Below are 62618 nucleotides of genomic sequence, written 5' to 3' on the forward strand. Positions count from 1 at the left end.
CCTTCTCCCTCAGCCCTCTGGCTCTGGTTGGAGCTAAGGAGAAGGCCATGTGTTGCAGGTACAGCAGGGCTGAGCCAGTGTGCTGTGGCCGTGGACTGTAGACCACCTTTTAGCTCCTGTCCTCAGCACAGATTGTCATTGGCAATTGCTGAAACAGCGGGGCAGCCCTGAACAGCCACTGGTATACTCCGCTGTCAGTATGGAAGAATTAGGAGACGGGAGTCAGGATAGATCACAGCAGGCTAACTTGATATTTCTATGCCAAAATAACTGGTTTCTGAAAATGAGAAAGGCAGGAAAGTTCTCCTTTTTGTGTTCCTCTGACACTTTTAAGCTTGCCATCTCCCGCCAGCCACCTCTTTCCTCCTCAACCCCTGTGGAGCATAAGTATTTTTGATGTGGGGATTGTCAGTACTCAGAGGTACTGAAAGGCCTTTTGGGGTGAAGAGCTGTCTGGCCAGGGACATCACAGGAAACCTAAAACACATTTGAATTCTGGAAAACCTTTCTAGAGGATATGAACATATAAACAGCCTTATCGTCAGTATGCATGTTTCATGTCACCTTCGGGTTTGTCTAATATAATTATATGTTAGATTTATTTGGATTAAGTAACTTTCCATCACAAGATCTATGAGTTAAACTGTATATTTATATTTTATGTGCAGTGCAGAGTGATAATAACAGGCTCCGCATTAATATGCACACACACATGCACACAAGCATACTTCATGCATGCGTCAGCAGTTAGATACCTACTTTAATGTTCTTAAAACCTCCTTTGTTTCTTGCTGAAGCAGCCTGTATCTGTTACAGACACCAACCTTGCATCTCTGGCAGAAACATCCACCTGTACACAGCAGCCGTCAGCTTTGTGTCTACATGGCTGTGGTTGTATCTACCTTGTAGGCGTACACGGGATCATTGAGTGCGCACTAGCCCCAGCCTGCCCAGTGCTCTCATTTCCTGAGGCAATGGGAGATGGTGAGCCTGCATCTACATGTAGGCACTGTGGGAAATGAGCAGACTGGCGCCTGAGGGTGAGATCTTTACTAGCATGACAATAAAGAGACACCTCTTCTAGACAATAAAAAGTTAGTGGTAGCAAAACATCAGGCAGTTCTTGAGGAGAACACAGAATTTTCATGTAGCGTAGTGTAGTTGACGAAATGAGATTTTGTGAGGAGTCTCAACAGATTGAGGGCTTCAGGCCTTAAGACAGAATCACTGAATCCTTTCACATTCCTTAAGTGTTTCCCTTTTTGTTGTTTCAGGATGCTCACCAGAACCCCAAGCGTTGTTGCCCAAGTGTTCCTTCTTCTAAGCATAGTTCTTGTGATTGCTATTGCAGTGTTTCAGATAAATCAGCAACAGATCCTCTCCCCAGGGCTTAAGGTAAGTCTTAGAATACCTAAGGAAGGAGAACAATGTTTTGAACTGATATTTAATAATGTTCCTTTCTAAACTAATTTTTATGGGGTGATTCAAATGAGTTGACAGCCATAAATTAATGTTTAATCACGTCTTCATCATGGGAAAACTGAAGCTGAGAGAAAAAGAGAATTGGTCAAGATCAGAGAGTGAGCAGCAAAGCAGGAAAAGCATTTCTTGATTCCTGTGATGCCTATCACACAGTGTCTTCTTCAAGACTGAAAGGCCAAATGAGGAGAATATGCCACTGCTTTCTTATTTTTGCCAGAGACTGGAAGTAATTTTAAAATAATTTTGAAGTGGGAAATACCTGAAGTTTAAATTCTGCCCCCAAGCACAGCTAGGAAGTTTATGCTGAGATCTTTGCAAACTGCTCCTGTGTATCAAAAGCATTTGCGCTGTAAGCGTGCACTTTATGGTTTACCACATGTTGGGACTTGCTCAATGTTAAGAGAAGCAAAGTAGCCTCATGAGGAGGGGCAGAGCAAACTGGAAAAGGCAAACTGAAATACTCTGGAATTCAGGTTTTGCCTTGTGCTGCTGGAGTATGTGTGCAGATTCTTCAGTGAGAGATGTACACAACTGAGGACAAAGCTGTAGAAATTAGCCTTTTAGAGAAGCTGTGCAGTCTGGCATTTTGCGTTCTCTGTTTTTTCCCACGATAGCTACAAGCATATAAACCTTGTCAGATCCTTCTTTGAAGTCCTTTCTACCTTTCCCTCTGTGCATGTGTTTAACTGGATAGTTCACATACTGATAGGCTAATGTCTCATTACACTTCATGGGATCATAAACACCCTTGGCTTTGTCTGAATCATGTGGTGATGTATGAGTCAGGCAATAGGATAAAACTGTATTCTTACACCAGTTTTGTGTGTCTGTGTGGTGTGGCGGGGTGTGTGTGCTGGGATCTTGCATGGGGACACAGTGCCTCCAGTTAACTCCCTGTTGTGCCCAAATCTCTGCTTGCAGTAGCCTTACATCCTGCCAATTTTCATGCAAGGCAAGACTGGACTGACACGTAGCCTGAAGCCACCATCTAAAAGATAGCCTACACATCACTTGTATTTGTCATTAATTCAGTTTCACATTCAAAATGATAAAATTGTCTACCTTACTCTTTGAGCAAACATTGGATGCACCTTGACCATCTGAAGCTGGTTTAGGTGGGGAGGTCTGCTTCCTGAATCACAACAGCTTTGTGGCTCGTTCTGGAGACAGACTGGCGGTTCCTCTGCTAAGAGCCTTGGCTTTGGATTTCTTTTTAGGCTGTTAGCCTGCCAATGCAGAAAACCCCAGCTGATATGGAGGACTCTTATGTTTGATTCCTGAGATGCTGAGTAGTCCTCAGTGAATGACTAACACTCGCAAGAAGTAATTCTTCAGGAGCAGAGGGAGGACCTTGGTATGCCAGTGTGAATCCCTCCAGGACTTAGTTGATACAGTGGAGCCTGGAAATGGCAGTGTCCTGAAGTTAGCAGTTGATTAAAATTAAATATGGCAATAACATGATGAAAACAGACTTACTCTTTGTAAATGGCCTTCTTCTTCTTCTTCTGGCTCTTCTCCATGAAACCAAAACAGCTACTGAAGGATAACTAGAGTTTGTGTTATCTGTGGCATAACAGCTCTTTCCCAGGATGCATGTTTGAGAGGGTCCAGGCTCGTTCTTTTGTGGCACAAGAGATAAACTATCTGCTACGCCACTGATGTTTTAAAGTGGTGTTGCAAAATTAAATATTCTGCTTCCTTGGTGGTTGGGTTATCTGAAGATTCAGCCAGTGATTTGTGAAGGAAGGACCTGCCCATGTGCATGAGGCTAAGGCACTGAAAGAACACCGTGAAGTCAGAAGACTGATGAAGAGAGCACAAACATCCTTAGTGACATAGTTTGTGAAGAAGTCCAGAATTGTAACTGACGCTAGCTCTGAATGTAATGAGCCTTTGTACCAGTTAAAAAAATTTCTGTTTGTCTACTGATGTTTTGTGAGCCCTAAAGAGAAAAAACCCTCCCGTCATTATTACGTTTCTTTAATTTGCCTCTCCGGGTGCTACAGTTTTCTGCACCTAAGTTTTGCTCATCTCTTTTGGCTCTTAGGAAGTGTTTTGCATTGTTTGTGGATGTTATACTTGATTAAAAGTAGTTCAAACCTATGTAGCTGAACTGAAGTGTACTGCTAGCATGGATCCACTTTTGTGGCCTCCATCTTCCCCATAGCTGGTTTAGCTTGTTAGCTTCTTGTGGCAGTTTTCCAAAGTGATTGGAAGGCAGGTGAACCATCATAACTGTGCCTGCTTTAAGGGCTTGCACATCTGTACATCCTCCTATGGGAATGGTATTCGGGCTGAAAAGGTGATTAATCCTGGGGCTTGTTCTTGCTTATTTGTTGGGAGTACTGCTCTTCAGGATGTGCTTGCAAAGCCATTCATATGAATATCCCTTATCTGTTTGGGCCACAACCAGATTGGTTGAGTGAACAGCATGAAACTGCCCCTGAAACAGTATAGGTGGTTGTCAGTCACACAGGTAGCTGTGTGAGCAAGGGGTACTCTCTTGCAAGGGAAGGACAAGCAGTTGATAGGGGAGGGGGCAGTTCCAGTCAGCCCAGCCGCAGGCAAAAAAAAAAGATGTATGAGTGCACCTTTAGAGACACAAAGTGGTTTATTGTTACCTTGCTTTTTATTTAGCTTCTGGTAAGTGTGTACAGTAGGCATAGTATTCTGCCAGACCCAAGAAGCAAAGTGGTACATTTACTTCATGCTGTAGGCAGCATGGTCACCTCTGTGTTGGAGGTACACTGGGCAACAGTAAACCCCCAAATCAGCATTTTCCTAGAAACCAGAACTCTGAAGCTTTTCTGGGTTAATGGGGTCTCCCTGTCTTGTCTGACTAATCTAGTCCACTGACTAGATGGTGCAGTTCTTGGGTATTAGGGAGTCACCAGACCTTTATCTCTCTCCACTGGTGTTTGAGTAGAGGTGATGGGAATGCTCAGTGGGAAAGCTGAAGTAGAGGGGAAGAGAGGAAGAAAAGGTTGTTCTGTTCTTTAATAGCTGCTAGCGCAGGATAAGGGTTTGACTGTGCTCTCAGTCCCATGCAGTGCATTTCAAAGCAGGAAGGCATTGCTTGTCCTTAAAGGGCAGCCAGAGGTGATCTGACTTGCAACTTGGGCGAAATGTGACGTCACTGGAGAATTTTAATTCAGCCAGTTTGTCTTAAGCAGCAGGCTGAGACAAGGCATGTAGAATTCTCTCACCCTCTTAAAATGCCGCATCCTCTGTCATTTCTGTTGTTTTAATTAAAGATTAACTTAGTCCTAACATCTGGCACACTTCTCACTGATAACCACTTCTTGAGGCTGCATGGGCCAGTTGACAGAGAGTGGACTCACCCAAGTTCTGAGGAGCTTCAAGAGTCACCCTGAAATGAGCTCAAGAGTCCTTTTCAAAAACAAGCATCTCTTTTAAAGGAAACAAGAGGCTGTATAGGGAAAATAGGAGGAGGAGGACGAAGAAAATAAAATTGTCAGTCACACATTGGTTCAGATAAGTGTACCGCGACTCTTTGGGATGGAAATGTGTTACTTTCAGGAAGGAGGCTGGGAAATGCAGGGGAGGATGGAAGTAAGTCAAAAAGCCCCACAGTTAGCTGAGGTAAAAATACTTCTATTATCTTCCAGCTCTACTTGGGCATGATAGTTAGCTCTAAAAGTAGCTAAGTTAAAAGCTTATGGTTGGCACTTCAAGCTGACCAAGACTAGATTTAATTAATAGCCCTTGAGTACATGGACGTTACTGTATTATGTACCTCCAGAGCGCTCATCTCTCTTTCAAGGAGTGCGAAGGATCTTTGCTAAAGTAGTTACTTGAACGGAACCTGATGGCGTAGCGGTTTGGTAGTATCTGTGGAGCCTTTCACCTTTTAGTTGATCAGGGTAAATATCGTCTGGATAAATATAAATGAAATTTTCATTATCTAGCAGTCCTCTAGGAAACAGACTAGACTGCTATTGCTGGTAGTTCTTCGGGGGCCAGGAGTTTGTAGGATTACAGTGGAAGCTGGGAACTAATGAGGTGTGGAAGCCAAATGGTTTGCCACCTGAAGCAGTGATCTTTCTCAGTCAGTCTTGAGGCTCCCCAGGGAGGCAGTGGGATGAATTTTATCGGCCTGCTGCAGGAGTTCTTACTGCTTTGCAGCCAGATGGTGGCTCTCATTTTTCAGTATTGCCAAGCTCCTGGGCATCTGTCTTTTTTAAAAGAAAAAAAGTTGACAGAGAAATGAACACTACACTGCGTGATTCCTACCAATTAGATGACTTTGGAAGAGGGGGGCAGCTAAATGTACTTTCAGGGATCATAAAGAGGATAATCAAAATGATAGTTTTCTTCCCTTCATGCAGTTTGCCTTCCCAGTTGCTACAGTTTTCTGCTGCCATAAGTGATGGGAAAGGGATAAGACTGGTCCCGTGAGCAGTAGAATGGGATGTGCTTTAATCCCACAGAGAGTCCAAGTGCACTGGGGCAAGTCACTTAAATATTTCTGATTGATTTCATAAATAAACATGGGGTAATATTGATTCTCTTGCCCTCTTTGTTGTCTCACACTGGCACAGCCTGTTTTCAGTGGCAAACTCTCAGGTGGACTGCCTAAACCACTCAAAGGGAGAGGTTTATGGAGCAATTAGAAAAGAACCAGACTTGTTACATCATTCTCACTGTGGACTATTATGTACTTTACCTCTTTGCTCGTAGCTTTATGGATCCCTTGTGCATCCTTGAATCTAAAGCCTGTGCTTAGGTATCAAACCCTTTCAGTGTCCAGGGAGTGCAGCTGGGATAACGTGAAATGAACTTGCTGCAAAATCAGGTCCTAACACAGTGTTATCTATGTGTTAGTGTGGATTTTGAACCTGATGCTGAAAGGAGATGAGCATTCTCCGTCCCCACTGAATTCATTATTGAATATACTTAGTATGTTCTTTGTTTTGCAGCCAGATTCATTCTGTGCTTGGCTGTTGGATTCATGCCTAAGCGCCGAACACTAGAATTAATCTCTTTTGTAAATACACTGTGCATACATTTTCTAAAGTGTTTGATGGTGCAAAGAAGTACAGCTGCATGTGGGCCTTTAAGCTGTCACCGTTTGTTTCTTGATCTAATGTGTTATTTTTTTCTCCCCAGTATGGAATAGTCCTTGATGCTGGATCCTCTCGGACTACAGTCTATGTCTATGAATGGCCAGCAGAAAAAGAAAATGACACGGGAGTAGTAAGTCAGACCTTCAAGTGCGATGTGAAAGGTAAGCTCAAATGGAAGTTCCTTATTTCTTTCTAGCCTCCAAGAAGAGGTTATCTGGAAACTTATACTGTTTTTTTCCTGTTTTGTTCCCTTTTCAGTGCTGGGGAGCAAGAACTATGTTAAGACTATGTCTGTATCTGTCAGCATCAGTCCTTCTCCTACTGATACAGCAGGGTGCTCTGTCTGCAATGGAGAGAGGAAATTGTAGCTAAAATTGATTTAGCCCATTGCAGTGCATGACTGGTGCAGACAGAATTTGATCTACAGAGAATCGGGCCCTATAAATATTTAGTCCTTGCGCCCTGAAATAATTTATTTTAAAAGGAAAGTATAAAATATATTTTAAAATAGGTTGGAATAAAAAGTCTTTGAGAAGAATGGGGATATAGCCCTTGTTAGATGTTAGCCGTTAATTTTGATGGAGGCAAAAATGGGTGTCAGCTATGCTATAGGAGTTTGACAAATAATTTTATATTTTCCGGAAGTCTTAGTGGTGTTTAAAAGAAAATCTCTGCTGTTTGAGTCAGGTTTTCTAGAGAAAGAAGGCTTATGCAGTTCATCTGGAATTGTTCTGTAATTACTTGGAAAGAGGCAACCGAGGGGAAATTACGAAAGGCCTGCAGAAGGTGAACAGGATGAACTTCTCCATACTACAGAACTAGGAAGCGTCTAATAAAATTATCAAGTAAAATAGATAAATTGCAGAACTGTTTCTGACAGGATGTCATAGTTGTATCAGATATGCAGGTCTGGCCTTTGGCTCAGGAAGACCTGGAGTTGTGCACTGCTAGAAGGTGTCCCACAACAAGTACCACTGGCTACCTGCCTTGTCTTTTGTCTGAGGTTTTGCATTGATTCCCCTCAGAGAGAGGATGCTAGACTAAACTGACTTTTGCTTGCACTCCGATATGGTTACGTATAAGTTCTAATAGCTTGTTGTGGATTCCTTCGTAACAGCTTTTGAATCTCTTAGTCAACTTCAGTGACATTTGATTAAGTTTTCAAAGATACCAAAATTCCACACATTTTATGAAGACGGCTGGCCAGGGAGGGGAGAGAAATCCACGTTATTAAACAGTAGCTAGTCCATAAGGGATTTCTGCAGGAAGCCAAACTTTGTAAATTCTGCTACTCTGAGTTAAATGAGCTTTAGATTGTCTTCTAAGATACTGACTTCAGTAGTACTGCTTTGTTTAGTGTACTGGTTTGGGTTTGCAAGTTAGGTAGGAGGAGAAGGTGGGGCAACTCAGGAAGTCTCAGTGCAGATTTTGTTGATCTCCGAAAATAACTGTGGTGGTCAAAGAGAATTTTTCCCTTTCCTTCTCTCTCAGTCACGATCATGCAAAATCCTGCAACCCTCTTTGTGTCTGGAAATAGACGCTGGAGATGTAGCCATAGAGGTCCATGAGTAACTAGCAGATCAGTAGAAGGCAATGGTTTCCTAACAGCACTAACATTTCCATCTTCGGTGTTAAATATATGTGTGGACATTCTTAGCAATTTTAGAACAAGGAAAGGAAAGCAAGTGTAACATGCACGGAAGTAATGCACTGTCATGTGCCTGATGGTGTGTCCTTACAGACTGCAGGAATGGCGGCCAGCCTGCCGAGGTGGGTGGTGCACTCTGCTCGCCCATGTCTTGACTCATTAGGAATGTTGCCTTTAGGAACACTGGTGTGAGAAAAATGCTCAGAAAAACTGTGTTATTCTTCTCGAAAAATGACAGAGGAGTACTTTGTGAATTTGTTTTAATTGGTAAGTATTTTGTTTTACTTCCGAGGAATACAAAAAATTGCAAAACTGAGGAGTCCAAATTGCTGTAAACTGTTCGGGTCCAGAGGAGCCTTAACCATTGGTCAACCAAAGTATTCCTCATGCTCCAGTGTACAAAATCACCAGGGTTCACTGCTCCAGTCTCGGGGGACTCTGCACTGGAGGAGACGGAGGGCTCATGGGAGAGGTCCCCAACTAAGCTGTGGGAGGCAGTGGTGAACAATTCTGTCAGTGTTTCTTTAGTGACCCTCTAACCACAGCCTTAAGCACTTAAACTGGGGGATGGTTCCGGGCATGCTGAGAGACAGACTTTTACATACTTACTGAACTTCAAGTCAAATGATCAACTACTCTGTAAGTTCCATGGTGGTTTTACGATTTCATTTCTGCCTTTATTAAGTACCTGTGCCCATGTGTGTAGGAGCCAGCCCCAAATCAAGACCTTTTCTATATAGTGCAATTAATCTGTCCTGGTTAGGCTCTAAGCATCGGCAAAGCACGCAGTTGTCCAGAACAGAATGGTCACTGCCTTGTGACCTGCTCTGTCTGAACACTGGGAGATGGAGGTTGCTGCCACCAAGGGAGTGTGAGGCAACAGCAGCTGCTGAGGATGTATAACAGCAGTTGCTGCTCTGTTTTCCTCTCGTAACAGCTTTCCTTACAGCTTCAGGCCTGCCTGTGCTAGACTTAAGACTTTTAGAAAGTCTTATTCCAAACCAGGGCTGTGAACATCTAATGATGACATGGTAATATTTATGTTTAAGTTCATACTGTGGAAAAGGGAGTCGTGGAGTGTGGAGTCTGTAAAGTCTTAGATATTTTTTCTTCTGTACTTACCAATGCAATGTGGCTGAACATAAATGGTTTCTCATTTTAACTCTGTAAGAGCTACCTTTTGCTTAGCTTGGGATCAGGTTGTAAGAGAGATGGCTGTTGCAGGAGAACGAGATGGAGTTCTGGCACAGTTGTTCTCTGTGGGGCAGTGGCTTCATGGGAATGCCTGGATTTCTCCCTGTGCAACTTCCTCAGCTAGGGAATTTTAGTCAGGAATGTTTTTATTCACACCCACGTGGAGCCTGAACAAGTTGAGGTCCTGCTGGTCCTTGGAGTGTTGAGCAAGGGAGAAAAGACTTTGATGTTAATTGTTCAAATAGTTATGCCTTATGCAGCATGGTGTAACTCTCATTCCTGTTATTTGAAGGCTTTGGAAATTTAGAAAGCTGTGAAATGCTTAGTACTTCATGCACCAGCCTAGACTTGGACCTCAAGAGCCATTTGTGTGCATCTTGAAATTTCACCAGCAATTCCTTGCAGAAGCTTCTTTATTTTATTTTCAGTTGAGAGCAGTGAGCTGTAGAGGTGCCATGGTGTCCACGACAGTTGTGGCAAACCAGATTAGGAAATCTTTGTCTTAAGTTATGGAAGCTGGGATTTTGTATGCTTTAGCAGATCAGAGAAATTTTACATCCATTAGACATGCTATTTTCTACAGCACCTGCCATGAGTAAACCTATTTTCCTCATGAATATAGCACTGCTGTCACTGTGTTGTTACATGGTTATACGGTATATCTTACTCTAGGTATGGTACTATAGGTGTATATGTATACACACAGAAATACAGGCGAGCAGTTTGCAAGTATCTTCTCTGTCTCACACAGCTGAGGCAGTCACTACATTGTTTATTCCTTAAGCACTAGTTTTCAACCATCCTATCCTTGTTTGCACTTACGAGAGGGAAGGGGAAATTTCTTTCTCTTAACACCTGTTTGCTAATTGCGCTAATTTGTAGTTGGCAAAGCAGAATGAAATCAATCTACTTGTTCTCTTTTAGGCCCTGGTATATCCAGCTATAAGAGTAACCCTGGAGCTCTTGCCAAACTCTTTGATGACTGTCTGAATAAAGTCAAGGAGAGAATACCAGTTCATCTGCATAAAAACACTTCTGTTTATCTGGGGGCTACAGCTGGCATGAGACTACTGAGGTATGGCAGAAACTTGAACTCCTCTGTATGCCTACTAGCGTAGCAGTCCGTGAAAACAGAATGAAAAATGTATGGACGCATTTCTATCCATTGAAAATTGGCCATCTGAAAAGGAAATGGAGCCCAGCCAATTTAATTTAATTAACTTTTTTGACAGGGATAGCGGGGCTGTATAAAAATCCTGTTATGCCATATTGAAAAGAAATGGTTGCTTTATTCTGGAGAAGGCAAGAGTTTAATTTTTTTCTTCCGTATCTGTCTTAAAATTCAGTGTTATGTAAACGGATAACGTTTGTGTGTATCCGTGCGCAGCAAAGGCAGATTAAAGCTAGACGCTGCAGAGTTTTCTGAGTGTGAATGCGGTGTAATGTGGCTTTTGGGGTCTGTCTGTGGCTTTAGCCCTGGCAGAAACTGGCATTTTATGTTTGTTCTGTGGCTAAACAGAGTGGGAAGAAAGGCTCCAGGACTGTTTTAACCAGCAGCTCTTATATAAGCACTCAGTTCACTAAAAAGAAAAGTATTTAGGAAACAAAACACCCATGAATTTGTATGATAACGAGTGACATTTGTACATAGTGGGGGAGTTGCTTGCTGAAACAATGCTGGATACTTGGCTGCTCCCTATCATAAGCTTCCCCTTTAGGGAAACAATGTCTATTTTTTATTAGGTGATTGTAGGAGTTTTCTTGAATTGCTAGTCAGTGAACAATACACATGAAATTGCCTTTCCAGATGCTCAGTGTCTCGTGTTTTGTGAATTGCTTAGGTTGCAAAATGAAACGGCAGCCAATGAAGTCCTTGCAAGCATTCAAAACTACTTCAGAGCACAACCTTTTGAATTTAGGGGTGCGCAAATCATAACTGGGCCAGAGGAAGGGGTGTATGGATGGATAACAGCCAACTATTTAATGGGCAATTTCTTAGAGGTGTGTGGAAAAAACTGCATGCTTTTCTTTTCACTGTTTCTTTCTTATAAATGAGAAGTTTGAGAGGACATGCCTGTTAAAACAACATAGCTATAACTTCCATTTTGCACTGAAATATATAACAGGGTCTTTTTGTGGCAGTAACAGAACAAAGCAAACGTAAATCAAAGAATATGATGTTACAGGAATGTGATATGGCAGAGGTAAAATTGTTGATCCGTAAAACAGGGCTCTTCCCTAAAAGACATTGGATGCCTTACCTAGGAACAGAAGTTGCATTGCTCTTAAATGCATTGGATATGTTAAGTGTGACAGGTGTTGATTGTCTTGACAGCAGTGCCAAGTAGAGATGTTTTCTTCTGCTTTTCTGTGACTTCCTCAGGTGGTTGCTGTCCCTGCAGCTCTGCTGGTGAAGGATCTGCGCAGCTTAGGGGTCTCCAAATTGTTTGGCAGTGTTGGCTCACTTGTCCTAAGCAGACAAGACTGTGTGGAGCAGTGAAGGTGGTTAAGTTGATGTGGCCAAATATGCCTCAGCTGAGCCAGAAATCACTCATATACGGTTCATTCCAATACTGCTGAAAAGCTGCAGGCTATAAGCAGTGGGCTGTGATACCAACTGCCTTGTACAGACAAAGTGATACCAATATAAAGATACTTATGCTGTCCTTGAACTCCGAATAGGGTCAGGCAGGAGCCTCATAGCAGAGAGCGAGTCAAATGTGTTGGAAGATCCCTTTTTATATAGAGATGTTCAGTATAATTTCATTCCCAGTAAAAGCTGTACCAAGATGATCAGCAACTGCTCATCTGCATTCATGGCAGCAGTGTGCTGCCCTTAGCATTAACTGCGCTTCTCCCAGATAGTCTCGCTAGGTTGAAAGAAACTTCAGCCAAACCCCTGAGTATTGTTAGCTGTCCTGGTTGAATGGTTCCTCTTAGATCATGGCAATTAATAAGCAGGAATTAGTTATTGGTGACCTGAGTGATAGCTCATGGTGAATGTGTCGTTGATTCTTGCAAAGTTAAGAAAAATGGTATTGCAATCACACGTTCTGGAAGAGTTTTTCTCACTGTGTGCATTTCATGGAACAAAAATGACATCATGAACTTCAGGGTAGTGTTAGTCTTCTACCACATGAATTTTAATAATCTAAATATCAAATTCCATATGGCAGATACATAAGGACTTCTGAAGGGACTGCAAGACGCTGTGAAGCCAGTTTAGTGTAAAGAGTTGTGTGAAGACCTACGTGTGGGAATATCACTAGCAGGAGAGAGAAATTTTCACCATTCTCGTGACAATGGGCAAATTCTGCTAGGGCTGTTAATGGGAATCTTTCACTGTAGAATTTTCTTGTGAGTACATTTGCTAGCCCATAAAGTTTCTTTCCCCTTCTTATGTATACATTCATATCATCGTGCTCAGTAAATACTACTACAGTAAATACTGAGATAGATTTTATCAGATATATATCAGATCATACAAAAATCTATATTCTGCACTATGACTGTGTAGAATTTGGGGGATGTTTTGGGTGATAGGGAGAAGTGCCAGCTGAATGGATTGGATTTATTGCCACTGCAGTTCAGTGAAGGAAATGTGCAGATTAGGGTTCCTCGTTCTTTTGACTTTGATGGAGCTTTGATTTGAATTTTCTGTGTTCTTCACTCTATTGTCACACTCTCTTTCTGTGTGATCTTTTAATATTCTATTCCTTTAATAATTCTTCTTGCCTTGAAACAAGCAAATAATCTAGATTTGTTCAACATCTCATGGGTATCTGGACTTCAATTCCCTGCATTCTAGTGCAGATATTGATCTGGCTAGTCCTGTGCTTTGATCATTGTCCTGTCCTCTGAGTTGAAAGCTATGCCGCATTCCTTTTTCCATCTTTTGAGATCATTTCACGCTGTGAAAGTACATCCCTCTTCTGTAAAAAAAACATCTGCATGTTTTCCTCAGAGCTGGGATTTTTTGGAAAGGATGCAGGACAAAGAGGGGGGATAAATCTCAGAAAGTTCCGTAAAGAGTAGGAAAGTTTGAAGGGAGAACAAGCAGATGGTATTTCTAATTAGTCTTGATTTTATTTTTACATGTAGAGAAACCTTTGGAGGACATGGGTCCGTCCTTACAGAAAAGAGACTATGGGTGCACTGGATCTTGGAGGAGCTTCCACTCAAATTTCATTTATCCCAGAGGACTCTCAGGAGAACTTCAATAGCACCTTGCAAGTGAAGTTGTACGGTTACAACTACAATGTCTACACTCACAGCTTCCAGTGCTATGGGAGAGATGAAGCCGAGAAAAAGCTTTTAGCATTGCTGCTCCAGGTGTGTTTAAGACCCTTTGCTATGTTGTTCTTGCAGGTGTTCAGTAATTGTCTGAGCGGGTTCTTAGGCTTGTGTTTGCTTCCCTTTGGTGGAGGCTGGAGACCCCAAAAAGAGCTCTCTTGTGCTTAGCTGTGGACAAACGCACTTAGGTTTCACACAAAGATCTTCATATTTGTTAAAAATTGGTGAGTTTTGTACAACAAAAAATTTGACAAAAGGGCCCAACTAGTCCTCTAAGTGTTTTGCTGATCTTGCCAATGATTTTTTGAGAAAGGAGTTTCTATGAATTACTGTGATCAGCATGTTGTGCTGATCAGCTGTGACAGAGAACAAAAAATACCTGCATATGTGGGTTAAAAAGATGCCTGTAGTTAATGTCAAATTATGTCTTTCTTGCTTTTGAGTAGCCTTTATTGTTTGGGTTTTTTTTTTCTTTTTTCCCCCCAGAAATCAAACACCAGTTCCAATGTAGATAATCCATGTTACCCTCAGAATTATAACACTGCATTAACGATGAAGTACTTCTCTGACAGCCTTTGTACGCAGTCTCTGAGACCAGCAAATTACTACCCAAACCAGCTTGTGAACTTCCATGGAACAGGAGACCCAGGTCTGTGCCAGGAGATGGTGTCGTTATTGTTTAACTTCACTGCTTGCAGAGACAGAGAAGACTGTCCGTTTAATGGAATACATCAGCCAAAAGTTAAAGGGGATTTTGTGGTAGGTTTGCAAACACAGCATTTCTTTTTGAGCTTGCTTGCTTTTGATTTCTGTAGTTCTGAAAGTAACAGGCCTGTCATCTACTCCTTTTCTATAGGCTTTCTCAGGATTCTACTATACAATTAATGCTTTGAATTTATCTGGGCACTTTTCCCTAGCTGACTTCAATTCAAGTATGTGGTTTTTCTGTTCACAGAGCTGGGCACAGGTAAGTGGGTTGTTTGTCTTTTGAGTTTTTTTTTCTTTTGTATCTGTAAAAGGAGATATAAAAAGAATATAGACTGGACAAGTATTCAGAACCTTTCGGAAGGTCTGTATCAACCTCAGCATTTGTTTTTCCACTGTGCTTCAAACCCTGTAGTATTTCTAGCATGTTTAAAACTTGGACTAGTTTTTGAAATTTCATTTCAGAGTTTTAACCGTGCTGTAAAGATGACATGGAAAATTTAGGAACCATAACATCCTCAATCTTTTATGTGCAGCTTTATGTTTATTTTCATTTTTTACCACATAAGCTATATCACTGCCAGGGTCTGTCTTTTTCTAAATCTCCGTATCTAGTTGTCCACAACTTTACTTGGTGTTTCTGAAAAATGCTAATAAATTCTAATTAGAATCCAAAGTATTCTCTAGTTATAAAAACCAAAAGCATTTGTTTTTCATAATTTACATGTTTTTTAAAAACCTTTTGCTTTCAGCTCCAGTTTACGCTGCCTAAATTTGAAGAAATATATGCTAGATCCTACTGTTTTTCAGCCAATTTCATTTATTACTTGCTTGTATACGGTTACAACTTTGATGCAGAAACTTGGCCACAGATACATTTTCAAAAGGAGGTGAGTAATAATTGTTTCCTCTTATTTTAATCCAAAGAAGTTTAGAAGGAGACAGAAGATGCAGCAGCCTACAAAAATATAATGGTCATAAACAGCCTTTGTAAAGGATTGTCAAATGTTTGGCATAAGACAAAGCCACTTTTCAAGCCTCAGTAGGAATTTCAGCCTGGTTCCAGGGGCTGCAGCGTTACTTGGAGATGCTGCCTAGATTCTTTTAAAGAGCTTTAAGAAAGGATCAAATAACTGTGTTTTAAACCTTGCCCCAATTTGTTGAAGTAGTGGCTTGCTCTAGGCAGTGCTGCCCGAAACATCTCACCAGTCAAGGTCGGTTTGAGCTAACCCTGCTGAGCTGGACAGGAAAACTCCTGCTTTTCTGTCTGCTGGCAGAGCCTTGGGGGAACCAGCAGACCTGGCCTGTAGTCAGCGAGTGGTGATGAAGCAACTAGGGCAGTTTTCTTCCGCAGCTGGCACATCCATCTGTGCTGTAACTTGGTTCTCTGGAATAAGAATATATATTGATGGCGTATTGGCTTTCAGCTGGCAGAGCGAGAAGGCTTACAATGTTTGTGTAATAGCTGCATTTCTCTCTTCCTTGACCTCAGTTTTTCTCCTAAAAAACAGAGTACTTGGAACGAACTTGTATATATCCATTCTAAAGCTACTGCTAAGAAATCTTTGCTTCCAAATCAGAAGGCACGGCCACTATCTAAGCTTGGCTGTTATATCAAAAAATGTGGTCCCCACAGTGCTCTGTGACTCTATCCTTTCCTCTCTGCTACTGTACAGAGCCTTACTCTAAAACCTTGTCCCAGACTGCCTCTTGATCTCTGTACAGTTTGGAAAGACTTCAGCACTGGCATGCAAAGCCAACAAAGGAATAGGTGGTAGATATTCATGGAGTGTTCTTAAATGCAGGGTATGCGGGCAAGCTGTGAACGAGAAATCGTAAGCAATGTTTTGTGAACAGTCACATCTGTTACTGGTGTGCCATGGAATCAAGTAGGATTTTCTTGCCTTATTTTGTCCTCTGGTGGGCAACCGTTAGCAGCTCTGGAGGAGTGTCCAGAGTTTAGCCCTTCTACCAGGAAATCAGCATAGAGCTGACTTTGGGATCTTAATCTGGACCTGGTGGGGGGTGGATTTGTCTCAATATTTAAATATATCTTGTGTTGTCCCCAGCAGATAGGAGCAGCCAAACACAGCAACATCTTTCTGTATTTAGACAAGACTATAAAAATATTGAGCAAAACAAAACCCCAAAAGGCTTATTTGAAATGAACACCTTTGTTACCTAGAGTTTGCACTAGGGTAATCATGAAACTCCAAAAAGAAAAACTACATTCTCTTAATTAGATCTGCCCCTACTGAAATAATAAGATCTAATGTTAACCGTACAGCTAAGCTACCCCAGAGATGACAGCACGGTTTCTCCAAGAGTGGAGGATGAGGTTTTTTGCCTATGCTAGGAGTGTATTTTCTTTTAATTAGTGAACACAACCAATGAGAAGAATGTTAACCCAATGCTAAGATCTGGTTGAGATCTAGAGCTAGATGATTTGCAGAAGTTCTAAACCTCATAATGAGAGTTTTCCCCCTCTCTCAGCAATGAAAAACCACCTTGATCCATCTTACCTCTTTGCTCACCTGTCACATTCCAGTTCCTGTTGCAGTAGCTTCCTTCTTATCAGTTAAGCCAAGGGTATTAGGATATACACAACCACAAAAAGGACCAATATTACAGGCTCTTATGGTCTCCTACAACCAGTAGCTGACTGCTTAAAACTGTTCATTAAAGACATTACATCATTTATTAAAGTTCATCCCTCAACTTCATCATGATGCTTTTTATACAAGAATAACCAAAGAGGTTTGGCTTCCCAAATTTGCTGTCCCAAATTGAAGCAAACTGCTTACAGGCAGCCATTCAGGCAAGCTCATCTTGGTAGTTGCAGAGTGGGATGACCTGTAATAAAGATGGAAAGCCAAATGAGTTTGGGACAGCTGGTTGATTGTAGAAGAACGCAACTTCAGCTTTGTCTGTCCTGTAGTACACCCTAGAACTACCTGGAGTGATTTGAAGGGTGCAGGCCCTTTGAAAAAGAAAGCAACCCATGCTAGAGTGTAACCCAAATACGTATCTTGTAGCTGGCCCTCTAGGCTAGCCCTTCTTTAATGAGTTCCACCGATTTCTCTTGAAATGCACGCCCCCCCCCCCCCCCCCCCCTTATTTTTTCATTCTGTTTAACAATACTTTTTTTTTTTTTAAGTTGTGGTTTGATTCGTAGGAGGCAGTGATGTGTACTTACATGTTTTATATAAATAGGCAAACCATTATTGGAGCCTGGGCATGTGGGAGGAGGACAAGGGACACTCCATCTTCATCCTTTGATCCTGTGCCTATCAAGTGGCAGGATGATGATTTAATGAAAAAGAGTGGAAAATTGATAAACTCTGTTGCTCAAATTAGAAGTGGGGAAAGACAGCAAAGCAGGAGGACTGTGGAGCAAATACAAACGTACCCCCGTTGCTTCTGTTTCACCTGTTCCTAAGTAATTTTCCACTTACGTTTATTTTTTAAATGGAAGAGCTAGTGCTCGTTCATTTGCAGACACAAAACCAACCATGGAACAAAAGATGATAAACAGAGGTCCTGCTTTGGGAGCTTTACCCTGGCCGCCTCTTTGTCCGTCTCGGTGGGACTCTTTGTGTTGTTTTTTGTTTGCTTGAACTAAATAACATCCTAGGATTTGGCTAAGATGAGGGGCTAATTCTAGAAAATAGCACAGTAGTGCTCATTTTTTTTTTTTTAAAGTGTGTTTCTTGCACAGAAAATCCCAGAACAGGCTGTCTGCATGTATACCACACATCCTTGTACCCATCCATCAAATACTTTAGCCCAGTGACCAATTCTGTTAGCATCCTCTGGAACTACAAAAAAAGGGCAATTTAAAATGGTTCTGTATCATCTTTGTTTACTCCACTGAAGTTTTCTCCTTGTTAACTTAAAGGGCAGTTGCCAGCATCAGCAGTTGAGCTTTTGGAACCTCTTTTCTTTGACTGAGAAGTCCATGGGAATAGGACTCTTCTGTCTTTATTTCAGGTTGGTAACAGCAGTATAGCATGGTCACTCGGTTACATGTTAAGCCTCACGAACATGATTCCAGCAGAAGGCAAGCTGATCCGGTTACCTCTGAAACCTTCTTTGTTCGCTGGGCTCCTCGTCTTCCTCACAGCTACGGCATTGTTGTGTCTTCTCTTCCTTCTTTACTTGTGTATCGTATCACGTAATCGGAAGAACATCAGTCATGTAGAACATGTATTTATTCCAGAATGAATGAACTTTACTGAAGACAAAACCAAAATTTTATAGGTCTATTAAGTTAAGCAGGACTTTATTTTTGAAAAACGGAGGGTGAAATAGACAGGCAAAAAGACTCGAGGACCAGAAGCATAAATAGAGAAGAGACACAAAGGAATCTGTGATATGGTGAATTGGAGTGCTTTTGAAATATTTTGGCAATTGTTTCTGTAAAACTAGTTTGTCCAGTGTGCAGCAGAGAAGACACGGGCAGATATGTCACTTTGCTTGATAAGGGATGAATAGCCTTTTCTGGCCAGGTACGTATTATTTTTTTTCTTCATTAACTCTGTGCTAACTGGTAAATTCAAGTGGTGATGGACTTCGATCATGGTGGCGGTTGTTTAAGATAAAATTAAACAAGTCGGTAGGAAATGTGGGAGGTGGGAACATGGTAGCTGTTCTTGTGTGCAGCACTGACACTAAAAGCCCCCAAATCTAATTTCTGAAACTGGAACAAGCACTGGGTAATGACAGGAGCTGAAAGGAACAGCTTGGATAGAATTGTTTTTATTGCTGTTCCAAACGGATTGATCCGCACCACATAAAGGTGTAATAAACTGCCAATACCTCTCAGGACTTTCAAGCCTGTCTTAAAACTGAGCTGTATCTTCCGGTACCATGGAGATCTCAGAATGCCTCTGCTATGTTACACACGATTTGCGTTGAAGGCGGAACAAAATGCTTTCATGCTTTAGTAACTGAACCTAATTTAAATGTCTCATAGTTGCTTCCAGAAGCCACTAGAGTTTTCAGTGTCCTTCTCTCTAACTTTCACAGAAATACTTTTTTGTAGGTTCTGACACTGAAACACTGACCTGTATTCCCCACATACTGTTGATCTCAGGCAGTCGCAGTCAGTACTGACTTGTCAGGTAGCTACTATTTCAACTGTCTGGATAGTCTCAGACCTGGGACCTTCTGAAGCATTAACTTGTTAAACCTTTCATTCAAGGCCAAGAGGAGTAGGAGCTAGTCTGCAGGCCTGCAGAACACCCTGTCTGTAGTGGGTTCGGGAACACGTTGCTGGAGCTGCAGTCGTGGCTGTAGTGCCTCGATCAGCCTTTCCGCTCTCCTGGCCTCAGTGTTCCTCCAGCAGCGCTGGGATCTACCTAGCCGGTGCTTCTGTCAAACGCACTAACTCCACAGGTTTCCTGCAAGTGCTGCTGCCTTCATGCTCCAAAGAGCTGCCTTCCTTGACGGCCTGGGCATTCTTCACCAAACCTCTCATTCCCTTAAATCATAAGACTACAATTTTACCCACTGCTCGTTGAGTTCTTCATGGTCAGTGCCCCTTTTACCTGCCTGTCTTTTGTATAGCTTTGGTCGTCTTCAGCTGGCTTCTGAAATAACCCTTGAAAAAGCCTCCTGCCACATCATCTGCCGTCTCTTGCCTTTGTACGCTGTTTCTGTTAATTCCTCTTAATATTGCTGTAACATGACCTGTGAAGCTGCAAGGGGAATACATCTGAAGGGCCTTAGAGTTAGCAGAAAGAAGGGATTGTTGTACTCTTCAGGACCTGCAAGAGGAGAAAAGAGCATCTCTGCTGCGCTCCCCTCCTCCCCTTCTACCATCTCCTTTCGCCCAGACCCAGTACCTACATGGGGCTCCACATTTCCCCAAATGCCCTACAAACAGCGGCTGCCAATCACTTTAATACATCCCTCCCTCTCCATCTTCTCAGGATGGCTTCCTTCTGTGCGTAGTTTCCCCTGCTTGCACCTTTCCTCTCCGAAGGGATGGTTACTCATTTCATGCACTGAGCTTTTCAGCGTGAGAGAGTAAAAACTAAAAGGGCGATTACCATATTCACCATCTATTGCTAACAACCTAAGTCCTGTGAGGGTGCGTGAGTAGCGGTTTCCACGCAGGCGTGTTGCATGTAAGGGATCTGCTTCTTGATGCATACACTCAAAAGTCAAGTTTTCATTGGATTATGAATCCCAATGGCACATAATGAGTTTTCTATCCCAACTTCATCTGTTCCCCATATTGATTAGGTAGAACAGTGGCCAGTATTTTTACACATGAATAATATCTTCAATTTCTGTCTGTTTCTGTATCACCTTCTTACTTTCAGGTTTGGTTGGGGGATTGGGGTTTTGTTTTCTTTTGTTTTTCATGGGCTGATAGATGATTTGAAAGGAACTACACATCTTTTTAAATGGAAAAAAGAAAGAATAAAAAAAGAAAAAAAGTTAGTGATTTTTCATGAGGATCAGCAGTGAGGGCTTTGTCCCTTCTCTGTTGGTATACTACTACGTCCTGTCAGTCTTACTGGAGCAGCAGTACTTAAAATAAGGCAGAAGGTGTTACGAGATGATGAAGTGTTCTGTAGCACCGAAGTTACATCTGATAAAACATAAAATTTACTTTAGAATGCATGGACATGACAGAGGATAGCATGAGATAAAAGCCTTACCTTATTTTGCTCTGCAGTTAAGGGTAAAAAAAAGACAGTTGGATGACACCATTAAAGTGTTTTCTTCAGCTGCTAAATTTCTGCTGAAAACTGTATTCTGGGATAGTTACTACAAAACCTTTGCTTTGCTTTGCTTTGTGAATGGCAGGGCCATTCAGATGTGGTTTTACAGAAGGGGAACATGCTTGGAGGTTAGTCTCCTTAGAGTTGACAGCTAAACAACAAGTAAATTTGTTCAAAAATCATTTGGACTTGCAGACGTACTTGGATAGAGCCAGTATCTGACCAAAGAATGCCTCCCTCCATGGATCACCTTCTGTTTTCCTTTTTCAGTAGTTCCCTCTTCCCTCTGTGTATATAATCTCCGTCCTGTATCACCAGGATACCCCCCTCCTCAGTCTTATCTCTCCCGTCACTTTCAGCTGGGAAAGCTGGAAGGGTTGAACTTCCAGGCGGGCAGCTGCACCGCCATAGCTTACAGCTCCTTCCAGGCCAGCACCGTGGCTGCTCTTCAGTGTTACAGTAAAAAACCACGGCTTGGACACGGAGCCAGCTTGGCAGCCCTTGGCTGCAGCGGGTGCTTCTGGCGGGGAGGGGAGGCAGCGGGGATGGTAAAGGCTTCAGTAACCACAGCTAAATCCTCCCCCAAGCGCGAGTCAGAACCAGATCAACGCGTGCAACGTCGTCCTGTCCTCTGGAACTGGTCTCTGGGAGAGGCGGTGGCATTAACAGCATTTGGGAATGTGTACAAACTGTAGGTTATTGGTCTTTTTATACTCTTTACTGCCTGCTTATGAAGATTAATAAAATTGTGAAAAGCTAAGCCAAGTGTACTTCTTATTTTTTACTATTTTTTCCCAATACCAGTATTTTCATCCTGATAGACTAAGTTATTCTTATCAGAGGGATAGGGAAATCTCCGAAATGCTTTCCTGCAGGATGGAAATGTGCACACTACAAAAATGATCCTGCGAGATTCTGGAGTGGGCAGTGCTCGTTATCTCCAGAATCCCTATTCTCAGCAAGGAAACCCTGGTGGTCAAAACCATACCATTCTTCTGATTTTTTTTTTTAAATATATACACAACACACATAAACACATACAAACAACTTCTACTTTTAAGCATTGTTAGCATTTCACTCGGGACACCACCACTTTCTAGGGCTTCTTTCAGGTTCACCGCCATAATGTAATCTGAAAGCTTACGTGCCAAAGAGAAGCAGCAATGCCCAGGTACCAGAGCCGGTCGCTCAAGATACGGATTGGTTAGAAAAAGAACCGCTGGGCATTGGGAGCAGGGACAGGAGTACGCAACGTGAAAAACCTCATCTATGGAGAAGCAGCAAGAAATGAATCCACCAGAGGAGATGAGAAATGAAATGCATATGGGCGTTTTTGAAGGGGGGGGAGAAAGTGACGAACTTCTCGTAAAGCAATACACGAACTTGGCAGAAGCAAGCAGTAACCCTGCACGGCATAATTCAACATCGATAAGATCAGTTAAGAGGACAGAAAAGTAAACAATGCTGAGTGTGACAGTTGCTCTTACCCCAATTTGGGGAGTTTTTATTCAATTTTTAAAATCTATTATTATTTCAGGAACAATGTATGCTCACTTGGATGGCAATGAAGACTATACCACAAAAAGTGCTCACCTATACTTAATTTAGGGGTGTTTTTCTGCGTAGTAAGAGGAAGGCAGTACCTGGTTATTTGCTCAGCAACATTTGTGCAGGCCTAGTGGGTGATTTTTAAACGTGTATCCATGGGAGAAAATGTTTTTAAGCTGAAGTCCTGAATTGTTTTCAGTGTTTGATGTTAAGGCACAGCCCAAGTTTGGTGTTTTTTATGATGCCTCTTCCAGTCGTTTATGATCTTAACAGATGCAGAAACGCAGCCACGCAAGTTATAGTTGTGTAGGACAGATGCAGCCCTCGCATACTCAGTAAGTCATCAATGCAGTCACTAGTGACATTTGAGTATCTCTGCCATAAAAAATACAAAGGTCATTAGAAAAAATGAAGATTTTGGGTAACCTCCCTTCCTTCCTCTTAAGTAGTATGGGAGAGTAATAGTAGATCACATGAAGAAAATGAAAAATACTGTTTTTCCAAATGACTGCAAAATGGAAGAATCCAAAAGTCATCATCTTCTACTGACTTGACCCAGAACCTGTTGTTTAAAAATAACTGGTTTAATAGATGTATTAATAAATTACTCTTGTAAAGCCCAGTAAAATAACATTGCTATAACGGTACTACAATACCTCGAGGCGTGCGCATCAAAGGCAGCCCAGCGGGCGGGGAGCTCGATGATCTTAAGGGTCTTTTCCAACCTGAACGATTCTATGAAGATCATCCAGTCCAGCCGTTAACCTGGCACTGCCAAGCCCACCACTAAACCGTGTCCTCAAGCACCACGTCTACCCTTCTTTTAAATACCTCCAGGGATGGGGACTCAACCACTTCCCCGGGCAGCCTGGTCCAGTGCCTGACTGCCCTGTCGGTGAAGAAGTTTTTCCTAATATCCAACCTAAACTTCCCCTGGCGCAGCTTGAGGCCGTTTCCTCTCGTCCCACCGCTTGTTACTAGGGAGAAGAGGCCGACCCCCCTCATCCCCTCGTTCAGACGTTCTGCCTTTCCAAGAGAAGGATAATCTTGACAAACCGCCTCCGAGCGGGCTGGCTGGGCTCTGCCAGCCCTCTCCCGAGCTCAAACGCAGCGAGCTCACAGCTCTGCCACACCGCAGACGCGGCCTCTGTCCCCGCTGTCCCCGCCGGCGGTCTCCTGCCACCCGGCCGGAACCCAAACCGCTCCCTCGCCCGCTCCGAGCACCGGGGCTGTCCTTACCCCCCGCCGAGCTCGGGAGGAGCCGCAGCTCGCCGGTCCGGGACAGCGGCACCGGCGGCGGGCAGCGGCGGCTCCCCGTCAGCCACCCCGCCCCGCGCGCACAGAAGCGCTCCCCTGGGGCGCGTGCGTACTGCACGCGCCTTCCCCCCCCCCCGCCCCGCACGGGGGGGCGGGGAGGAAGGCGCCTCGCGCACGCGCACTCCGCCGGGCGCCACGCGGGCCCCGCCTCTGCGCATGCGCAGTGGCGGCGCGGAGGCGGTTTCCGGCCGCCGCCGGGCCTCCCCCCTCCCTTTCTGCTCGCGGGCGGCCATCATGGTAGGTGCGGGCGGCCCGGGCCTCCGCGGCCCGGCGCCCCGGCGGTCCCCCGTCTCCCGCCTCCCTGACTCTGCCGACCCCCAGTCTCTCCCTGCGCCCGGCCTGGCGGCGGCGGGGGGGAAAGAAGGCCGCGGCCGCCGCCGCCTCACCCGTGCTGGGCTGGGACCGGGCCCCGCGTGCGGCCGTTGGGCTCGGGCAGGGCCGTGTCGGGCGGACGGGGCCTGGCCCTTCGCGGCCCGCCGCGCTCGCTGCTTCTCCCCCGCGCCTCTTCCTGCAGCCTCCGCGCCGGGCCGGGGCCGGCAAAAAGCAGTTGAGGGCCTCACCGCGGGCCCTTAGCTGAAGCGAAGGGGTTTTGTGCCGTTGGAAAGCTTGGGAAGCCGTTTTAAAGTCTGTAAAAGCCTCGAATGTAGCAATGGCCCCAGGTATATTCTCGCCTAACTCCTGTCAATTCTTGCTGCTCCCAGGTGTTCAAACGCTTCGTCGAGATCGGCAGAGTTGCCTTCATTTCCTTCGGGCCACATGCTGGCAAGCTGGTGGCCATTGTGGATGTTATTGACCAAAATAGGGTAAGCTATGAGTGCTGTAGCTTTGTTTTCTCCTTCCTGCCTTAACAGAAGCTTGTACACCAAGATGGATTGTATCGATTTTAAAGGAAATTTTCTGTGAATAGATTTTTTCGAAGAAATAAGCAATTGACAAAAAGATGGGATTTAACAGCTGCTGTTGTATTTGAAACTTTCAGTAGTAAGCTGCTTTCACTGGCAAGTGACATGTTCCCCTCTCCGCTGTGTTTCCTAGACGTAGAAGTGGACAAGTGATGTCAGCTGGAGTCTAAAACTTATGAATGGAATGACATTGATGTATGTTGAAAGCAATGTTTGGGCTAGGGGACTCTTTTTGCTTAATGTTCTTGAAAAAGCTGGGGAAAAAAAATATGAAGAATGTCATCTTAGTTCTGTGTGCTTTTTTTAAAGTTCAGTTCCCCCCCCCCCCCCCCCGAGATAAAGATGGGCCTTTAAAATTCTTTCTGTAAAGCTTGAGTTGTAGATGCAAGACGTAACAATCTTGGTTTTTGTCTGCATAATGCTTATTTCAATTTTGGACCATTGTTGTCAAGATGCTGTTCATACATTATTAGGAAGCTGCTGTCTAAATCAAGTATGATGGAAAACGGCTGCAAAACCCCCACGTTTGTTCTCCTTTTTCAGGCACTGGTTGATGGCCCCTGCAGTGGTGTCAGAAGGCAGGCCATGCCCTTCAAGTGCATGCAGCTGACTGATTTTGTCCTCAAGTTCCCACACAGGTGAGTTGTTGGCTTTTTTTTTGACCTGTGTAGAAAATGTGCTGTCACTTGATGACTGAATTATGTGATCTCATGCTTGCTAGATCTAGAAAGTTCATACAACGTTAAGTCAATGGATTAACGTGTGCACAGTAAAAGTTCGGCAGACTGTTATCATGGTTGAATACATGTAAGTTTTCATTGCCAGTATTGGCCGATAACCACTGTTCGGGAGCAAAGGAAATAGCCCACTGGCCTAGGCAACTTGCGGATAGCTGTGGGGTAGATGGTGTGGAGGGGAGCAGTTGCAGTAAATGCTGTGCAGCTTTGCTTTTCCCGCTGCTTAGGTCCCCTTCAGACATTAAATATGTTCCCTGCCTACAGAATTACACTGGATTGCAGGAGGCTGAACTCACTCTGTTCTCTTTAGCTTAGTTACTATATGAGTTTCTATAATTTAGAAGCAAAAATTGCTGCCTTTCTGAGTCTGAAGCAGTGCTAGGAATAGTGCGTGAGTATGCCTCTCAGAGCCGCTCATCTGTCAGTCCTAGCAAAGCATTTACACAACAAAATGTTAATTAGGCCACAGAGATGCATGTGGCATTGACTGTAAATAAGTGTCTGAAGTAATGTAGAAGGGTGATCTTCCCTTGTATGAAATTTGATGGGCCAGCATCAGAGGGAACCTTTTTATTTTTTTATAAAGACTGTGAATATAATTTTGTGATCATTCTAATGCAGTGCTCGTCAGAAGTGTGTGCGACTTGCCTGGGAGAAGGAAAATATAAATGAAAAATGGGCAGCGACAAGATGGGCAAAGAAGATTGAAGCCCGAGAAAAGGTACAGTTTTTTGCATGTTGTACTGCTACTGCTTGTTAAAATTAGGTGCAATCTAATACACTGCGTGTTTTGAATTGCGGGCTAAGATTAAAGATAGACAAGGCATAGATTTTTAGAAGTTGCTACCTGTCAGCTTCAACTTCTTGTATTTTAACAGTAAATGTGGTTTTGTTCAGTCATTTCTATAACCACCATTTTTCCTGCACCATTGCTTCCCAGAAAAGGCCTTAATAGTGAACTAATTCCAGATATGCAGCTAAACCTAATTTGGAGGGGATCCAAGTTACTTGTGGAATGCTTTGAAACACTGAGTTTTGCTACTTGCATATGTATATATCAGAGCTTCACGACTGATTCTTTTCCAACAGAAAGCCAAAATGACTGACTTTGATCGCTACAAGGTTATGAAAGCAAAGAAGATGGTAAGTGTTTGAGTGTCGCTTCTTTATGGGGTCAGTGCTTGTACCTTTCACTTTAGAGTCACATACAGGTGTTAGTGGCTTTACTTTTGTAGCCGGCTTGGGTTATGGAGTGACACAAAGTATGTGAATGCCTTGAATTTTTCATGCTTCTTTGGCCACCGCTTTCTCGTCAGTAGTTGATCAAACTGGAACCCACACGATCTGTGTGTCAGTCCTCCCAGTTAGAGCTGAGGAAGGAATTGCCTGCTGAGGAAATCGGATATTCTTGATGGGTTGCTGTTAGTATTTCATTCTATAATGAAAGTCATTACACATGAAAACTTGGGGTGCCCAAGTTACCAGCCATAATGATGTTGTCCACGTGGTAGGTCAGAACAGTTTTAGTTTGACATTTTAAATGTAATACGGGGTAAATCTTTTGACGATATGATATAATGGGTTAGCAAAGGACGATTATCAAAAAGGGCAGAATCTGAAAGCTTAGAATTGAAATTAAGGCATGTTTGAGCTGTTGCTGTTTTCATTCTGATGAATAGTAAACGTTTTTCTTTTTTACAGAGAAACAGGATCATCAAGCATGAAATGAAGAAGCTCCAGAGGATGTCTTCTAAAAAAGGCAAGAAGCCAGAGAAGCCAGAGAAGTCAGAGAAGCCAGAGAAGCCAGAAAAAGCGCCAAAGTCAGAGAAGGCGCAGAAGGCACAGAAGGCGCAGAAATAAAATGAACTTCTAGTTATGTACGACTTTGTGTCCCTGTTCCGATTCTTTAAAATTAACAAATGGTTAAACATCTGATTTAAATTGTAATCATAAGTTCACTTTTGCTTCTGACCAAGAATTGTTGTCTGTCTCATTTATTAATGTCCAAGTGTTGGGTTCTGGTGTTTCCCCGGAACACGCAGAAGTGTTTTTGTCGCCACCTGTGAAGCTGACCGCACGGGCTACGCTCAGTGCTCTGTACCCGATGCTAGTTGAAATATTTGCACACCCGGTTATTTGAAGTAGGTCAGATCCTGACATTTTAAAGCAGCCTGCTATTGAAATGGTTGGCAACGAACAAAATAACTTGTGGAGTCTAGGGTGTGAAAGATGAGAAATAATCAATTACGCTAATTATTCTGTACAAATCAAGGCATAAACTGAAAGTACGTGTTCTGGTTAGAATGTAAGTACGTCAGTGTCTGAAAGACTGACAGATTGCTGCTCAAATGCTTTAAATTACTCCATATTTTCTAAACTCCCACTGTTCCTCAAGTAGTGACCCGGAATACTTCCGTACTTCCGATGCCTGACAGCACAGGTGTCCTGTAAGCGCAGTTGCAATAATGAGTGATGTATTAACAAGATGGAAATCGGTGACTTGGGTTTAAGCATGCTTGCTTTTCAGAATGTTTAAAGAGTTTATGTCAAGACCTGAGCCTAATTACAGTTCCTTAAACTGTGCGGCATGTAATTTCCGCTTTTTAATCAAAACCATTAAGTAAAAGGGGACATGACCTAAAAATGACTCTATCCATGTGAAACACTGGAGTGCCTGATTTAGTCTTTGCACTATAAAATAATGTTTACGTATCACTGAATGTCAGCATCCATCTTTTCCTATGTTCTCTCCTGTGTAGTTTGTTGGCAGGGGATGTATTCGTATTGAATGAGGGAATTGTGGAAGTCAGATCTCTTGTAATTGAAAAGCAAATGATTTTTACAGTCGTATGAAAGGGAGGAGGGAGAATATATATTTTAAAAAAATGAAGGGTGTAAGACCTTTAAATATATTGTCAAATATACTGATAAGCGTGTGCTTTTGCAAATGTGTGCTTTTAAGTAGTTACGTGGCTAGTGGTGTTATTTCAGCCAGAATTAGGCGCCTGCGTGCTCTAACACTTAAAGCTATACGGTGTTGTCTTGAGCTATTTATATGCCTTTGGAAATTGAGTTCAAGCACGTGGTTGATATGAATGGATATAAAAACTGAGGGGGAAAAAAAATCAGAAATGATGCGAATTGAGACTAAAGCCCATGGTCAAGCATCTGGAGGTTTTGATTTTTAAATCGGGTTTTAAAGTGATTAAATCCACCTACTCTGCAACTCTTAAGTTGAAAGTAATGTGGAAGGTGTATCAACCTGGAGCTCCTTTAAGGTGAAAGAGTTGTTCCTTAGGGTTCTTTCAGGTTTTTTTATGTACTACTCTTCAGCTCGGTTATGTAAGACTGGGGAAGGATTGGTAACGGTGCCTGTAGAGAACATAGCTGTGCCTTCCATCATAACGAGCTCGTTTTTAAAGGTACTCGCTTCCAAGGAATAACTTCGGCTATGGCTGCAGCAACGCGTCCAGTGTTTTCATTCCCACCGCTACCGCTCGGCAGCTCCGGAGGTATCCGAAACGTCCCGATGTTACGAAGCGGAGCGTGCCGTAAGCTGCCCTGAAGAGGAACGGCCCTGCGCCCTGGAAAGGGATGCGCTGGGGCAGGGAGCGGGGGAATTAAAGATGAAGGCGCTGTTCGCGTGAGACGGCGTTGCGTGCCCTAGAAGAAAAACTGATTCTGTGGTACCATGTCTGCCGTCAACTGCTGCTGTGAAAGTACCGCTTTTTATACGGCGTTGAGGAAAGGGGAGAAGAGAAATAAGGGGATATACTGGTCTTTGGTGCATGTGCTGTGTCTTTCTGGCAGCGTGTTCCGCGTGAGCAGCATCTGGTCGCTCCTTTTAGCGACTCGTGAAACCTCTCTGAAACCTTGTGCGGCTCTGTGTCGCATCAGTAGCCCACCTTTCTTTCAAACCATGAGTGTTGTGCCATCTGTGCCGGTTTGTCCTTTTTTTATTTTTTCAAAAGCTACGGGGATACAGAAAACTACAGCGGTACAGTTTTGTTTCTGAAGGTTACCACACGATGGCAACGTTAGCTCTTCGCAAGCTTGTTCCTAAGGTTTACCCAAACCTCTCCCTGCGAGGAGCAGTGCCGAGCAAAGCGGGCGGCACGAACCTTAGAGAACAACGGACGTGCTTTGCCAATTCCTTATTTTGCCTTTATGGTTGACTGAGATGTACTTTGCTGGACTAAGGATATACTTCTTTGATTCCCTTTGTGGAGCTGAGTGTGAAGAAATAGGATCTGCTGTTTAGGAACAGCTTAAAGTGAGGTCCCAGTGTTTATTTTCTCAGCTTGTTTCATGCAGAACATGTAGGGGGCTTGCCGGGGGCAGAGAGGGGGATGCACCCTGCCCAGGTTACTCCTGAGATCAGCAGCTATTGCCGTACTTCCTAAGCTGATACCAACAGTAGGGAAACCCAGTACTAATCTCTGTGCTGCAAAGTCTGGGAGACATGAGCAATGCTAGGAGTAGGATTGGACCCCTTAGCATAATCTGTAGTGAAAAGGTGTGAAATCTGCCCTTGCTGTGAACCAGCTGCAGTTCTGGGCTGAGTGATATGCTGGTGATGCATATTTCTTTTTCTTCTTCTTCAAAAAAGACTATATTTAAGTGCTTTTTGTTCTTGTCTAAACATGTCCGTTGCTGTGTTTGGCACCTGAATGTGTTTCGATTTTTTTCTGAGATGTAAAGGATCTGAAAGAGGAATCTCTGGATTTACTGATCTTCCTGGTTTTCAAATATTAGCCTTCAGATTGTCCTTCAGTCAAGGTTTGCTTGGTGACCATGACATTTTCAAATCATTTGGTCTTGTAGTTACCTATATGTTAACAGTAGATAATACTGTCTGCTCTGAACTGCTCCTGCGCCACTGATGCTGACCATGGGCTTGCGGCAAATCTGGTCCGGTTTACAGCTGGATTCCCTCTTATTTATTTTGTCTGAGTTCACTTGTAGTGCCCCTTAAATGTTTCCAGTCCTGTATGTTTCTCTCCTTTCCCCCTGCCCACGTTGATAAGGTGTCTCTGAAAACTCCACGTGCCTGCCTTTCATCAAGATGAAGCGGTGCTAATTTCTATTCACAGCGTTATTGGTATATGACTAAGTACAGCTTACAAGCAAGAAGTGGTAAGTGGAGCAAATTATGGGGATGGCTGTGTGGTTTGGGCTCTACTCATTTCAGATCTTCAGCTTTTGGTTCTTCCTTTGTTTAATTTCTGTTGTGTTTTGTTTTGGTTTTTTTTTTTTAAATATGGAAAATAGGTTTTAATGTTTTGAGCTTGAAGTTGCATATACTATTGTTGCACTCAGGTACTTTTGAGTTTATACTGGGATTTCCTTCTCTGAAGCAGAAAGATCTGCTTTTACCTGTTCAAGTACTGCATCCCTAGCTGTGCTGAAGTACTGCAGTCCTTGTCCCTGCCTTGACACAGGCAGTGGCCCTGCGGATACTGGTGATGAACCCACACCCCCTCTTTCTCCCTGAATTTCTAACTGGCTTCATTCTTGGATGCCGTGCAACCTCTGGTTCATAGTGTCCTTCAGTGGGAATTTGGCCCAACCTTCACTTTGTGCAGCTGACCCCTGTGTCATATTCTTGTTTTAAATAAATGAAGAGTTGGTAATGTTTTTCCTCACCTCGCTTTCAGCGATCATAAGCCAGTCTGAGCAATCTCCAGGTAAGGCTTTGTAGCAAACTCTCCCTCCTGCCCCCAAAGCTTTCAGGTCCCTATGTGCATCCAAATTAGAGAAGTCTTTCACCTGCAGTCAGCTATTTGTGCTGATCATCAGCCTAGGAATTATGCCATTGCCACCAGCACAGAGCCACCTCCTCCTTCATAAGATGCATCGACCTAGTTCTTATTACAGAGAAAGTACTTTTTAACATTTCCCCAGTGGTCTCCTGGTATGAGGGTATTTTTTCAGGATATTTTGTTCTGTAACTGTTTGGGAGCATCGCTCCTTGCATATTGTGAGGAGAGGCCCTGGCCTGCTCATCACGGCTCTCAGCAGAGCTGAGCTCTTCCCTTGCATCCGCTTTGGGCTGCTTGCGGAGCGCGGGGGTGGTGTTTCGGGGCACTGCGCTGCTGATCAAGGTTTATATGGCAGGATCTCATCAGGCAGATCTGCTTTGATGAAAATGATAGATGCTTTGAAAAAGTAATAGTGTTCATATTTAAATAGCATTAAAGAATATTACCTTTGAGATCGGCTGGAGCTTTACCTAAGGACACCCAGTGGGAGGGCACAACATCTGAATATTTTTCACAATAATTCAACAGCCAAGACTTTTTAGAGCCACTGTTTGAACCTCATATTTACAAAAGCCAACAAAGAGAAGAAGGGGCCGTTGCTAGCTGTGTTATTGCAGTCAGATGCTGTATAAAGGTGATCTAAAGAAAGGATGGGAAATAGACTTGTGGGCTTTTTCCTTTCCTTCTTCCTTCTCTTACTCCCTGGAGCCCCTGAATAACTTTAAAGGGTTTGTGGTTTTTTTGGTTGTTTATCTTTTATTTCTACTGCTTGTCTCATTCGCATTGCACATGTGAGTCTTAGCTCATCCTGGAAGTCTCTGTGGATAATGGAAAAAAAATCAGAGAGTTTATGGCATAATGAAGTAAATGAAGTCTGACTAGCTGAAAGTGGCATCATTTTTGCTCTGGTTGCTTGAAGCATTTTTCGAGGTCCAGGGGGAAGCTGGCAAGCTGCTCCTGTTGGCGGTGCATGCAGGTCCTCATCCCAGATGTGAGCAGGCTTCTGCAGCTCCCAGCCACGTGAGCGTGACCTTGGAAGGAAAGATGTTCACGCAGTGGGTATGCCTGGCTTCTGCTGGCGGTGCCGCAGTTCTGCTTGAGTGGGAGGCGGGTGTCAGGGCACACGGGGTAGAAACCAGGAGATGTGGGGGTTGATGTGCTTCTCCAACCCAGAGCTTCACAAGAAGCAGGGCACGGCCCCTGTCATGGCACAGTGGTGTGGTCCTCTGGCTCTCTTCGCTCTCCCCCCCCGTTCCCCCTGCTCACCAGGCAGTTTCGGGTTGCTCTTCAGAAGGCAAAGGTGTGCATAAATCAGTTGACAGGTGGGAATGACCACTTGCTTGTGGCTGCACTAGCCTTTCTCGTTGGCACTGAACTGTGCTAGGCTTTGCCGGCAGCCCCGTTGGGAGCATAAGCAGTGCTCTGCTGGGTCAGACCAGTGCTCCGTCTAACCCCACGCCGGGTCTCTGACCCTGCTGATAGGAGATGCTGTGTAGGGAGAAGACGTGAGTTTAGTCCCTCCCCTTGCAGTTCCCCAGCATCTACAACAGCAGGATTAGGGGTGCTAGAGGACACACCTCTGCCCGCTCCCCTTAGTCTTTCTTTTAGACCTACCACCTGTGGATTTGTTCAGTCTTTTGCATCTGCTCACATTACCTCCCTCCACAATCCTGTGGTAACATATTCCAGAAATTCACTGCCGCTGTGCAGAAAACTGCTATTTAGTGTTTTAAACCAGCTACTAACCAGCTCCATCACGCCACGTGGCAGACATCCCTGCCAGCTGTAAGCTTGGAGATAATGGTGAGAAAATGTTATTTCACAGAGGAGTCCATGGAAAGGAGGTGAGGTATGATGTGTCCTCATTCAGAGTGCCGTGACTTGGTATTTGAAGGACCATCAGAGTCACCACTAGAGCTGTCAACATGGGCAATTGTTCATAGGACACTTATTCCAGTGGAAGACTTAAAGGCATTCACACACTGCATGGTGCAAAATGCTTTCTAGCATCCCATAGCAAATTTGAGATTGCGGGCAGAAGAAAGTCCGGATGGCATGCCACAGGATGAGAGTGCCCAGGGTCACAGGCACTGCCAACAGCCCTGGGTCACTGCTCAGGCAGGTGATTTGGTGTCCTTATGGTCCTTGGAAGGGGACCTACAGCTTGGAGCAAGGTAGCCCCTGACAATCTGACCTTTCTTTCTGACCATCTGGGGCTTGTTTCTACTCGAAGCCTGCAAGGAGCTCAGCTTCAGGGCTATTGCTTTGTATCATTAGGAGATGACACAAAGCAATCCCTGGGGGTGTGGACAGGACGAATGCTCCAAGCCTTCAAGATCCCCCATCTCCTCTCCTACACTGCTCTACCCGGGTGTGACAGAGGTTCCCAGCCCACTCCCTCTCCTGTCTGAAAGTTTCCAGAACTTAATTCCTCTGATTATTAGAAACTTTCTAATTGCCAACCTAAATTTATTCATGACCAATTTGTAACCAGGAGGCTCCACTCCTTGCTTCTGTAACTGCAGGGCTGTCAGGAAAGATTCATGAGCCCGTGTTGGTCAGGTCCTATTTTCAGCAGCCACAATTCAAAGCTTTCAGATTAAATACTGCCTGATTACTCCATGTGTTAATGCATACATTTTCTCCCGTTCTACCGTCATGGTGACAGAGGACTTTCCCTAATGCAAAGGTATATAAACAGCCAACACAGCATCTTTGTGGACCCAACTCAAGCATATGCCAATAACTCCTTCCAGGAAAGGAAACAGATTGCTTCTGTCTTGTTTTCTCTCTCTTTTTTCGGTGGAGGAATGTTCTGTACATCAGCTTGTGTTCATTTTTTCTTGTTTCTGTCCGATCCCACAGGTTAGAGCTGGAGGTCTGCTGAGATGCTCCGAGGGAAATGAAATCGTATTTTAGAATGATGCCCCCCGGGCTTGGGGCACCAGCGCATCGGCAGTGAATCCAGGAGGGCAGGCTCTGCCCCCAGCGTCTGGCCTGTTCACCTGCAGAGGTAGGAAGCAAGTTTTCTGTCTCTGGAAAGGTCTTGGAGAGAGCCACCGTCACGCCCTGCGGGGAGCCAGGGCACGCAGCACCCATGCAAACCGCACCAGTCACGTGCTAAGGTGAATCGCAGGCAGCGCCACTCCGTGCTCCTGCCTGGCACCATCCGCACTCCCTTTCGGGCTTCCTAAAAGTCGTCCAACTGCAGTTTTAAGCTATGCATGGAGCTGTGGATGGCGTGGGAAAACCTGTGTTCACCCTGGCCCTGCCTGCGAGGTGTGAGAGCAGGCGGGGAGGAGCTGGGCTGTCCCCTGCAGACCCCCACCATGGCTCCTTGCCTCTCCCAAAACACCTCCTGAATAAGATGAGCTTGGACAACTCCTGCTCAAGAGGCCAAGGGAATGAGCCGAGCAGCTCTCTGAACCACCAAAGCTAGTTCTTAGCCCCTCTAAGCCCCCAAAATCTGAGCAGTAATTTTGCAACTGTTCAGGATTTTTTTCCCTGTGCTGCTATGCACAGTTTCCAGTGGAGTTTTCCCAGGCTTGTCTGTGGCTTTTCCTAGCCACCTTCTCTGAATGTGGTAGCATGGGTGGATGGCTAAACAAAGTCTTCGTTGAGAAGGAGCGAAGAGTGTAACGATCGCCAGCCAACGTGGTTTCATGGTCAGACAAACTTGTTACCTTCCCAAGGAAGCCATAGCATCTGTGCTGGCAGGGCATATTGGGGTCTCTCCAAGGCAACGGGTGCAGCACCATATGCCATTTTGATTTTGAAAATGGTATCATTTAGAGGGACTGCTTTGATGAGAAACTGTCTCAACAACAGATCTCTAAATGAGACATCAGTGCTAAAGCTTTTTTACGCTGTGGGGTGGAATTGTTCTTCATCCAACATCCAGTATTTTTAAACAGTGACCAAGTTAAGGGTACACAGACACACACGCATTTATTTGCTAGTAAAGTTTGCAGATGGTGCAGGATTAGTGGGATAGTAAATAACAGAGATCTGAATCCCTTGATTTACATGATGACAGTCCAAGAAAATGGTATTTCTGATTCATCCGAGTGCTGGGGTTTGTATCTAGAAAGGAGAAAGAGAGAGGAAGAAAAGATAAGGCTTGTATTGAGGGGGGGGTGTCTCTGCCTCGGGAATGACGGACTCTGAAGAGGACAGAAGTGACTAGGGTGAGATACAGGTAGAAGCTCAGTGTTGAAGTTCAGGCTGCTTTACCAGCTGCTGGGAGCGAGGGAACCCGGGGGGTGGGTGTCCTATGGGGCACCCGTGTCGTGCCACCCGGGCGGCTTCGCCCTCTCCCATGGGCTCAGGTTGTCACGACACGGGCAGACTCTCAGCGGCTGTCTGCTTTCACATGGGGCTGAAGTTCGGTCATTTCCAAAACCTGGTGGAGGACGGAGACCAACAGGCCCTCGGTGATGCAGAGTGATCACAAAAGCTGTCTTTTCTTGGGGGAGCAGGCTGGGAAATGGTTGCTTCTCTAATAACACAGTAAATGTCTTGGACATGGGTGGTAAGAACTATTTCTGGCTGAAGATGGGAGAGCTTTAAAAATAGCCCTGAGAAATCAAAAAATGAAAAGAAAACCCTAACTCATTTGAATCATCACAGTTCATGTCCTGCAAAAACAATGCCGCGGTCTGACAAGCGATCCAGAGTTTCTAGCATTTATCTAAAATGTAAGCCAGAGGAATGAGTAATCACCTCTGAAGGACTTAATAACTCTTTGTCCCTTCCTCCATATACTTGCATTTGAGTCATGATAGCAGGGAGGATACAATAGGTATTTGTGGGAGGCATAAAGCCTGCGCGCTCAGGGAACGTGTGGTTCCTCTGCAGATGTTACTGTTTTCTCTGGCATCTTAAACACTGCTTATAAAGGATTTCTCTCCCTTCAGGATGTGACCCTCTGCCTTTTGTCTTGAGTCAGACAAACGGTGACAAAAGCATCCTGGCAGCATTAATTTACTCTAATTATTGGATTGGGGGTATGCAGCTTCTTCAGTGTATTTATGAAAATTCAGCGTGTTCCGTAAGTGACCTGGGTGGGCTTATTTCTATGTGAACAATGAGGAAAACCTGAGACACGAGAGTCTGTTCCCACACACACAACGCATCGAAAGAAATCACCCACATCCAGCATTTTCTCTACATTAGGGACTCAGGGCTTGTCCCCTTCAGGGACAGTGGCTGGGGAAGTGGGGCATGGGTACGTGTCACGCTCCAAAACCAGATGCAAAACTCAATTTTGCAGCTCATCTGCTTCTCGGCATCTTCTGGGTCCCAGCGCCAGACTGAGACCCACAGCTCTGAGCAGGAGCCCAGCTCTCTCCCCAGTCTGCTTGATCCCTATAGCCTTAGTTTCCCATCTTTTTCACAACTGCTGCAAAGGAAGGCTGAAGTATCAAGGTCTCCTCTATAGCCTATTCCTTAGTAAAGTGTCAAGGCCCATTACCAACAGATTTAAGAAATAGCAGGGGGTCGGGGGGAGAGAAATTTGAAGGCTTTCTGAGCGGCTCAGTAATCAGTGGTTAATAGGCAGTGATTTATCTGGGTAGGGTTTGGGTCTCAGAAATCCATTCAAGCTTATAATTATCTTGGCATATGTGGAAAGTCATATTCATAGTCCCTCAAACCCATTAGAGCCTCACACTTTTGTAAAAGGGAGAAAAAAAACCCCTTCAACTTTACTTTCTTAGAGGCAGAACAGCTTTCTGTTCATTGTCAGCTCTTGAAATCTGTCCCCTCTCCGCTGCCTGTCTTTAGCTCCTAAGGGAGAAATGAATGCAGGTCCACTGGGACAGAAAGGGAAAGGAAAAAATATTTCTGTGGGGAAAAAATAGTCAATCAACCTATTTCCATCCTTCTGCAACAGGTATTTCTTTATCAGGACAGGCAAGGGGAAAGGCGAGTCAGTCTATGAAATGGAGGCAGGGTTATACCAGAAGCTTTTGCTAATGTCTATAGTGGTGGCATTTTGGGGAGCACAGAGGTCCCTGTGCTGCTGTGGGTACGCCATCGCCCATGGCTGCCTTTGCTCTCCATCGCTTTCCTTGGGATCTGCCCCGCTACTGCTTTTTCCTCGGGGAAAGGTCTCAGCTCTCCTACTTCAAAGTACTTGCTCCTGGCTAAGCTGGATCTGCCCGGTGATACCAGCAAATTGAGAAACTATCTGTATGGTCTAGCATGAGCCTCAGGGGAGCCCCCCCTGGCTGCTGCCCCATGCCTTGCAACAGGGGCAAAACAGCTTTCCCTCTTGCCTAAGTGCAAGGTGAGAGGGAGCAGGCTCGGGAGATCTTTGATACTGGAAATCGTAGGTCATCTGTCTTGAGACCCTAGTATGAGATGTGACTGTTTTGGAGGCTTGTATTTTGCCTGTAAGCTGCATGCAGTCCCGCCTCCCTGCTCTCCTCTGTCTCCCTTTGCTTCCTACGCCACAAGGGAGTTTCTTGGAGTGGGAACTGTCCCTCGTCCTGCAGAGGTGGCATCGGTCTGACCAAAGGACCAGCCCCAGCTAAAATCAGGGAAACCTCCGGGAAACTGCATGTGAGTGAGCAAGCTAGCTCTCTTTCAAGGTGTAGGCACAGCTGTGAGAAGGTGAGCAGAGGTGGTCAGGGGACAGCAAAGAAAAAAGAGAGAGAAGAAAAGCAGTTTCCACTCTCCAGGCAATCACTGATTTTCCAGAATGAAGTAGCAGGGATGGTATCGACGAGGGCCAGGGCTGCGCCAACGGGCTCGGGACTACCCAGCTCAGGTACAACGTAGGCATAGCCCTGTGGATTTGGGGGGGCCTCCTCAGGAAGCGGGTTCATAACGCACTTGGTTCTCGGGTCTTGCTGCCTTTTTAATCTGATTTTTGCCCTGTGAACATCATTAAAAAGCTTCTCCAGGGGAAGGAGGGGGGAAATAAAATTGAAATTTCAAAATGCTGAGATCGGAGCGTTTGTTTCAAGGCTCGGTGGATTTATCATACCAGTTTGGCCACTGATCCCTTACGGCTGCCTCCCACTGCAGCCATCCACGGATGTTTCTGATGGCAAATTCCTCAAATGTCAGGCGTGCATTTTAAAGGGTTGTTTGTATGGAGAGGCAATCCAGAGAGACCAGCCGGAGCGCTTGGCCTGTCAGTCAAGGCTCGCAATGCCGCTGCACCGACAGGAATCATTTTGACAGAAGATTGCATATAAATTGAATCATTTCAAAATTAAGAAAGGGAGATGAAAGCAAACGCTTCCAAAATGAGGTGCCACCGATGAGTTGTGACGTGCAGGGTTCAGCCTCAGGAGCCCCTGCAGATCCCTCCTCCAGCTGCCGCCTGCCCAACAGCCACGGGCTTGGTCCCTGTCTGCACCGAGGCCAATACTAGCTGATTGCTAATTACCTAATTTTACTAATTATATTAGAAATATTATGTTGTTAGCTGCCCTGGGAGAGTGGCCTCAAGAAAACTGTTCTAACATGTCCAACGCTCCAGTGCCCAGGACAGCCGGCGGGTCAGTGAGCTCAGCGGCAGCAATGGGGGGATGCAGGGCTTGGTTTCCATACCCCTTCCTCATGCCCAAGCGTGGCATGGAGGGAGTGCGTGCTGAAGCCGAAATCAGACTCACTGCTTTTGTGTGTAACCTTCAATCCCTTTCTTTTCTTAGCTATAGTTTTGAGTAGCAACGAAAGGTGTTGGGAGACGTACCATATTAAAAATAAAATGGGCTGGATGAGCCAAGGGGGTGTGAAGGAACTGGGGCACTGGAACTAGCAGAAGCCCGTCCTGGGCAGAGCATCGTATTGCCATCATTGCTTACACCCAACGCTTTGCGCGGCCCTGTGAAATGTCACTGTGGGACTGTGGAGGGTAAATGAGCTAGAGCAGGGCTCAGGGACACAGGAGCCTCCTCCCAGGCTCTGCCACTGCCCTCCTGTGCTACCTTGGTCAAGTCACTTGGCCAACTTTCCCTAAGCCTCATCCTCTTCTCTTTTTAGACCATCATGTCTTCAGTGTCCCTCACAATAGTTTGTACTGTGCCTTTGTTGGACTTTTAAAAATGTAAATATCAGTAAAGAATAATGCCGCTCAACCCCGTTTGATTTACAGTTTCCTGGCTGAGGCAGTTGCACAGGTTGGAGAGCTGGAAACCCCCCACGCCTGAGATGGAAGGTTTCCTCCTGTCCCCAAGCCGAGCTGGCAGGGCCTGGAGCTGGCATGGGGCTGGGGGCAGGTGATGGCATCGCCTGCCATGGTGGGGGACTGATGGGTTTTGCTTGGCCATAGCCCAGGGCTGGAAGGGGAATGTTATATGAAGGAAAAAAAAAAATGCTTTGCAGCCTGGCAGCTGCCTGTATGCCCTCCTTGGCCATGGAGGGCTGGTGAAACGCATTGCTTTCCAAAGCGATGCCTCCAGCCCCTCTTCTCCCAGAGGTCTGAGGAAATGGCGTTTTGGATGCACCCTACACCCGGTGCTGGGGGGGAGCTGCATTGGCTGGGCGCAGCAGGGCTCACCGTGCTGCAGACCTGCCGTGCGGCGCTGGTGGGTGTGAGGGTCTCCTTCCCCCGGCCCCCCAGGGTCACCCCTCTCCTGCCTGCCTGTGAGCACTGCCTGCCCCCGGGTGCCTCAGAAGAGCAGGCACCTGAGCACCCTAAAAATGGTTTTAGCACATTAATGCCTTTTAAGTGGATAAGAAATCTTCTCCCAGGGCTGCAGCCACTCCTGGTGCTGGTGTGGCACAGCTCTTTGCCGGGCTGTTACTGAAAGGCAAAGCAATGTTAATAAAAACCTGCAAAAGGCGTTTTCTTGGGCACCTATGAGCAGACCTGTGGTTCGCTTTCCCAGCTCTGGGGCCAGTGTGGTCCCTGGGGCTCTGCCTGTCCCTCTGCTTGTCTGGCATCGGGATCACCGGGAGCAAGATGGGCTTGGGAGGAGCACGTGTGTCTTCAGCCTCCTTTACCTGTGCCTCCTGGCTTAAATCAGCCCTTGGTATTAAAAAAAAAAGAAAAAAAGCAGCAAGAAGGGCTTTTATTGTGAAAAAGAGACTCTTCAAATGCCTGTTCCCCGCTTCCCAGCCTCTCTGCTCCCCTCCCCACAGGGAGGTGGGTCTGGGATGAGGCAGAGTTTGAAAACTCGCAGCTGAAGTTGAAGGGTGTCCTCCCACCCGGGGGGAACCGGAGGCGCCTGCTGGCGTGTGGTGGCAGGGACCCGGCAGCCCCCGGCAATGCGGAGTCGGGCAGCAGGGATTGCGGAGAGCCTGGAGGGGCACCCCTGGGTGACAGCCCCCAGCCGTGATTAATGGCTCGGGGAGAGGAGGCGGGCTGATTAGTTGCTGATTATTTTTATTATTGCTATTTTTTAAATTTTTGTATTTTGTGTGGGTTCCTGGTGTTGTATGGAAGCTCTTCAGGCGGCTGGCACCCGTCTCAGGAGGTGACCACGTGCCGTGTCAGCCGCGGGCGGTGAAGCACACAAGGAGGAGCGCGTTGGCCGGTGCTGCGAGACATGGTAGGATTTAGGGGTTTCCTTGCCAAGCTGGCGGTGGGAAGTGACATTGGGTCTGCTCAGGGACACCAGCCCCATGGGACGAGATGCGAGGCCGTGTCCCAGCTGTCTCCATCGTGGGGGCAAGTCGAGCGGGACCCCTTGGAGGGTCGGGGCATGGCAAGGCAAGCAAGGCACAGACCCCCTCCAGCACGTGTCTGTCCTTAGGAGCACTAGGGGTGGACAAAGCAGGTTGTAAGGATGCCCGTAAAGGCAGTGCCTGGGGCTGCTGTGGCTCAAGGCACTGCTGTTGGCCTGGGAGGTGATTACGCTTCCTCAGCCGAAACCCACTTTTTTTAAGAGCCCAGGTGGCATCGCTTCAGGCAGGCAAAGAGCGTGGGGTGAAGGCAGCAAAGTGCAGATAGACTTGGAGAGCATGAAAAACCCCTCTGTGCTTTCCGTTTTATCCCCCCAAAGCACAGTGCTTTCATCAAAGTCACAGAAATGGCCAGTTTGGGAAAGGAAAACTTCCTCCCCCCTGAGAAATGTCATGTTTCCCTGGCATTAGCAGATTTCCCTGCGTCCACAGCATGTTCCAAACCTCAGGGTGGTTTTTCATGTCGTCTAGTTTTAGCACTCAAGTTTGGGATGTCCCTTGGCAACTGGTTTCCAGGCCCATCTGAGCAAGCACGAGCCAGCCGAGCTGGGATGGGGCCCCCATCACTCCCGGTTACCGCCATCCTGCCGGGGGACAGCTGGGGCACCATGCCGGGGGGTTCGCACCGGGGCGGGGGGCTCCGTCTCTGCTCTGCCGCCTCAGCCCCTGCAAAGCTCATGTTGGGCAGAGATTGCAAATGTGTGTGATGGATGAGCCGAGGAGGCGCCTGGTGCTGCTGCCAGAAATTGGTGCTTTGGTGTCACTTGTGTTGCTGAAATGTTTTTATGGCCTCGAGAGCATGGTGATGACTCAGAGCATCTCTGGGAGCAGTGAGGCCGTGCCAGCCTTCACCAGAGTGTGTGAGTGTGTGTGTGTACAGAGGACACTGATGTTGTGCTTTATACTGTCCATCCTAGAGTTTGCATAGGCTGTTTTGAGTTTCTTAATTAATGAACCTCAGCAGCAGAAAAAATAGACAAGACTGCGGCTCATGTCACCCATTTCGGGGTTGGAGATAACTCCTCCCTGTCAATGAAAAAAGGAAGGCAGCTCTCCCCGCACCAGCCTTTCGTCTGCAGTAACGCTTTCCTGTATGAGCCTTCACTATGAAGCCTTTCAAAGAGTATATAGCCTGTGCCAGGTACCCGGTGTGGTCCCCCCTGCGAAAGCGGGGTCTTCAGTTTTTGTCAGGATTTCCATTTTGCCTTGGCAAGGGAAGGTCTGCTTCTGCAGTCCTTTCCCCTTTGTGAGCTCCTGTATTGATTGTTTTGATTTCACCCATAATCTGGGTTTGCTCTGGGCATCTGCAGGCAGGGCAGTGATGGCCATGAGGAATAAGTTCAGGCTGTGCCCTAAGCTGATCGTGTTGTTGCTTTATTTGCAAAAAAACCCTAAGCCAAATACTCAAGATGATTTTTGGCTTCTTTCAAAATCACCAGGAGGGTGACCACTTGCAGAAAGCCAGAGAGATCCCGGCTGCGAGCTTTGCTGTTAGTACGGAGCGCGCGCTTGCAGCCGGCTGCTTGTCGGATCTGGCTGCTGTATGTGCCCGACCTGCTGGAGCAGCGAGTGCTGGGGGATGACTGCATTACAGAAACATCTTCTTTCTTCTGGTTTCAAAATCTGCCAGCGAGTAACTTCCAACTGCTCTGTCATCCGCCTAGTATGAGGCAGTCTAAATAAGAAGGACTGATTACACTTTATTAATCCTCTGGCATAGACGCCAAATGCCTTAATCACCCCTTGTGTTTCAAACGCTCAGTAACTCCAGCCTGCCTGCAGCTTTTTGCCTTGCCCTGAAGGAAAAGCCCCTTTTTTGGGAGGCAGGCCACACCGGTGCTCGTACCGTGTTTGCTCTGCTCGCTTGCCCCGTGGGGTTTGCTGGGAGAAGGAGAAGCGGGCTGGAGGGCGGCTGCCGGCAGGCTTTGCCCAGGATGGGGTCTGCGGGACACAGGCGGCACTCAGAGCCAAGTGGCGAGCAGCTACTTTCCCCTTTTTTTCTCTTTAAGAAGTAATGGCTTAAATGGAGGAAAACAGGGTTACCTTTCTGCAACTGAGGCCAGAGCTTGTATGAACAATTCTGGTTTGAAGAAAGCCCACAGGGCTGAAAGGCCCCACTGTCCTCCTCATCCCTCCCCTTTGGAATCCCACGAATGCGCTTTCCTGCTCTCCAGGAAGGGAAAAAACCTGACAGCCAGCTCAGGGAAACCCAACCGGCTGACTTGGGCAACCTCCGCTGAAATGCTGACAAGGCAATCCCGTGCTGCCCCTCGCCAGCACCCCAAAGAGGGTTTTGCGAGCCCCCGCCGGGCACCAAGCAAGCACTCCTGTTCCCTGGTGCTGGTCCACCAGTTAGAAACGAAAACTGAAAATAAGTGGATCAAAATCCCCCCCTCCCCAAAATATAGAAAAAACGTGACCCCCCCAGTAAAATAAATAAAATGGGACTGAGTGCCAAAATGTGTAAGAATTTTAGCAGCTTTTCAAGCACTCATCAGCAAGATTGGTAAACTCATCAAAAGCAAGAAGGAAATAAAATTTGATTTGATTTTAATGTGTTCCTCCCCATATTAAATGGAGCCCAGAACAAAAAAGATGTGGCTTTCTAACACTTCTGCCCTTCGCTGCTGCTATGCGTAAAGGAGCCGAAGCAGCGCAACCCCGCCGGGGATGCCAAGTCAAAGCTGGTGAGCAGCCCGGAGGTACAACGAGAGAAGCTGTTTGGGGTGAGGGAGGTTGTGAGGAAGGGGATTAGTGGTGGCTCCCAGGTTCCTGCTCTTACTTCCCCGGGTTTGGGAATCCCACAGGAATCATTAGCGTGAGCCATTTGCTGCAGCTGGAACCGGAGTGCTGAGGAGCAGGACTGTTGATTCCCGAATGCTGCAGGGAACAAAGCGTATTGTTTTTCACCAGAAGAGACCGAGGCATTTCAAGGCAGTTTGTGTGTGGGACTCAAAGGGAAGGAGCCCAGCCCATGGGCCGCAGGCTGCTGCCCTCCTCCAAAGCATCCCCTGCACAACCCCTCACGAACAAAGGCAAGACTGTTCAAAATGAATGGGGGTATGAGGCACAGATGTTGCACAAAGGCAAGCCACATCTGTTTCGCCGGGGAAGGGGCCCCCTTCTTGCTGTTTCAGCAGGCAGATGGGAGAGCTGCTGTGAAAACCTCTGGAGCTGAGTGCAACAGGCTGGCCAGAAAACTGGGATGAGGGGAGGGGGAAAAGGGAAACCTCGTGGGTTCCTGCACAGCAGTGGGGAGAGCGAGGGAGCAACGGCCGCCCAAAACTGCTGCTCTCTCTCTTTGACATCCCTGCCAGGATTTCTAGGTTGTGCTGCTCTCACGTAGGTGGGAGGGTTAGAGGAATGAGCAGACAGAGAGGAGGGAAGATGAGGAGGACCTCCCTTGTCCCGTGATGCTAGCAGGACAGTCATGCATTCAGGGCTGCTCAGATCCTCGTTGTGCCCTGTGAACATGAGGTGCTGTTTCGGGTCCACAGTGACCCGGATGGTTTGGGTGCAGGTTGATATTGCTTAATATAAGACTTTTAATGGTGAAAAGTAATGGATATGTTTGCACATGTAAATGGCAGCAGACCCGTGCGTCTCGGTGACATGTCCTGAAAGACAACCAGCAATCTCTTAGGAGATGTGTCTCCAAGAAGCAGAAGACCCAGCTAAGTGCAAGAGTCTGCAATAAAAGCCCTCACTCTGAACTTAAGTAGAAGAAGGATGAGGCATCTGAAAGCTTTTAGTTTGCTTACGTTAAGCAAAAGAAGTATGGCATCCCAGAGACTGTTTATTTTTGTGGTGCTTTGTGTTGACTTCTGGGATTAAACCAGAAGGGGTCCTGAGCTGCACTGTACATAGCGTTGGGATGGAAAGCGCTCTGTCCATCCCTCACAGAGCTGAATATTAACTTCCTGCAAGCCAAAAGGTTTACACAGTGGGAGCAAGGAGAATTATGAATCTTTCCTTTTCCTCAGTGAAAATCACACAAGTTAGTGGTAAGGACAGTGTCGTCACAGGAAGAGCAAGTCCCCGCTGGTACCCAGCGGGACGTTAGTCTGTCCCATGTGTGGGACGCGACGTGTGTCCTCTCCAGGTCCCCCCGAGTGGCAGCCCTGCCCTTGACTGGATCAGCTGCACCCAGTAGTGTGGTGTCCTCCAGCCAGGTGATGGCCATCCATCTCCTCCATAGTATCCTCCATCCCCTGCCCCAGGGCCTCCATAAAGATGCTGAACAGGACATTTGGGATGCTGGGAGCCTTGCAGGCTGCTCCTGGGGGTTTTACGAGCCCGTGTTTCGTCTGTACTTGTTTGGTCTGGAACTCAATTGTGACCAGCCAGTACAATGGGAATGACACTGTTACATACAAGTGCTGGGATTTTCTTGTTACACAGAGCAGTTTCCAGCACTGACTGAAGATTTTGTTCAAAACAGTCTTTTGGATGACAGGGTATGTGAGAAGAGCCAGGGCAGAGAAGCACCTCCAGCATGAGAGGCCTCCCAAAAACAGAAATAGTGGGTCGGGGTGGGGGAGGTCAAGCAAGAAACGGGATGCCTCATTCCTGAGAAGCAAAAAGCTCAAGGGGTTCCAGCAGGGTCTGGAGTCAAAGGCACACCAGGTTATTACTAGAGAGAGGCTCTGGAGCTCGAGGATTTCAAGGTTTTTATAGTTTGCTGCCCCAAGGCTGTAGCAATAACTGGGAAGAAATGTGAAGGCAACATTATTTTGGAAGTTAAAATGCTCATCCCTTTGTGCTGCTGCTGGAGTGTTGTCCTATGCTAGTGCAAAGCACGCTTGTCTTGCAATTAGACTATAAATTATCCCCTTGAGGCAGAAGCTTTGCAGACTGTCCAAAATTTAGCAAAGTACAGCATGTTTTAAAGTCTCATCCTGGGCAAATTAACTTGGTAATTTTCTGGTTTGGTTTTGGACATGCTGGTGGGAAGGCTTGTGTGCCAGCTACGAGGACTTTGCTGACTCTGTAGAGAAGGACCCAGCACCATGTGGCAATATATCAGGTTTCCCTCTCCGGGGTTTCATCCGACCCAGCATTTGCTGTGACACCTTGCATATGGTTTGTGGGAGCACAGTCCCCCTTCCCAGCTCCGCAGTGCCTGGCTTAGAGCTTCCCAAGCCACTCATGAGGAGCAACACATGGAAGCAGGTCTGCAGGGGCACCTTGAGCAGGCAGGCAATGCCTGCCTGCCGCATCCCTGCCCTGGTACTGAGCAGAGTGGCTTTCAGGGTGTCGAAATGCAGTGGGGTCATGGTCACCCCCGCTTGAAGGGCATTTTGGAGGAAAAAAACTGGCAGAAACAACCCCAGACACACAGCTGATGCAGGTCTGCTAGGAATTACGGCCACTTTGATGGATCATGAGGCTGTGTGAAGGGACATCCTTCCTTTGCGCCCTGCGGCGGTGCAGGTGCGGGCGGGTGGTGGTGGGACCCATGTGTGAGGGGAACATAGTGGTCCCCCCAGGGCCGACTGCGCGGGGTGAGCCCAGCCCCCTGCTCTGAGACAGAGCTACGTTCAAGGCTGGCGGTCATAATTTAATAGCTGTCTTTAGTAAATTCCCACTCTGCAAGCCATCTGTCTTCCCCAAGCAGGATGATATAGGAAGGCACTTAAGCACTTGAATGATGGGCGACAGATGCTGCCAAGGATTTCTTTCTGCTCAGGCTTGCCCAGAGTCACTCTCGGGGTGGAGGGGTTTTGTCTCCTTCCATGTCGTCAGCATGGTTATGGGTACCCAGCACTGAGCTTAGCCCATGTGCCATCCCCTTCCAAGAAAAAAACCTGGTCAAAACCAAAAGGAAAAGGCTGTTCCCTTCCTGGATCTGGCTGACATACCCTCTCTCAGCCTCCCTCCCCGACACGCCGGGAGCTGCTGCGAGCACCATGTGTTGGGCACAAGGCTCTGGAGATGTTCCCAGAGGCAGTGGGCAGCCAGCGGAGGTTTCCCAGTTGCTTTTCAAGCAGTCTTTGTTAAAATTGGTCACGGTGAGCTGCATCTCCTGCTGCCCACGTGGTTTTGCGGTTCATCAGGCGGGCAGTGAGCACAGTGCTGGGAGGGTAAGTACAACTCTGTGCATTGCACTATCCCTGCAAAAAATAGCCTGCACAGTGTGCATCCAGATAAATGCACATATCTGCTTTTAACCTGCTCACTGGTGGCCTGTGGCAAAATCCTCTGAGCTCAGGAGCCTAGGGCAGGCAGGCAGCTGAGAGGGACATAGCCATGGCCAAGCTGTCCTGGCTTCCTCAGGCACCTCTTTGGGATGATGGGATTTGCTGCTGGAGGGGTCTGGCGATGCCAGCACAGGGGCAGGAGCACTGTTTTGGATGCCAGAGGAAAGCAGGAATCAATCCCACTCTTAAAGGCCACGTATTTCCATGGCATCTTTCTAGGTTTAGGGCTGTATCTTGCATTCTTGGATAATGAAGTTTGGGGTTTGTTTTTCTTTTCTTTCAAGCTCAACAAAGCCAATTTGATGCACTTTGAAAAGAAATTGAAAACAGACTTCTCTTCTTCAAATTCTGCCAAGGTTCAAGCGCCCTGGGAATACAATGTCAGGGATAAAACTCTCCCAAACACACTTGGAAAGTTTTATCCCTGAGTGGCCAGGCTGCACAGGCTCTCCACCGTGCCATCGGGAACCCGGGCCGTGCTGTATGTCCCCCTGATGATCGAGGCTATATATTATTTACTTATTGACATTCTGGAACAAGCAGTACCTCTCTCAAGCCTTTTTATGGGTTTTGCCTGTAGCTTGTCTGCTGGGAAATGGACCTAATTTCTAGTGAAGGCATGCTGTACTGTCAGTAGGTCAGGCTGGCAAAGCAGAGCTGTACGTATGGTTTGCATTTCAGGTTGAATCGAAGCCATAGCTTAAACTGCAGCATTTTTTTTACAGCACATGCTCAGATAAAGTCTCTTTGGAAAAGTATTTGCCTTGAGTTTGCAAGCACAGTATTATTTCTGCAATGTTCATTCGTCTAGGTTCTTATTAAATTTGCAATGTTGACTGCCAGAAATAACACAGAGACTGTACTTGCACTTTTTTTTTTTTTTTAAATTGTTGATGTGGCAGGGAAACCCTGAACGGGGCTGGGGAAGGGAGCCTGTGGTGACCCTCACCCAGCTTCACAGCACAGGATTTCAAGCTTGGGGTGGGATAGAAATGAAGCTCTAACTTGCGGTGTGCAAACATGAGCTCGCTGACAGAGAAGACGAAGTGGGCTTGGACAGTAATGATGCTTTAACCACTTGGACTGTAAACTGACTTGACACGAAAAACCCGGCAATCGTTGCCATCCATTTGGCATCCACTGCTCTCCAGCTGTAGATTAAAAAGGATTTTTCCTGCACTATTTCCAAGATTCTTCAAATGGCTCCTGCATGCACCGTCCCCAGGATGCTTGGATTTTTGGCAGCCAGGCTCTTTGCACGCCCAGGGATGGTGTAAATGTCCAAAGGGTTATTATCAGGGGGAATAACAAAAACGATCACCCTGCAAAGCCTCTGTGCAGAAGAAGAGGGTTACAGGGAGTTTTGGTGAGGGCAGGGTGGGCTGTGTCTCTCCAGAGGGGTGGGACCTGGGAAACGCTGGGACAAGTGCCTGGGGAAGCACGGACTGGGGAGGGAACTTGGCTGGACGCAGATGGGAGTACTGAGATTTGGAGTTAATTAATTCTCTCCACCAGAATTAACTCCATAGATGATGTTGCAGTTAATTCAGCATACTTTGAGGTTGGAGAGTCAGATCGTGAAGCACTTATGGTGATGACTTGGACGGAATAAGGATATCAGGATATCAGGATCTGGCCTTTTTATCGTGCAGCCTTATTTTACTATGGTTAAACAGTGATTTAGACATTGCTCCTCCCCTGAACTCTTGCTCAGGATGCTAGACCTGAGTTGCAGGTGCTTGGGAACAAGCATGCATTTGCACTCTGCAGGACTTGCTTGAAATTCAGGGCGTGAAGGTTTTGGGTAGCTGAGCTCGGGTGCCACCTGTGTTAGCTGGCGTTGGCTATGGGCCCACAGCAAAGCATTATCCCATCCACGCGGGATGGAGCTGGGGAGGCATCGTAACCAGCCACTTGCCAGAAGTCCTGTTGCCCCTCGGGGCTGCTTGGGGGTATTCGTGCTCATCTCCTGCCCAGAAAGGGGCCTAAGGCAATAGTTTAGCCATGTAGTATGGTGTCTGGAACAGTTAATACCAAGCCTTGAATAACCCTGCCCATGATCTAGGACAGGACATCGCTCTGAACAGTCTCATCCTGGAATAGCTCCTTTTTCACTCTGGGGCTTTAAGGGAGAGTTAAATGGGGAGTCCCTCAGCAGGTCCCGAAGCCCCCCACCAGACAGCCCCATCTCCCAGCAGAGGCCAGTGTAAGCTGCGTGTGAATAAAGAATTTGGCTCAGCAGATACATTTTGCAGCACTACATTGTATTTCTAGGAGAGAAACAATTAAACGAGAGCTATAAAGCTGAATCACTCCAAATGCATCGTTGCTACCTCTTATAAGCTGCATTAAATCTGCTCAGTCCTTGAGAGGGAGACCTCGAAGGAAAACCCCCATGGCTGCTGCCAGTGACTTGGTGGCTTTGCAGCTCCTCTCATCCACCTTGGCTGATGTAGTATCCTTGGGAGAGTGGTGGCTTCTCACCATGGGGCTGTCTGAAGCAGCCTCCCTGCAGCGAGGGCACAAAGCCTGATGGATTTTAGGATAGTGCTGGATCAGCTTATGAAGGGGCTCACGTGCTGGGGTCGCCTGGGGCAGCTCCTCTCGGGGCTGGAGTCGTGCTGGTGGTGGGTCCCTGGAGCCGGCGGGAGCCTGCGGTCCTAAAAGCCCCATGGCTGGAAATGTTTCTGCTCGCCCAGCTGCTTTCTGGAAGTCATTCTGGCTGCTGGTTCTCACCTCCCCCCGGCTTTTTAGCTCTTTTTTTTTCCAAGCTTTTCCTCTTATAAACAGTCTCTTATCCCTTCCTTGGCAATATATTGTCCCACTGTGTCTGCCATGGATATACTTGTGCTTCCAAAATAAATAATTGCAAAAAAATGTATCCACTTGAACGTTGCCTTGACTTCCAACGTGGGTTTGAGCCACTTGGAAATGTCTGTTGTAAAGCAGAGAAGTGGCACGAAGGTGCCTTTTGCTGCTCCGGCCCCTCGAAGCGTGTTAGACCTCCTGAGCCTGGGTGAACATGGCATGGGTGCAGTGTGGCCCGGGGATGGGGTGGGCTGCGAGGATCTCCCAGCGCTGCCCCTCGCTTCCCTCCACCTCACCCCGAACGGGAAGGTGCTGTGCTCAGGGCAGCCCCGGCGCTGTACAAGTGGGATTGCTTTAGGCCAAAGCAGAGATATGTTGGCTTAGGAATGCAGGGAGATTTGCACAGTATTTACTTGTAACTGCCTTTCCAGCCTATATAATTTTTATAAGCCCCTTCAGAGTAGAAAGTATGACGAAAAGTGGGAGGAAGAAAAATCTATGTGTATAAAGATATATACACCAAAACTTGGTAGTACGCATCTAAAAGCAGTTCCTTCATGCTAGGAATCAGAATATTTTATGTTTCAGATGATACAGCAGTTTGCACCCTTTTTAAACATAGGCTGCCACAGCCCCCGACTGGCACTTGGAGCTCCCTTGCTTTTGCTGGACGCGGCGATGGGCAGAGCTCCAGAGGCCGTGTCTCGGCACGTGTTGAGACGTCCTCCGAACAAGGGCGCGGGGATCCGGGTTATGGGCTGGGTGCGCAACTGGGGTAGGAGCCACTGAGGGTGTCCGGAGTAAGGTCTGAAGATAAAAACCTCTTAGGAATGGGGAAGCGTTCGCATCCAGCCAGGAATTTGCTCTGGTTTTGTCTATTTTTTTTTTCTCTTTCATTTCTTGAGTCTTTAAAGCAAAATATTTGAGCATGAAGAATTCATTGCCCATAAGGTTATCCTGTACATCAATGCTGAAGACATGGCAATGTCTGCCCAGCTTCTGGAGGGACTGCAGCTAGTTTCTGGCACAAATCATGCCACCAGCCGTACCTCTCCTGCTACAGTGCCGCGGAGGCAGTGAGCGCTTGGGGAACACCTTTCCCAGGCAGCAGACAAGCAGAGGGGCTGCTCCTCCAAAGCAAACCCATTTAAGCTTATTGAAAGCTCTGCCTGGGGCGGGGGGCACACAGGTCTGGGGGATCCCTGGGCCATAGCACCCCGTGGGGACCCCTGGTAATGCTCTCCCTTTCTCTCCCCACAGGCCCAGCGACCGTGGAGAAGGACAGTACTGAAGCCGCCCGCCCCGGCAGCCCTCGGGGTGCTGCTGGCCCTGGCCCTGCTGGCCCTTGCCCGCCTGCCCCCATCGCCAGACCGCTCCCCCCACCTGCTGCCAGCATCGTCCCCCCCAAACCCCTGGTGGGAGGTGGCTGTCCCCCTATCCAGGGGACGAGCCCACAACAAAAGGCCCCCTGAGCCCCCTGCTCGCCTATGGCAGGACCGGCTCCCCGGCCGGGGCAGAAGGCAACGGCGGGGGCTGACGGGGGATGCTCCCCTGTGGCTCTCCGATGATGACCTCCAGAAGATGCAGCTGCTGGCCAACGGGCGGGTGGTCTCCAAAACCCGCGTCCCGGCCCATGGACAAGTCCTGCGAGTGGGGCTGCGGGCTGTGGGGGATGCCAAGGGGGACGCCTCACCAGCCAGCCTGGAGGGGGACTGCCAGGATGGGCACTGCGGGCTCATCAAGCGCCCTGGGGACCTCTACGAGGTGCTGGCCTTCCACCTGGACAGGGTGCTGGGACTGAACCGCAGCCTGCCTGCCGTGGCCCGGCGCTTCACCAGCCACCTCCTGCCCTACAGCTACACTGACGGCTCCCCACGGCCCATCATCTGGTGGGCGCCCGACCTCCAGCACCTGAAGGACGCCAACAATGACCAGAACTCCTGTGCCCTGGGGTGGCTGCAGTACCAGGAGATGCTGCAGCCCTGCAGACTGATGCTGGCGGCCGGGGACGGTCCCTGCTCCAGCATCCCGTGCGGCGAGTGGAGCCGCTTGGCCCTCTTTGACTTTCTCCTGCAGGTAGGGCTGGGGTGATGGAGACTGCCTCGGTCCTCCTGCGCCTGCCTTGTCTGACCGTGGTCTCCTTCTCCTCTGCGGGGTTGCATAGGCTGCGGTTTCTTGGGATCTGTTTTTATGCAGAAGCAGTTTGGCTCGAGCACAGTCCGTGCTTGGGACTTGCAGGGAAACGCAGGCAGGTTTTGGACACGATGAGCCCGCTCTCACGTGGCCGAGCTTTCCCCCCGTGCGGTTCCATTGGCTCCGCTTTGCGCGGATGCCAGTAGCGGCCGGGGACGAGGCAGCCCTAGGGAGAAGCAGCGTGTTCTGCATCAGCCCCAGGGGGGCTGAAACACTTAATTCGGGGATGCACTGCTGGTGCTGGAAATCAAGTGCCCTGCCCGTTTCGTATGGCACTGCTTTCCTCCTCCTCCTCCTCCTTGGGATTAATAGTGCTTAATCTTCTGTCTGGAAAATCATACCCTGCTGCTACGAGGGATTACGACAGCATCCCAGAGAGCTATCATTTCTTAGATGGTGGCTGTGAGGAGGCAGAAGTGGTTTCTATGGAAAAAACCTGTTTAGGCACCTCGGGGCTAGAGCTTTGATTATCAGACAAGGGGAAACTGCCTGAAAGGGCAAGTATTAAATAAAAAAAAAAGAAAGAAAGAAAGAAAGGAAAAAAAAGACTATTAAGATATGTGTTCTCATTACTCTTTCTTTTTTTTTTTTTGGCAAAGCCTGACCATTAATCTTTATAACCTCAGACTACGGCTGGCAGAGGTGGAGCAGTCCTAGCTGGACTGGAAATATTTTAGCTGAAACAGCCAGAGAAATGAGAAGATTAACCAACCCCTTCCCTTCCCCAGGCCAAAATACCATTGAGTGCAATGGAAAGGCTGAGTCTCCAGGACAAAGTATCTAGTTTTAAGGAGACTTTCCCTCAGAGGGCCAAAGCAGCACAATGCTAAATCCAAGGGCAATCCACAGGTTTTCCTCAATGACTCCAATGGGATCTTCCCATGCGGAAAAGCCATGTAAAGGTAAAGAGGCATGAGGTCAGCAGGATGTTACAGAAGTGAAATAACATCCTTCAGAAATGGCTTTAGCCTCTCACAGCCCTTGCTGGGGAAGGAGAAGCTGCGAGCTTTGAGCCCTGATGTACATTGGCATTGAAATCTTGGTTGTTTTCTTCAATAAGCCTTAAAATTGGGCTGCTTCTATATTGATTTCTCTTGGTGATTGCCATAGGGGAGCAAAGCAAAGCTTTAGTGGGGGCAAAATGCTGAGCCTGGCAGAAAGGGAGCACCTGCTGATGGCTTTGTCCTATGCTTTAAAAAGGGCCAAAAATACATCAGCTCTGAAGCCCTGCAGCTGCACCCCTGCCCTGCGCCCCCCGCATCCCAGCCAGCGGGGAGAGGAAGGCAGTTTTCCTTGGGGGAAGCTGTCCCAAGCAGAGCCATGTCTGGAAAGTCCTGTCAGACCCAAGGGGATGCTCTGGGGCAGCTGAGCTTCGTGTGGGACCAAAAAGAGGCTGAAGGGGAGCTTGTCAGAGGTTTTGAGCTTGGATGGGAGAAGGTGTGGCTCACGTATTTGTGTTCCAGCAGTAAGACCTGGTGTCTTGTTCATTAAAGCCATTTAGGCTCTGGTGAGGAGAAATTAATATAAACGACTATGGGAGGACCAGGGGGAGGAAGCGTTCATCAACATGTCAGTGGTGCTCTTAGCATCTCCACAGCCGGCTGGTCCATCTTACGTGGCTCCACCTGGACACCAGGTCTGGCCTCCACCCCACACCTCTGTGGGTCCAGCATGGATCCACCTTGGTTTCACAGGTGCTCGCAGGTGGGTGAATGGAGGCCTGAGCACATTTAATGTCTCTGTAAGTCATCTCAGGTTGTCTTTACCTTCTGTGCAGCCTGGAAAACAATGTAGCAGGCGAGAGAAACTGGTGTGCTGAGCTTTCCAGTAGGCAGGCCAAGGAGACGCGTGGAGGAAATGTGGTTTTCTTTCTTTTCAATGTGTTTTGTGTCAAAAGATGCTCTAGCGCTTTTAACTGGTGGGTCTCCTGATGGAGAAATTCTGACCCAAGTGTTTCATTAAACCTCAGGAAACAGAGGGATTTGTTAAGGGGCTCCGGTGTGGGACTAATCTTGCTTCTCAAAGGGTTATGAATGTAATGGCGACGGAAATCAAACTTTGTGTTTCCTGCAGCATCTTCTCCGGTGCTTGATTAGTGTTTGGGTTCAAACTGAACTCTCTCTTGAAGCACAGTCTGTAATTGATAAGTTTTGCTAATTATCAGGGTGAGGGGAAGAGGCAGCTACTGTGGGTCACTTGGCTTCCATCTAGTCATCACCTGTAGATCGCCCCAGGCTCACCTGAGACCTGCTCCAGCCCTCCCAGCAGCTCCAGGAGCCTCTCTGCACCCCGAGCCCTGGCTCCCAGGTTGGCACCAGCAACCCCGAGCAAGCAAGCAAGTAAGCAAGTCGGACGCCTTTGTGCTCCAAATGAAAAATATATTTCTTTTATACATATTTATATATATTTTTATATATTTATATATCTTTAAAGGAGATTTTTTTTTATAGATATATATGGGGGGGTTTTTTGTTGTAATGTTGCAAACAGGCTTGCAGAGCTGGAGGTGGTGAAGCAACCCCTCCTGCATGGCCGTGGCAGCACACAGCCATGGCCAGAGCTGTCGACAGCCTGTGAGGTCCCGTCTGCCCCACAGGCCACTGCAGAGGATGCGCTGGCTTCTTCTGACATAGCTGAGGAAGCTTTGTGAATACTAAGGCAGGGTTACTGAAGCTGGGTCTGACAGAGATTTATTTCTTTTAAAACTCCCTCATATCTCTGAGGGTGCGGGTGAAACACTGGAAGCTGCCAAGCAGCACTGGGGTTTCTGCAGGGATTTGGTGTAGGAAGGGAAGGGCTTGACAGACTCAACTACACGGAGCCTTAGCAGTGCCTCCAAATAATTAAACACAAATGTAGTTAAAACAAGTCACCATGGCCTAACTTAAATGTCAGACATGCTCTGTATAATGCACAGATTGCTTTTTCCCTTGCTGATGCTTTTCCATTCATCTTTCCATTGAGAGCTGCTTAGGTTGCCTGTAGGGATGGATGAAAGCATGTATATGAGCCAGGAGCTGGATGAAACCATCATCCAGTGCACCAAGACTCAGTCCAAGAAAATAAAAAAAAATCTCTTTTTGAGGTTTCAAAGCCTAGGTTTCTTTGGGTGCTTTGGGGTTTATTTACATTCATCACCGTGTACATCTTCCCTTGGTTTCAGCTGGAAGCACGACCCGTTTGCTGTCTGCAAAGATGGAGTGTAGAGGTACCAGGCACAGAAGATGCCTGAACTCCAGCAGGAAAGCCTGTCACCATCACCTTTGTTGGTCTCCCTCTTCTCCAGGCCAAGGGGGTTTTGCAAGTCAGTTCAGCTTCTGAATGCTTCCCTGCCTCTCTCTCTCTCTCGCTCACGGGGGTACACAGCTTTTCCATGTCCTGAGGATCCTTAGGAAATTTTTATTTTCCTCTGAGCAAGCAAAATTTACAACTGGACCTCCCCCCCCGGGCGCCTGTCCCCGCTAAGGTCCCCAAATGTCTCCCGCAGGTTCACGACCGCCTGGACCGCTACTGCTGTGGGTTTCAGCCCGATCCCTCCGAGCCCTGCGTGGAGGAGAGGCTCCACGAGAAGTGCCGAAACCCAGCGGAGCTGGTCCTGGTTCACATCCTGGTATGTCCCCCTGCCCCCCAGGGGCTGCTCCAGGGCTAAGATGAAAGTGCCTGGGAGGCACTTGGAGGGCAGATGTTGCAGCAAGGGTGACGTAGGTCCCATGGTGATGTGGTGTCTGTGGTGGGAGGTGTGCCTTGGCACGGGGGGACCTGGGCTTTGGCAGCTGATGGCCCCCAGATGCTCTCAGGATTATTCAATGCATCAAAAAAACCAACATAAACACCTAAACTGGTGACTCCCCACAGTAAGTGAACTTCTCCTCCTCATCCTGCTGGCAGGTCCGGAAGAGTGCGCCGTCCCGCCTGGTGTTCATTGACAATGCAGGCAGGCCACAGCACCCCGAAGAGAAGCTCAACTTCAGGCTTCTGCAAGGCATAGACAGGTAGGAAGGGTGATGCACACCCTCCCGGGGGCATGTCCCGGGCAAGGGCTGAGGAGCTTGCACACGCGGGATGGACACCAGCCCTACGTGCACATCTTTGTGCCTTCCCTGGCCTCCCTGGTCGGGCACCCCTGTGAAGCGGGGCCACCTCCCACCCAGGATGGGGCAGGTGGGTGGGCTCACAAACCCGTCACACATGCCTCTGCACTGAAACTGGCTCTTTGTCCTGCTCTGGGTGACTGACGGCAGTCTCCAAAGCCTATTTTCCCCTCTCTAATTGGCAGCCGCACAAAAATAATGAATAATCAGGTATTTCAGCATTTCTTGCATTGCTGCCCATCAGGCATTTGGCACGCTGTTGACCCCTTGATTTGGATCTTGTTTGGATCCGTTCCTGATGGAGCTGTCCTGCACGCTTGCCATGGGCAGAGTTTTAAACAGGAGGCTCCTCATCCCGTGTTCATCTGGGTGGACATGCATTTCTTCTGGAAGCACCTGGGTGGCCTTTGCTTGGGTGTCCTGCTGCTGCCCTCCTCCCTGCTCGGCCTTCCCTGGGTAACCCCTTCCATCCCTCTGTCTTCTGCTCCTCTGCTGCAGCTTCCCGGCGGCGGCGGTGGCCACGCTGCGGTCGGGCAGGTTGCAGAGCCTGCTGCTGGAGTCGCTGCGTGTGGACCGGGAACTCTGGGAGAGCCAGGGCGGCGCCGAGGGCCTGAGACCCCTGCTTCGGACCATTGACCGGCGGGCACGCGTCCTGCTGCGGTACATCCAGGAGCACAACCTGACAGTGTTCGGGGACTCGCTCCGCTGACGCGGCCTCTGGCCAGCACGGCGCGCCTGCCTTGCAAATCCCAGCGGCAACGGATGTACCTCACACCCTTGGTGTGGGTGACGGGAGACTGCGTCCGGGTGCTTACCTCTCCAAAAGGTACCCTGCCCCCCCCGCCTTGTAGGATGCCCTGGAAAAGGAGACAGGATCACAGGGAGTAGGAAAGAGGAGGAGATGTCTCCTGAAACAACCCACAACTGCTTGAGAAAGGCATTAAGCGATGTTTAACAAGCAACAGTCTCAGCATGGATTTTCAAAAGGGACACATCCATGAGAATTTTTGGGTGCCTTCACCCTCCACACCCCCCAGCAACCTTGAAAACTGGAGGCTTGGACTAATGAACAGCCTGTGGGGATCCTGGGAAGGGTTAAAGATGCGGTGAGAAGCACTGCTCAAGGCTGGGGGAAGTCACTGGGAGCCTTTTCACGGCTTGGACTGGGCTTTTTGATGATGCCTTCACTGTTTCCAAAACATTACAGGCACAGAGGCTGGAGCAGCTTGGGGGAAGGCAGAGGGGAGTTTTCTAAGTGGATTAAGCAGGGACAAGTCACCTGAGCTGAGCTCCGTCTTACCCCTGTGGAGGAGGTGATGTGTGCCTGGGAGCGGGTGTAAATCACTGCCCAAAGCCAGGGCCAGGCAGGACCCCGGACCGCAGGCAGCGCCTGGCAGCAGCTGCCATTGCAGAGCCCACGGTGCCGTCTCTATGTGCTGTGCACTGTGCCCTGGCACGGTTGGGCTGCTGCCAAGGTGCGTTTTTGAATGTGGGATTTGAAGGTTTCAATCTCTTGCTCGCTCTTTCCCTTCGCTGTCAGGGGATTAAAAGGCAAACCTACAGCAAGCTCTGCTGCTTGTGAAAAACACTCCTGCCTGCTCTCTTAGGCACGGCTGCACAAAACTCTTTCCAAGCCTTGCAGAAAAATCTTTTAACAAAAATGCCAGGCTATTTCAGCAGAAGGCAATCGAGTGCAAAATGCTTTCTGAGCATGCTGGCACCTCCGGCAGAGCCCATCCCGCTCCCGTCACCTCCTTAGGCTCTTGCCCAGCAGCCCACTGTGATGGGGGACAGCAACATCCCAGACAGGCAAGTCCTCAAGTATCAGAGTTGAGAGAAAATTCAAAAGCAAAATGAACAGGAGGAAAAAAGATATAGGGACAGGCTCTGCCAGAGCGCCTCTCATTCGCTGCAGCGTGTTTCCCAGCTGAGGCATGCAGTCAGTGCTTGCTTGCCAGGAGCAGCCAGCTCCTAGCCTGAAGGCTGATAATTTGCCACCAGAAGGCTTTTTAAAGGAGTCTCAGGGAGCATCCTTCCATTTCTCCAGCATTACAGCTGGAGCCTCCATGCTTGAGGCACCCGAAGTCACTTATGCCTTTGGAAAGTCTTGGTGAGACTGGCATGGGCACCCGTGCTGTGCTGCTGTCCCATTGCCCTAGCGTTGGAGAACACAGCCACCCGTGCAGTGGGAGAGGCAGAAAAGGTGGGCATTCATGCTTTCCCTGCTCCAGCCATCTCAGCACCACATAAGTTACAGAGCCTGCAAGGGGATACTTTAACATCCATGCTGATAAGCATAAGCAATTACCTTTTTTCCTTTTTCTTCTTGCTTAAGAGAAGATGAAGTGAGGTGCGGGTGACATGAATCGACAAGCTCGAGTGCTCTCAGAAAGTGTCAGCACTCAACATCACGGGCACATCAGCATCCAGAGCACCAGTAGCATCTTCCTCAAGTCCTGCCCTCCAGTTAGCCAGGGAAAGCCCTTCCCCCATCGCCCTCGCCACCCCATGAGTTATCACCCAGTTTGCCACCCCGTGGGATGGATGACTGTCAGGGAAGCCCTGCTAAAGCCCACATCATGGGGATTCATTATTGGGAGGTGAGCTTAGCCTGTAAGCATGGAGGAGAATAAAATAACTCATCCTAGGTCCTGTGAAAAGCCATGCCCAAGCACAGCTTTATAAAGGAGACTAAATGTAACGTAATTAAATCCAGAAAATGTGCTGTGAAAAGCTATGTGGTAACAAGGGCATTAGTTAGGATGTGTGGCATCAGTCATAGCCTTGTTTTTCTCATTAAAAGCAGAAGTTTCATTAAAAGAGAGGTTTTCATCCCACGTAAGCCAAGTTCTCAGCAAGAAGCGAGTGGAAGGTGGGGTGCTGCACGGTGGCCAAAGCTGTTGACTTGGCTGTGCTGGAACAGCAGCTTTTGCCTTGCCTCTTGTTGCGTCTCTTGCCTCCGGTTGCATCTGCTTGACCTTAACACTGCACAAGGTAGTGGGAGTTTTTTTAGGGTTTGTTGAATTTCCTTAGTTGTAAGATGGGAGTTTGCTGGCTAAACACACGTGGGAACATCTGTAAACACTTATGCATGTGAATAAAAAAATCACTCTTGAATTAACAAGGAGCCTTGTATGGATAAATGAGAGAAGAAGCAAAAGCCATGATCTTGCTGAGACTGATCATTAGTCTCCTCTAATTAGTCATTTTTTCCATGGGCTTGTCTATCTAGCCAGCAAAGCGCACAGGCTCTGAACCGTGGTCACAGCTATTTGGAGAAATCCCACGGACTGCTCTGGCTGTATCAGCCTTTGCCACGTGGTGTCAGGTTCGGTTTGCTCCAGCTATGAATGTGTCATAGTTCCCATGATAAACTTTTTTTATGGGTTTATAACGTAGTTATAAAAATTCACTCGGGGCCATGCTTGACAAACAAGATCTCATCTCAGGAGTGATCCTGTTTTAACCAAATTTCTCCAGGCATCGTCAGGGATCCTGTTGGGGTGGAGTAACAAAAAAAAAGACACGGTACAAGCTGGCTGTGGAGCTGGGGCAGGACTGCTTTGGCTTGCAGAAGGCGGCAGCAGCTAAGCAAGGGAAAAACCAGTGGAGAAACAAGTTAAGGCACCTTCCCTGGCCTTGCAAGAGCTGAAGTGCAGGTGGCTCCCAGTGAGGGCAATTAAACGCAACCCCCATGCTACCAAGGATGCTCTTGCTGGCGTCTCTGGTGACAGGAGGGAGGAGAGCAGCAGCAAGGAGCCAAGACCATTGGGAAAGTGAAGCTGTCTGTGTGTGAGTGCCCCTGGGGGCCCAGCAGCATGGGCACGCCGCTTGCTCCACACATCACCCAAAAAGATGCAGGGCAAAAGCCCGATGCAGCCGTCCTCTGCCTTTTTCTTCACTTTGTCATTTCAAGAGCTGCTGGAAAAGCCCGTGAGCTTTTCCCCGAGGCGCCAGGCAGTGCTCCCGCAGGGGCTCCTTGCAGGAGGGCATCCCTGCGGCACCCTCACGCCCACCCTTGGCACCGTGGGAATGTGCTGCTTGCTGCCAGCACTTGGGGAATAGGTTGAGAGCATGGGCACGCACCCTCACGGGGCCTCACGAGGAGGAAACTGTTTCCTTCCACAGTCACCGAAGTGGCATGATCTGTGTTTAACAGACCTGTGGCTGCATACTGCCCTTCAGCTGGAAGAAAACAGGGCTAGGGGAAGGAAGGCAGGGGCCAAATCAGCTCCAACCAACTGAACATACGCACACATGTGCATGCATGAAAAACACATGCATGCCACCCCACCCACGTGCATTCATGCACCCATGCTTGCACCCACCCACCCCTGTGCACGCATGCACCTGCACATGCACACAGACATGCACACGCATGCATATGCCCCCATGCACGCGTGCACACACATCCCCCATGCACAGAGACACCCAGCCAGACCCCCCCACGGGCACGCTACTCCTGTTCAGCCTGTTCGTAACCCCCTCAAAGCTGGTGACCCCCAAATGCCCCCTGAGCAGCCTGCTCCAGTGCTGCTGGCTGCACCCTCCATAAACTAAATGCCTTTTTGCTGCCTTTAAGGGCTACTTCTTGAGCTGTCCGTTGCAGCCACAAGACACTAAATAGCCTTTGCAGCAGCCCTGTATAGACCTTGCATTGCAGCCTGAGCACCCACTGAAGCCACCCGCTGGCCAGGGACGACACCAGTGGGGTGGCACTCAGGGGTGGCACTCGGAGACCCCAGAAGACGGCAAAAACTGCCCAAGCGGCTCCATGTCCACGCAAGTGAAGCATGGGCTGGCTGCTGCCTGAAAGGCAAGAGCTAGCAAGTAAATCCAAATTTATTGTTAAATCGCTGGATATAAAAATAATCCGGCTTTTAGAAAGCAATTTATTTATGCTTTCAGTACTTGCTTAAATATTTATGTGGAAAAGGAAAAAAAAATCCACTCTGACATAGGACTATCATTGTAGCAATGGCCTTTAAGATTAATGGAAGCAAATTAGCCTGACGTTTTATTTACATCCAGCAAAGCAATAGATAAACTCTCCTTGTGATGGATTTTCTTCATTAGTTGGGCGAACGCCTAAGGTACAGCTTTTGACGTTGTTTCTTCCAAGTGGCTAGACAAACAGTTTATCAAAAGAGTATAAAATTGTCAGGAAACGAAGCAGATTAATGACCAGTAAAGAGAAGATCATTGAATTTATGATATAAGTAGCAGTATCACTGGAGCCTAAGGAATGGCTTATCAGATAACCGACATGTACACGCATTCAGGAGCACAGAGTCCCCCTGGAGACACCGCCCCGGCAGCGGCTGCTCCCCAGATCGTCCCTTCATGGGGATCTCTGCATTGAGGCTTCACCTCCCTCCTCCTTCCCTCCCCTTAGATCTGGGTATATTCTGTAACTTTCTCATTAGAGCTTGTAAACATATTATTTCTTCCCAATTAAAAACCTCTTTGACTGGAACGGCTTCAGGAATGATAACCTTGTCTTCGTGTCTGTGCAGCAACAACGGTTTCCACAACTGAATTTGGCGATTTTGGTTGCTGTTACAGCAGTGATAATCATACTAATAACAACAACAATAATATATAGGACTTCTCCAGCCTTTTGGTTCTTTGGAAAAAATCCCCCAGCATCAGCAGTTTATGGATCCCATATGGCTCCTCCAGCAATTACCTCTGGAATGATAATTAGCTGTCAGTTAAAGCAAATGGTGGAAAGGAGACTGAGACCCTAGGGGAAAAGAAACATTCCTTGTGATGGCAGTGGGCCTGCGCCTGCAGGCGTCCGAGGTCTGTGCCCCCCCCCCCCCCAGGCATGGGCTCAGGTTTTCAAGCTTCAGAAAAAGGATTTGGGGTGCAAGGACGACTAAGCAACACCGGTTTAACCCGTGCCGTGAATCTTGGTCTCCAAGTTCTGTCTCCAGCAGGTGGCATTGGCTCGACAGGCTGTCTTTTCCCCCGCGCTTGCCAAGAGCATCTTAAAAGTTTCATCTCTGCATCGGCAAATTTCAAGCTGCTAGAGCATCATTAATTCCCTAATTCCCTTGCAGCCTAATCCTCCCAGCTGCACTTTATATCCCACCACCACCACCACCTTTTTCCCTCTGTTACCGTCTTTTTCCAGTTAAAATCCAGATTTGCAGGAGTCGCAGCAGCGCGCTGCTCCAGGCCGGGAGCGTCGGGAAGCAGGGCAGGGCAGGACGGCCGCTTGGAGGATGACACGTTGCAGCAGCCGGGGCTCTGCCCTCCCAAGCGTGGACCCA

At 47.5% G+C, this 62618-nt stretch overlaps 3 protein-coding genes across 3 annotated transcripts in view; all 3 read left to right on the forward strand.

Moving 5' to 3' along the window:
- The window catches only part of LOC309588868 (ectonucleoside triphosphate diphosphohydrolase 3-like), a gene marked incomplete at both ends in the record, with an annotated part of 20551 nt that extends 1918 nt beyond the window's left edge, over positions 1-18633 (forward strand). The window contains 10 exon segments of the mRNA XM_082308610.1: positions 1-58; positions 1275-1395; positions 6613-6730; positions 10336-10486; positions 11253-11412; positions 13513-13743; positions 14191-14463; positions 14561-14671; positions 15162-15299; positions 18400-18633. The exon segment at positions 1-58 is cut by the window's left edge and continues 13 nt beyond it. Coding sequence (XP_082164736.1) covers positions 1-58; positions 1275-1395; positions 6613-6730; positions 10336-10486; positions 11253-11412; positions 13513-13743; positions 14191-14463; positions 14561-14671; positions 15162-15299; positions 18400-18633 — 1595 coding nt within the window.
- A 5539-nt stretch (positions 18634-24172) lies between these two features.
- Positions 24173-27528, forward strand: RPL14 (ribosomal protein L14). The gene is made up of 6 exons (XM_082326610.1): positions 24173-24245; positions 24710-24811; positions 25454-25548; positions 26269-26368; positions 26737-26790; positions 27349-27528. Exons 1-6 carry the CDS (start codon positions 24243-24245, stop codon positions 27505-27507), a joined length of 513 nt encoding a protein of 170 aa, XP_082182736.1. The 5' UTR covers positions 24173-24242; the 3' UTR covers positions 27508-27528.
- Positions 27529-50734: 23206 nt separating this feature from the next.
- Positions 50735-57049, forward strand: GASK1A (golgi associated kinase 1A; the record flags this gene model as incomplete). Its single annotated transcript, XM_082329410.1, has 5 exons — positions 50735-50818; positions 51551-52132; positions 55737-55859; positions 56138-56241; positions 56839-57049. The coding sequence occupies 5 exons, from the start codon at positions 50735-50737 to the stop codon at positions 57047-57049; spliced, it is 1104 nt and encodes a 367-aa protein (XP_082185536.1).
- Between the last annotated feature and the right edge of the window lie 5569 nt (positions 57050-62618).

This window comes from Platalea leucorodia (genome assembly GCF_965183815.1).
Source record: "Platalea leucorodia genome assembly, chromosome: 1".
Taxonomy (NCBI): domain Eukaryota; kingdom Metazoa; phylum Chordata; class Aves; order Pelecaniformes; family Threskiornithidae; genus Platalea; species Platalea leucorodia.

Bases quoted from the DNA above. Each gene is read 5' to 3' on its own strand.
- RPL14 (XM_082326610.1), top strand. The intron at 24,812-25,453 runs GTAAGCTATGAG...CTCCTTTTTCAG, and splicing joins ATGTTATTGACCAAAATAGG to GCACTGGTTGATGGCCCCTG. The intron at 26,369-26,736 runs GTACAGTTTTTT...CTTTTCCAACAG, and splicing joins AGATTGAAGCCCGAGAAAAG to AAAGCCAAAATGACTGACTT.